Source organism: Papilio machaon, chromosome 25, assembly GCF_912999745.1.
Source record: "Papilio machaon chromosome 25, ilPapMach1.1, whole genome shotgun sequence".
NCBI classification, from domain to species: Eukaryota; Metazoa; Arthropoda; class Insecta; order Lepidoptera; family Papilionidae; genus Papilio; species Papilio machaon.
In genome coordinates, this window is record NC_060010.1 from 4,302,069 (window position 1) to 4,363,016 (window position 60,948).

General features: G+C 33.3%; 5 protein-coding genes across 6 annotated transcripts in view; 3 read left to right on the forward strand and 2 right to left on the reverse strand.

The window, feature by feature from the left end:
- The window catches only part of LOC106720352 (WD repeat-containing protein 48 homolog), a 5,539-nt gene extending 4,284 nt beyond the window's left edge, over positions 1-1,255 (forward strand). The window contains exons 3-4 of the mRNA XM_014515051.2: positions 1-26; positions 676-1,255. The exon at positions 1-26 is cut by the window's left edge and continues 145 nt beyond it. Of these exons, the coding sequence (XP_014370537.1) occupies positions 1-26; positions 676-771 (122 nt within the window). The 3' untranslated portion in view covers positions 772-1,255. The remainder of the gene's footprint in view (positions 27-675) is intronic.
- Positions 1,256-3,556: 2,301 nt separating this feature from the next.
- Positions 3,557-7,153, forward strand: LOC106720014 (elongation factor Tu). The gene is made up of 6 exons (XM_045684263.1): positions 3,557-3,878; positions 4,135-4,388; positions 5,041-5,164; positions 5,521-5,771; positions 6,458-6,686; positions 6,943-7,153. Exons 1-6 carry the CDS (start codon positions 3,575-3,577, stop codon positions 7,146-7,148), a joined length of 1,368 nt encoding a protein of 455 aa, XP_045540219.1. The 5' UTR covers positions 3,557-3,574; the 3' UTR covers positions 7,149-7,153.
- Positions 7,154-17,123: 9,970 nt separating this feature from the next.
- Positions 17,124-18,690, reverse strand: LOC123722421 (MADS-box MEF2 type transcription factor MIG1-like). The gene is made up of 5 exons (XM_045684136.1): positions 18,583-18,690; positions 18,207-18,389; positions 17,694-17,801; positions 17,349-17,489; positions 17,124-17,132 (listed from the first exon to the last, which is right to left on the reverse strand). Exons 1-5 carry the CDS (start codon positions 18,688-18,690, stop codon positions 17,124-17,126), a joined length of 549 nt encoding a protein of 182 aa, XP_045540092.1.
- Positions 17,709-28,840, reverse strand: LOC106719876. 2 transcript variants are annotated; one of them, XM_045684184.1, is made up of 9 exons: positions 28,693-28,840; positions 24,377-24,462; positions 23,134-24,185; positions 22,385-22,490; positions 20,833-21,055; positions 19,828-20,030; positions 19,132-19,262; positions 18,019-18,943; positions 17,709-17,801 (listed from the first exon to the last, which is right to left on the reverse strand). In XM_045684184.1, exons 1-8 carry the CDS (start codon positions 28,753-28,755, stop codon positions 18,750-18,752), a joined length of 2,058 nt encoding a protein of 685 aa, XP_045540140.1. In that variant the 5' UTR covers positions 28,756-28,840; the 3' UTR covers positions 17,709-17,801; positions 18,019-18,749. The 2 variants fall into 2 exon arrangements, with proteins under 2 accessions (XP_045540140.1, XP_045540141.1); XM_045684185.1 differs by having other exon boundaries at positions 28,402-28,840.
- A 5,887-nt stretch (positions 28,841-34,727) lies between these two features.
- LOC106716251 (photoreceptor-specific nuclear receptor) lies at positions 34,728-59,746 on the forward strand. The gene is made up of 11 exons (XM_045684288.1): positions 34,728-34,788; positions 39,270-39,389; positions 39,952-40,066; positions 44,373-44,476; positions 51,797-51,911; positions 55,455-55,591; positions 56,331-56,421; positions 56,679-56,787; positions 57,111-57,225; positions 58,169-58,288; positions 59,508-59,746. The coding sequence occupies exons 1-11, from the start codon at positions 34,728-34,730 to the stop codon at positions 59,744-59,746; spliced, it is 1,326 nt and encodes a 441-aa protein (XP_045540244.1).
- Positions 59,747-60,948: the final 1,202 nt, after the last annotated feature.

Here is a 60,948-nt window from a genome sequence, read left to right on the forward strand (position 1 = left end):
GAGTTGAACTACTCTGCTGTGATCAGGTAAGGGAGTGTGGCATCATCATCAGCTCACTATATATCCCCATTAGTGCTCGGAACCTACCTCAAGTTAGGGGTGGGGGAGGCTGTGACATTATGTTTGGTAATTATTGTAACCCGGGGATAATTAAGCTTTCCAACAGTAAAAGAATTTTTCAGATCGGTTCAGTAATTTAGAAGCTCATTCAATGTAAACAAACAATGAAATCTTTCCCCTTTATAATATTAGTTTAGACTATTGATCTCCCGCGACTTCGTGTTAAAAAAGTAGCTTAAAAAATGCCCACTTGCATCAGCTACCTTTCGGAGCAAGACCCGGAACAAACGCGGCCTTGAGGATAGATAGATATTTTTAAAATTGGTTTTTCTTTAGCACCTAAGCTTTACTTATTTTTTTTCGTTATTACAAAGAGACACTTCTGTTTTATTAATATACTAGCTGTCGCCCGAGACTCGGTCCGCGCGGAATTAAAAAAAAAGTAATAAGTAGCCTGAGTCCTTCCAGACTATGTACTATCTGTGCCAAATTTCATCAAGATCCGTTGAGCCGTTCCGGAGATACCTTCAAATAAACATTCATCCATCTAAACATTCGCATTTATAATATTAGTAAGATATAGTTATATAATTGTTAAATGTGATATATTTTTAGGTTCTCGATCCAAATATGGACCTCAGGACAGTGCGCCATTTCATCTGGAAATCTAATGTTGAGTTCACATTACATTATAGAGTGTTGAAACAATGAAAGTCAACTTTATACTATCAGAGGGTCAACAGACATATAAAAAAGTGTTGCTCCTTCCAAACACTATTCCAGTGATAAACAGTGTTAAAATAAAACAGTGGTCATTTAAAAATATTATATGAAACAAGATGCTTATAAGTGTATAAAATTGTATAACCTAGCCAGGAAAACAGAAAACCTCGCTTATTTCGGAAAATCTGCGAATCTAATTTCTTGTAGTTTCAATAGCAATATTACAAAAAAAAGTTAAGAAGGTACCTAATGGTATATAATGCAAAATAGTGTAAAGAAAAAAATATTTTAAAACAATATATAAGATTGTAAATTAAAATACTGGATTCAATTTTTAAATTACGTTTATTTTGACACTTGATGTAGAGTGTTGCAATTTGAAATGCGATTGAGGCCTCAAAACAGGTCTTATATTTTTCTTGTCACACTATAAATTGCGGACATAAAATTGTCTACGGCTTTCTTACGCCCTACTAAAGCCGCATTCACATTTGTCTGACGTGTTGTGTCGTGATGCTTTCTGTCGTGATGGCTACTGTTCACATCTATGTGACGCGTTATGACGCATTTTTAGTCAGTTCCGTTATAGCTCTCAGAGAGTTTACACATTCGCAATGTTTTTTCATGAATCATACGATTCAGATTCAGATTATGAAGAAGATATGCAGTTATTGGCACTGGCAACACTTCTAATAAAACAAAGAAAGAGAAGAAGTTATTGGATACATCCAGTAAATACAAAAAGAGAAACTAAAGGCGAGTTTCATTGTCTCGTTAAAGAGCTTGAGAGTGATGCTGAAAAATTTCATCAGTATTTTAGAATGTCTAACTTCTGACGCGTCACAACACAACACGTGCGCGTGCACACTAGTCCGACCCGCTGTGTCGTGTCGCTGCGCCGTCCCCCGCACCTCACCCAACTGACGCGGACCGGGATCGCTACTGACGCGACACGACACAAGCCATCACAACACACTGCGTCAGAGAAGTGTGCACGCAACCATATTAATTCTATGAGACCGATACCTTTCTGACGCATCACGACACAACACGTCAGACAAATGTGAATGCGGCTTTAAGCAGTTGAATAGACTAAAGTAATCTAAGTATTTACCTAATATATAACTAGAATGAAAAGTTTAAAGCTAATGTGTAAGCCAATTTGCATTTTTGTATGTTATGCTATAAATTAACTGTTAACTTCGACTGTTTGTAATGACAAATATTTTCATCCCTTTTTTTAGCTTTGATAAAACAGAGACAAGTTAGTGTCCCCCCCACATTAAACTTTAATGTTATTTATTATTTGATATATGGCAGTCAAATATAATCGAACCTGAGAAAGCGAGATTCCAAGGGATCGTGATATTATTCTTGCTTAAGAAGGTCTTATGAAGGTCATTAGGACCGGACAGTGACACTCTCTTATATAGTTCTCGCTTATCCAGCTTCGACTGTAAATAATATCTTAATGTTAGTCCTACTTTGGAATAGATTCATATAATTTGTAGGAAAATAAATATCGTGCTTTTCTTCTAAGACCTGTATAATGCGATGAAGTTATTTCACCCGGTGGACAAAAATGAAATTAAAATTGCCGTTGTGTAATCTGTTGTCGGCAAAAGCTAAGGGTTTCCCTTGATATTTGTAAGGTTTGTCTTTAAATGAAACACGCCTTTTCGAGTTGCCATTAAAATCGGAAGGAACTTTTTTTTCTTTGTCAGTTTGACAGATCAACGTTCAGAAACATAACATTCAACATCTCTCAATTTCTTACGAGACTTACCGCAATAACAATGTCACTCACTGAGATAGATAATTTTGTTATGCTATAATTTAAAATTAGTCGATGGATTTCTTGTTCGAAAACTGCGAACTTCAGAAGTTATTAAGCCAGATACAACAGATAGATTATTCTTATTTTGTATACATGAATACATTAAAATTTTCATTTCCCCCCACTTGCCTTTGTATTGTAAAAATTGTAGACAATTTTAATTACATACGTAAAGAATTCTCCTTCAGCCTGAAGTTTTTGTATTTTTGATGACTGCATTGTTTCTTTGTATCCACTCTTTGTATTATGAATGTGTTTTGATTTCTTTTTAAGGCTGTCCATTTGTATTATGTATAATGACTTTGAATTAAATAAAACTGTATATATTTGTAATAGTAATAAAAATTATTATTTAAAATAATTATTTCAGAATAACACAACCAAAAATTCTATAGAATAAAAACATATCCAACCTTCAATATTGACCCAGATTCCTAATTCATATATCACTACCGGTAAGTAGTCCAAGCCTCATCCTACAAAAATTTTTAAATCTTTGGCGCCATAAAAATGGAAGATTATCTTTGCTCATAACAATATTTTTACCTTAGCAAAAAATATCTTAATGTTGATTAAATAATTAATTTTGGAGTGATTTTATTTATTTATTGAGATGATAATAAATCAATAAACAAAGGATATTTTGTGGGAAATCAAAATGTTAGCACGTAATGGCTACAAATTTTATTTCGGTTTCAAATTTACATTATATAAGAGTATAATTTTTTGATGGAACTGAACGTGAATTCCGACTTTTTATAATTTAACAATACAAAAGACTACAGAATTTTCCTCACGAGAAAAAAATAGCTTATCGGTTTTTTTACGGTAATTTCTATTTTGCACTCCGAAAATGTAGCAACATATCGCATCTCTACAACAGCTGATAGCTGTCAAACAAAGTTAACCTCGAAATTAGTTCGATGTATAAAAATAAATAATTTGTTAAATAATATGAGTGGAAAGTTATTTCTTTCAATATTTTGTAATTACCCAAAGAAATTATTAGTCAACTACAGTTATCAAAAGAGTAATAGGTTAGTGTTAAGTGTTTCAAATGTTAATATTCAGAAATACTGTACGAAAGCTAAAGTTAAAACTAAAGAGAAGAAACATTGTAATATTGGAACAATAGGACATGTAGATCATGGTAAAACTACTCTGACAGCGGCTATCACTAAGGTATTGTCTAAGGATGGGTCAGCACAATTCATTTCATACGACGAAATTGACAAAGCGCCTGAAGAAAAAGCTAGAGGTCAGTTCTCTGTTATATTACGATGGTAGGTTTAAAAAGAAAATAATCCGTCCGAAATAGTCCGTTTCTGTCATAAAAATATAATATCTTTTTGACCATTGTTTTATTAGTTTTATGAAGGTGTCAAAGGCAGAACGATTTGCTAGAAATAGTAAAGCAGATCCACCACCATATGATTAACTAGGGAAAGAGAGATATTACTAGTTTTCAACAGCTGTACTGTTACCTAACATCTGGAATTTATATCATATTACAGGAATAACTATAAACGCTGCTCATGTGGGCTACAGCACTAAGTTTCGACACTACGCACACACAGATTGTCCCGGCCATGCAGATTATATTCGTAACATGATATCTGGAGCATCACAGATGGATGCTGCCATTTTAGTTGTAGCCGCCAATGATGGACCAATGCCTCAGACTAGAGAGCATTTATTACTGGCCAAACAAGTTGGCATACAGTATATACTTGTATATATAAACAAAGCGGATATTGTTGATAATGAGGTTAATATATTTGGTATCTAAAATCTATATATATATAAAAGAAAGTTGTGTTAGTTACACCATTTATAACTCAAGAACGGATGAATCAATTTGACTGAAAATTGGTGGGCAGGTAGCTTAGAACCAGGAATAGGACATAGGATAATTTTTACCCTGTTTTCTTTTTTTTTTTATTCTGCGCGGACGGAGTCGCGGGAAAAAGCTAGTATTCAATATTTCCTAAGCCATCAGAAATTATTAGTCTTGTCATTGATAGAGTTTTTACTGACATTTTTCTAGTATTTATTAGCTGAAATGTTTATGTAATATCAATCTTGAATTATACAATAAGTAATCTTGATCTTCCAATAATTATTGTAAACAAATGATAAAAATTTAATCTCTGAATAACTTTTGTTATATCCTATGTGTGGTTTAATGTGGCAAAGAGAATGTTAAGTATGAGTGTGGAGGTACACCGGTAGAGGTAGGCTTAGGGAGAGATGGATGGATTGCGTGAAAGTTGATATGATCAAGAAGGTGGTGACAATGGAGATGACGGCAGACAGATTGATTTAGAGGACGGAAACCTGGTGCATCGACCCTACGTAAGTGGGACAAGGTAAAGGAGATAATGATGCTATGTGTGGTTTAATTTGATTTGTTTTTACAGCTTTTAGAACTAGTTGAAATAGAGATGCGTGAAATGTTGTCAGATTTTGGTTATGATGGCGTCACTGTCCCAATGATAACTGGTTCAGCACTAAAAGCACTTAATGAAGATGATTCTGAGTATGGTGAGTATTGTTAAATAAGTAAATTATCATATCTGTCACATTTACAGCCTGTATGATAGGTTTTTAAGAATAAGTACAGTCACCGTTGTTCACAGTATTCCAGTTTTAAAAAAATCTTAGGACTTGGCAAGAATTTACTCTTTTTTTCTTTTTATATTGATGTTTGATCCAACTTAGTCATGTGAAATATACCCCCAGAGTATTTTTTGTTTGCAATAAGCTATTGTTACTATATTTAATGATGTTTATTGTTTCAATACCACAAGTAAACTCAACTGTACCTTAGACTGAAATGTTATTCAATTTTTATTTTTTTCTTGTGTCTTTGTTTAAAAAATTACTTATTACAATCTTAGGTATGCCATCAATAAGGAAACTATTAGACGCTATAGATAACTACGTGCCCTCTATCCAGAGAGATTTGACATCACCATTTTTGATGCCCATAGATAATGCGTTTACAGTGCCCGGCAGAGGTACAGTAGTTGTCGGCACATTGAAGCAAGGTATTATGAAGAAAAATGACGATGCTGAATTGATGGGATTTGGGTTTAGTATTAAAACTACCCTATCCGATATACAAATATTTAAGAAGAGTGTTACAGAGGTATTTATATTTTGTACTATTGGGTACCCATTATTTGAAATTTAACCATAGTAAATAAGTATTTTTTTCATATATCAAAAGATGGCAAATGAACAACCGGGCACATGAATACGCCTAAAAAGTGAAGCAACCGTTGCCCATAGACATCCACATTGCAGATGCGTTGCCTACCTTTAATCGACAGAGGAGGAGACGCACAGAAAGAGGACATATCCTCTTGATATTCGTCCCCCTCCATCAAATCCACTTCTCCTTCCCATTCCTTGCTTATAAGAAAAGGGTGGGTAGGGAATGTTGACTAAATTAAGGCCTTTGGCACCACACTCATCAGACTGTACTCGGAATTGCTTCACTTGACGCCTGTCTTCTGTATTTCACCGGTCAAGGCCCATTTGTGCACCCAACAAATATTGTTCCGGGATCTACCACTGTATAGTCTTCAAGTTTTGAATTATAAATAACTAATTTTTACCCGCGACTCCGTCCGCGCGGAATAAAAAATAGAAAACGGGGTAAAAATTATCCTATGTCCGTTTCCTGGTTCTAAGCTACCTCCCCATCAATTTTCAGCTAAATCAATTCGACCGATCTTGAGTTATAAATAGTGTAACTAACACGACTTTCTTTTATATATAGGTATATAGATCTATTAAAATTGGGTGCAATGTTTTCATTCTGATTTTTAGGCACTAGCGGGTGATAATGTGGGAGTATTGCTCCGTGGTTTAAAGTTGCGTTCAGTGGAGACGGGCATGTTGCTGTGTGCAGCAAAGACCATGAAGTTGAGCAACCATTATAAAGCAAAAGTGTATTTCTTAACGCGTGCCGAAGGTGGCAGAAAGAAGCCGATATTTTCAAAGTATTCACAACAAATGTTCAGCGGAACTTGGAATATTGCTTGTAGAATTGATTTGGGTATGTTAATTTTATATTAGCTGTCGCCCGCGACTCTATAAAGTAATTAAACTATGTTCTATCTGTGACAAATTTCATCAAGATCCGTTGAGCCTTTCCGGAGATACCTTCAAATAAACATCTAATAAGATTAGGTAGGTTTTTGTCACCATAATTATGTGATTTATCACCATATTTGTGGTTTTGGTTAACACATTCACTGCTATAGTGTTGCTATAGTAGCACAAAATGTCATTTTATTTTTTACATATTTAAGAGCCAACAGTGGACATGATGATGCCGGGCGACCATGGTGAAGTCTACCTGACTCTTCTTGAGGGTATGGTGATGACATCAGGGCAACGGTTCACCATACGAGAGAACAATGTCACAGTTGCCACGGGTATTGTCACAGAGACGTTGCCATCAATTGATGTACCTAAAGGAAAGCTCGGCAAAGTTGTTAAGTTTGAAGAGAAATAATTGTTATAAGATGTAGATTGTTTAATAAATTATTTGAATTTATTCGTTTTTTTATCTAATCTTCAAGTTTTTCTCTATTGTTGATGCATTTTTCTTATGTTCTATAGACATATTCATTAAATGGTCCCCTTAGTGTAGATTTAATACAAAAAATCTATCTCTAAGAGACTAACGATTGTGAGTACGGCGATCTTTGTAACCAATTGCGGCTGTTTATTAAAAAAAGAGCGTCAGTGTCTCAGTGGTTAAGCACTTGACTTGCAATCTGTAGTTCCTGGGTTCAAATCCCGCCATGTACAGGAAGGTGAAGGAAAACATCATGTTGCATTGCATATCTGAGAAGAAATTCAATGATATTTGTGAAATCAACCTGCACTTAGCCAGTGTCTAACTATAGTCTAGTCACCCCTAACTTAAGGTAGTCTCCGAGCCCCTTATTGGGGACGAATAAAGCTGATGACCATAAAAAAATCAAGGTTGGAAAAAAATAAAACCGCACATCTTCATCATTAAATATATTTTTCGTCAGAAGGTAATTAATACAGTGCCAAAAACAGTAACAAATCATTAGTAAGGAAAAAAAAATCAAGTCTGCATCTAGCATAAACTACTGAAAAAATTGAGATAAACAATACCCTACAGTTTCTTCGGACAGGAGTACAACATTTAACATTCATATTTCACAACAAGTTAACAGTTTGGCGTAGATTATATTATTTTTTCACATCAACTAGTTTAAAAAACACCGATATACGCCTAATGGATACTGTATTCCTACATACTTGGGACAGGTAACTATGTGCAATCTGCGAAAGCATAGACAACTGTCAAATGTGACAGCTCATCCAAGATGGCGACCGATCAGAGATTCGTTTCGTAATTCTCAATATTATCACAGGTGTACACGTATACTATGGAAACTTCTAGGAAATACGGCGGGTCGAGATAGTACTTAAAAGCGTGTTTTTTATAACCTCAAAAAACTAACGATATACTAAAAAAAAATATAAGTAAAAAATAGACCGATCCTAAAAATCTTTTCCTTGTGCCCATCGACCTCTACCCTTTATTAACTAAGCTGGGGTTGCCATTAGTATTGCACATTTTAGTACAATTTTTTTTTGAGGTTATATATTTTGCACATAACTACCGTCCAATAATACTGCACTGGAGCAGATTTCTACAAACCATCGAATGATTAACCCAATTAAAATAAATCTGCTCTAAAATCAGTCTGTAACAAAGTTTCCACCACATCTATAAGGTTAATCACAAGATTGTATACATCGATACGCAAATACATAAGGAGAGACATGTCAAAATATTTCATTATATATTTTTTCCTATGTAAAATGCTATATGTACCGTCAGCGAGTGAAATGAGCTATACTTATATACTTTATACATTACATTCCTTGGTCCAATGCGAGAGCTAACTTGGCAGCTTACGAATTAGTTTTTTTTTAGCATCGTTTTATAACTTTTTACTTTGATTGTACTTCACTTGTTCGATATTGCACATCACACTTAGTACATTCGTCAACACAAATGATATATTTTTTTTACATTAAAATAAAAGGTTTATTTTTCGTCTTTGAGATTGTAGGAAAATGTAATTTTTCAATTTTAAATAGGCTTTAAATGATAATTAACACAGATTATACACAATTCAAGAGACGGAGCTCTATGAATTTGTAATTTTTTTTTTTTTTACAAAAGCAATGTGCAATATCAAATTCCCTAAAAAACCATACATTCATGATAATTCGCAGAATACCATGGAATTCAAGTATTTATAATAAGCTCATAAAATTCGATATTCACCACAGACAGCATGTTTTTTTAAAATTTTTCAACAATCATTTTTTTCAGTTTTTCAATAAGTAACAAAAACAACGAGTAGTATTAAAAAAAAAATTACACAGAGAGATAGGGGACTAGCGAATTACGTTCAACATTCAATTATTACAAAAATCTGTTTTACGAACTACAAAAGCTTAGTTAAAATCAGCTCATATAAAACAGGAAAAAAAAAGAATACATCCCTAAAACATAAGTTAATAATGCATTTGAACAGTGGCAGTGGTTATATTAAAAAACTGCAACATCGAGACAAAGACAACAGTAACTTCGTAGCATTTGACAGACAATGAGATACAAAGGGGATATACAATTATACTATTTTGATATACAATGCAAAAAAGCATTTTTTGAACTATTTGCAGTCACTTCAAAGGTTATATTTGAACATTAAAACAGATCCCCTTACAAAAGCTTATAAGCGTAACATATAAATCTTGTGATCCGATGAGCAAAATTTGAAAAAAGTCCAAAAAAAACGCAGAAAAAAATCCCTATTGATATAATTTACGGAACGGAACAACGGAACAGTATGAACACACTTTTACTCAAATGTCACTTATAACTTAAAAAATAAACGTACATATACATTATTGGTGTCGACAAGAGCGTAGTTTAGCACCACAATTAAAAACTAAAGTATGCTTAAAATAGAACGGCGCAATGATTCCGAACTGAGTTGCGATAGTAGTAGAAAAAAAAACCAAACTCCGAGTCTACTCTTTAATACTTCCCTATTTATAGACCCGCGAAGTCCAACCCTGGCAACAATCCGACTTTAAATTAGCCAAACTTTAATATATAGGCAAAATGAGTACAGAATGTTGCCATAATGGACATCCAATCTTAAACAGTACCTACCAAATGTTAAAAAAATTAACTTCCCCACACTTATAGCTATAAAAATATTTTAGAAATTCTCACTTACATTTAAGAGGAACTGGCAAAAAAAAATCCTGTATTTCCCATATATTTGTCCGCTTCTAGTTTTATATTTTCCATTCAACGCAAATAGGAAAAGAAAACCAGATTATTTGGTCCTCGCGTAATTCATTATGCCAATTCAATAAATGGACAGAGAACTGTACGCGAAATAGCGATTAGCAAAAATATAAATCTATGCAACGCTAAACGAACGCTCGAATATGGTACAAATCTACTATATAACCATATAGAAAACCATCTACAGTGTTACAAAAAAAACTCTTAAGCGATGTTAAACTTAACAAACTAACAATAGTAATATATATAAAATATGATGGTCGCTCTACGACTGGCTTGTACGTATCACATTTAATATTAGAATACAAACCATACTTATTGTCCAATCATACCTCTAATGCAACTAATATTACAAAAAAAAAAAAACATCCCTTTAGCCTTTCACCTATATCTTAATATCAAAGTGTTAGAATAAGTTATTGTGCATAAAACGACATATGTCCAATGCAATCTTTTTTCTGAAATGATCGACTACCATCATGTTTGTGACGTCATATTATGCTAAAATAGTCACACTTTGTTCTAATTAGGACATTTATGACGTACGGTTATATACATGTGACTATTAGTTACTATAAAGCTTTAGAGCCGTATTCCATCTAAGTCATCTAAACCCATAATGGTAAACTCTATTGACATCCTCACAACTAGCATCGTTTAAAATAGATAAAAAAAAAACAACTAAATAACTATCTAAATCGTGAATAATGAATATTCTACATTTTTTTTTGTCAATTCATCGTCATTTTTCTTTTAATTCTTTTATAAATATTCATAAATTATTATCAAATTCGATAAAGCTCTAAGATTGTTCCACATTCAGATAAATTTACCAGAGATTTTTTTAAAAAAAACAGAAGGTCATTGTATAGAGTAATATTTTTGGTAAAAAAAAACTAAAACCAAAATTTATTCGAACATCAATGCGGCAACACTGATACGTCAGGACGTAGACCTAAGAAATAAATAAAAATACCATTTATAATAAAGGTAAACCGCCATATCTAAGCAAAACACTAGCGGAAAACATCTAGTATGACTTTTCAGTCATTTTGTACATTCAGGATTTCAGGAGCGAATCGGATAGAGCCTAGCATAAACCTAGCCTCCCTGAAAAAGTGCTTAAACACATTAACAACTTTAGAAAATTTGCTAATAGGATAACAAAAAAATAAATATTTGCTATATGCAAACCCATGCATTTACCTAACTACATTATCTAGCACACACAATTTTTTTACTTGCAAGACCTTGATACTTCAATATATTGCATAGAAATTTCATTTAAATTTGTAGACATTAGAAAATTTTTATAGTCGATTTAACATAAGCCTTCGACACAGTGTATCAAGTTCTTAAACAACATAGAAATCTAAAATAAGTACTGTTTGCTGTATTATATATTTTATCAGATATATAATACAAAATTTGAATTTCATATAAGAAAAAAATTATGTAAAAAAGGTATTATTGTATCAAAATAAAGTGGAATACCTCAAGGAGGTGTTTTTGGACCACATTTATACCTGTAGATAAGTTTGGACAAATTATGAAATTATGTACGAAAATGAATATTATAGTTAAATATATTATAAAGCAAACAGTCCGTATTTCATTTTAGAAAATACAAAAAGGACGAATTGCTGAACTTTTTAGGAAGTTTTTGTCACTTATTCTATAAATAGTCAATGGTAAGCTTTCATTTTTAATGCTTTTTTTAAATTAAGTACTCAATAGTTTTGGTTTATTTGTATAGCATAATGAACATTTAAGGACTAAAGGACATTTTTTATATATTTAGGATATCACACAATATTCTTACAACGATATGCCTTTACAAGCCTTGGTCAATTTCAAACATTTTGACGTTTTTTTTTATTGAAAAATTATATAACTTTAGGATTATAAAACGGTAAGAAAAGCATATCTGAGCGGATAAAGCTTTGGCATTTGATGTCAAAGACTATTTAGTGTTACCATCTATTAAATATTAGAATTATTAAGAAAATATCAAGTAAGTAAACTGGTTGAAGTTTGAGCTTTAAAAAATGTTATAGCAAAAAATAAAAACGCCCAGAATAATTGAAGACTTCGACATCAAATACAAAATACAGATACAAATGCGCTAAAGGGCAAGCTTATTCTAGGCGAAAATTCCAATATTGTATGGACGGAAGGAACTTTTTTTTTGAGCTAAAACAAATTCGGGAATTTTGTTTATCTGTGACAGGGGCGTTGCTTTTCCCTTAAGTATACTCCAATTCACAGCCATCAACCTTTTTTAAAATATTCCGTACTAAAAAAAACCAACAAACTAAAAGTATGACTCAAGGGTTGCCCAATCTTATTTATTACCCTTAGTCGAAAATATGAAAAAAAATCAGGTTAATAACCAAGTTATTGGCCTTAGAATTGTTCGAATGTTAAAAGTTCAACTTTCTAATGTCAAATTTTTCAGAATAAATAACAGAACACAATTTGGCTAAATATTAATTAATTAATTAAATTCATTAAAATATTTTTTTTCACATTTAATTATTAAAAAATAAAATTTTCCTACTAAGCTCACACTCTTATCAATTTAAAGCAACACCCCTAAAGTAATAAAAAAAACCGGAAAAAAAATCTAATTTAAATGAAGCTAGTTGTGGCTTCGTAAACTAGATAAAATAGTAAAGAACATTGCAAACATTTTCAGTTCATAGCCACCTTTTTAAGTTAACATTTAAAAAATATAATTCATCTGTTATATATTGAAAAAAACTAAATAAATAAATGATTTTATAACAACAGAAATCATCAACTATACTAAAAACTAATCCATATTAGTTATATTTCATTTAAAATAGCTACCAAAATCAACAATACTCTACATTCCAATATAAAATGTTATACCACATTTTTTATATCAAAAGATGGCAAACTTAAATTCGCTGAAAAAGCGAACGCTGCCATTAGACATCTGCAATTGCAGATGTGTAGCCTACTTTTATCTAAGAAGGAGAGAACGCTCAGAAAGAGGATATTTTCCCTTCCCCAATACGCCCAACCCTGTCCCTCCTCCGTCCAACTTCATGGACAGTTTTGGCTCATTAGAGCTAGTTAATATTTTCATTAAGCAAGTTGTATGCCAGCGCTGATTTTGACCGCTACTGTCTTACTGTACTGGCATTATGTTAACTAGGCATTAAGTTTATAAACCAAATTTCACTATAGAATGCTGCGATCCCATATATGTGAAATTGTAAAAAATCTGAGATTATAAATAGTTAACAAAAAAAAAATGTGTGAGAGAAAAAAGCTGTTTACGAAAAGTTTATAAGAATTGTAACGTATAACGTGAAATGCTTGTTAATACATTATCAATTTTAAATTGGAATATTGTATTTTAAATAGTTTAGTATAGTCGATGATTTTATTTTATCCTATTTCAGATTCCAAAGAAACAATACGTGAAATTTATTCAACAGATTAAAGTTATCGCGTCGTTAGAACAAATTTATTTAATTTTTAAATTCCCTTCGCGAATGAGGTAAACAGTTTCCTAATTATGGCAACAATGGATACAGCATATAGCAACATTAAACACCGCATTAATGAAAATAAGAAACAATAAACAATTCATTAACTACTAAATAATTCTATTAAAAAAAACTAAATATATTGTGCTACCAAACATTGAAGAATTGTGTTTAAACAAATTCAACTACCCTAATAATTAAATCCTAAGTGCGAATTGATTGTACTGAAAAACATTTTTTTTAATAGAACCGTTTATAATATGGGATTGGTTAGAATCAGTGGGATAAGTAAACTACTTAATGAACTTGGTAACTTAAAATTAAGTTACTTTAACTTGAAGCAGGATTACATCGAAATTACAACTTACAAAAAAAAACGAACACATCTATCATCTGAGGGTCTATTATGAATATTTGCTATATACGTTTTCGTAACGTAATCTTTGGAGTTTAACTTTTGTCGACGATGTTACAAATAATTACGTAAATTTTTGTCCCTAGACCCTTTGATATACCTTTCATTGTCCCCTCCCCTGTCAAGCCTATCAGAAAGTGGTAGACAGGATTACATTTTGACTTTAAAGTTCTAATCCCCTTTTATTTTATCTAATTATTAGAACTAAAAGCATTTTGCTTAGTGATGTTTCATTTATTAATTTTAATAATTATGGTTTATATTAAGTTATAATTTCGTTGTAAAAATTATTTATCTGTGTCGTTTATTATCGGGAACTTAAGTATTAGGCCCGATTTTATAGTCCATTTTGGATTTTCTAAGCACATTAAAAAGACGTTCTACTAAAAACTACATATTAAAATCCCATATTCAACCCCAAAAAGCAACAAAACAACAATCGTCATCTTCTACAAAGAAAATGCGCATCAAAAAGATCAAAGTCGAAGAAAGAAAAATGAAAACTAAATAAAACATCAAACTAAAATCTAATAAGAAAAAAATCAACTATTGCTAACAACTTATTTTTTTTTAAATATAATCTTGTACACAACATTGCATAGTTTATTAAAATGCACTCATAAATAAAGTTATAATGACCTTAATAAATTCATTTAAATAAAAGGCCTTGTCTATTTTAAATAATCGAGAAATAATCACTTAAACCTAAAAGAACTTAATATGGAAGATCATTTAACGTTTTTTTTTTTATTTAGTCCTGTCATTTATTGACAGTAACTTTTGTGCAATGTATGGAAACCTGTGAATTTCCATTGCCTAAACATGTATAAAAACATTATTACCACTTTCGTATTCGGCAATGGGACGAAATTTAGAAAAATTACAAATGTATTAATAAAGGTCATCTCTCATTAGCAGAGTTTTCTCTTATTTGATGTCTACGTGTTGTGTAATCGTCATTAACGCGTTAACAACGCGTCAACGCCGCGGTAACGATTCCGTGTTAATTTAATATGCACGAATTATATAATTTATATTAAACTTATTTAATTCATTTAAAAAACTATTATTTTGAGATAAATTCAACGTCATATGAAAGAGTATTTTGAATTTTAGACCGGATTTTTTGGTTCAGATTTAAATGTTTATATTAAAGTATGTTTCCACTGCGAAATATGTATAATTTTTTTTTAAATATTTTAACAAGACTGTTATTTAAAATAAAAATTAAGGAACTGGCTGTTAAGAGAAAAAAAAAATTACGAATGGCTTTCATTAGTTAGTAAGTTATGTAATGTGGCATGTTATAATTAAAATCGGCCACAATACAATTCGACTGATGTAATGTGTTGTGTAAATTCTCATATTTCATACAAATAACTCGGAAATATATTAATAAATAGTGTTACTTAATACTAATAGTTTATAACTTTCTTATTTTATCAATTCAACCTTTTTGCAAGAAACATGTATTAAAATATTGTTACCCTGAGTTTTCACTGGCGATGAACAAAAAAAAAATACTTTTTTTTTCTATTCATCAAAGAAGACAGTATGTTTCTGTAACGTCAGTGGAAACCGATAAAATCACATTTCATTAAAAAAAAATGTGTCACCATCATTGCGAACGAAATGTATGTGACTAGAGATAGGACATAAAAAACTGTTTAAATTGTTTTTTTTTTTTCAAATTTTTTGTATATTTAAAAAAAATCATTCCATTTATAGAGTTCAAAATAAAAACTTGTACGCATTTCGTTCGCAACGAAACAATTTTGGCAAGTTCTAGCCAATAACTGAAAAGTCATTATTTAAAACGTAACCGTAACATTCAGCTAAGCTGTATTATATTTGATGCAAGTCGTTTAAAAAATCTACGTACATTCAGATAGACATTTAGAAAAATTTTAACTTTTTTTTTTTTTACCTAGTAATAAACACACCTCGATTCAAACAAATACAAGGTGTTATCTAAATGCATTTTTTTTTTAATTTTAAAAAACGTGAATTCATTTTTTTTTTAGATAATAAAATTACACTGATATGGATATTCGAGGATATTAATTGCAACAACCCCATTAATTTCAAAACCTTATTGAAAATGGCAACACAGGTATAATATAAAATGTTTCTAGATATGGAAGTGTGAATTTGTTGCCATATTAAAATAAAGGTTTGTCATATAAATAGAAATAACTATAATAATAACAATCCGTGGATAATGTCGTGTAAATGCATTTCTTCTTTAATGCTTTCTTTGCATTTTTTTGTACAAAAAGATTTTATATTATGCGCAAGCGTTTTAAATGTGAATGAAATCTGGTAACACTGAACTATACAAAATTAATACATCTTTAATAATACGTTAAACAAAATCTTTGTTTTTTTTTTAGGAATTTACACATTAATATAATTAATACTTGTTTATTTTTTATTCAATTCCAAATATCATATTTGTTTTATTAAAATAATGTTTCGAGCAAAATATTATTTGTTGCATTAGAAACATGTTCCAAGCAAAATACTGTATTTCAATAGAAACATATTCCAAGCAAAATACTGTATTTCGTTAGAAACATGTTCCGAGTAAAATAATATTTGTTGCATTAGAAACACGTTCCAAGCAAAATACTGCGGTTTTATTAGAAACATGTTTCGAGTAAAATCATATTTGTTGCATTAGAAACATATTCCAAGCAAAATAATATCTGATTTATTAGAAACATGTTCCAAGCAAAATACTGCGTTTCATTAGAAACATGTTCCGAGTAAAATCATATTTGTTGCATTAGAAACATATTCCAAGCAAAATAATATCTGTTTCATTTGAAACATGTTCCAAGCAAAATACTGTGTTTCATTAGAAACATGTTCTAAGCAAAATCATATTTGTTTAATTAAAAACATGTTTCCAACAAAATATTGTCAGTAAAATTTGTTACTTTTAATAAATACAATTATTTGTATTACCAGATATCATTCACATATAATATTAATTGAATATCTTTGAGCATAATATTTTGGCAAACGTAGCAAGTTAGCTAACTTAAGCAAAGTCAATTTTGGCGTTTACAAACATGTTTCACAACATATTTATGCTCGAGTAAAAATTCATTAAAATACCATCTAGTACACTCAAGCACAAATAAAATGGATACTATAATTGCAATTTCTTTGTCAATTAATCTAGAAACAAAATTTTAATGCCCATTTTTTTTTACCCGATTTTTTTTAATATACATGTTTTTCCTCATATAATACGTATAATAGTTAAATTTCCCGAAAAATAGGCAGTTTTTAATTAATAGGTCCTGTAGCTAAATAATGGTACGGATGTCTATTATGGACAAATCTATTGTCGTACCTGTTTTTTTGGTAGAAATCGTTTCTTCCTTGATTTACTTTGTGTCTGTAGTTTTGATTGCGACGCGGCTGATTCTTTTCCTTGTCTGCTTGTTTGTTAGTTTGTTTGACTTCTGGTTTAGCTTCGCTCTTTGGTTGATTAGAAGTCGAAGGTTCAGATTGGTTCGACGAGGGTTTCTCCTAGTGGAAATGAAGTTTAAAATTTATTTGAAATAGCACCTTTTGTATATAAAACTTCAAAATGATTGGTCGAATATTGATTTTTTTTTAAATTTACATTTATAGGATTAAAAACTAAAGTAATTAAATCTTAAGCGGTTCTATATTGTTGATTATCTCTATAAATCAACACTAAGGTAGACATTAAACAACTCTTAGTGTTACCTCTTTGGTTTCACCATTAGTTGCCTTGTTGAAGTTAGTCTGAATATTTTCCGTCGCAAGTTGCTTCGGCGACTGCGTCTGAGATGTGCTTTGACTTTGATTCTCACTCTGTAATGAAATATACACAGTTAAAGTTATTTCTTATACATTTAAAGCTTGGATGATTAAGGTGTCCAAGTACTTTTTTTTATTTATAAATGTAAATTTTTTTTTATTCTTTGATATATCTTGGAATATTCAAATTTTCGCGTAATATAACTTGTAAATTTTCGTTACAAAGTTATTTCGATACAGACTATAGTATACTCTGTGTCAATCTAATGACCTTGTTGTGTATCGGTGTCTGCGGAGTGTGAGGTGCGTGAGGTGCGTGAGGCGCGTGAGGCGTGTGAGGCGGCGCGAGGGCGACGGTCAGCGTGAGGTCGCACCACATGGCGCAGCGGGCGCGGCGCGCGCACTCGCCTAGCTGCTTCACTGCCTCCGCTAGGTTTGTTATTGTACTATAGAACTGACCTTGTTGTGTATCGGTGTCTGCGGAGTGTGAGGTGCGTGAGGTGCGTGAGGCGCGTGAGGCGTGTGAGGCGGCGCGAGGGCGACGGTCAGCGTGAGGTCGCACCACATGGCGCAGCGGGCGCGGCGCGCGCACTCGCCTAGCTGCTTCACTGCCTCCGCTAGGTTTGTTATTGTACTATAGAACTGACCTTGTTGTGTATCGGTGTCTGCGGAGTGTGAGGTGCGTGAGGTGCGTGAGGCGCGTGAGGCGTGTGAGGCGGCGCGAGGGCGACGGTCAGCGTGAGGTCGCACCACATGGCGCAGCGGGCGCGGCGCGCGCACTCGCCTAGCTGCTTCACTGCCTCCGCTAGGTTTGTTATTGTACTATAGAACTGACCTTGTTGTGTATCGGTGTCTGCGGAGTGTGAGGTGCGTGAGGTGCGTGAGGCGCGTGAGGCGTGTGAGGCGGCGCGAGGGCGACGGTCAGCGTGAGGTCGCACCACATGGCGCAGCGGGCGCGGCGCGCGCACTCGCCTAGCTGCTTCACTGCCTCCGCTAGGTTTGTTATTGTACTATAGAACTGACCTTGTTGTGTATCGGTGTCTGCGGAGTGTGAGGTGCGTGAGGTGCGTGAGGCGCGTGAGGCGTGTGAGGCGGCGCGAGGGCGACGGTCAGCGTGAGGTCGCACCACATGGCGCAGCGGGCGCGGCGCGCGCACTCGCCTAGCTGCTTCACTGCCTCCGCTAGGTTTGTTATTGCTGAAATGTAATTTTAAATATTATTAAAAAAAAAATAGTAGTTAGTAATTTATTTTAATATATTAAATATATTAACTTTTATCATTTAAATGACATTACGGAATGAATTTAATTTCATTTACATAATAGTTTCTTCCTAAACGAGAGTATGAACCCCCACTGTAAGTATGCTTGAGACGTGTACTCACGGTCTTGTCTCGGGTATCTGGTGTTAGTGTGCGAGGTATGCGGGGCGAGCTCACGTCGTCGCGCCGCTTGCACCGCGGCTACAGCGCTGCGCCACGCCAACATAGCGCTCTCTACCTCACTGTGAGGTGCGCTGTATACATTGACAATTATTTTAGATAAATATTAATATAACTAGCTGTCGACCGCGACTCCGTCCGCGTGGAGTTAAAAAAATAATTTATACCCTATGTCTTATTACAGACTATGTTCTATATTTATGCTAATTTTCAGGGAGATCTGTTTAGCTGTTCTGGACATACCTTCAAACAAACATCCATACATCCGTCCATCTAAATATTCGTATTTATAATATTAGTAAGATATATAAATAACATTTCAACAAATGTTATAGTTTGTTTTAATTCGACATTACTAGCTGTTGCCCGCGACTCCGTCCGTACAAATTAAAAAAAAGGTAATAAGTAGCCTATGTGTTCTTCCAGACTATTTTCTACATCTGTACCAAATTTCAAGATCCGTTGTGCCATTTTGGTTATACATTCAAACAAACATTCATCCATCCATACATAAGTACGAAGTAAGATAATAGTATAAATTTGCATAACATACACGAATGACATTTCGAAGTCACTTTAAAACATCAAATTTATATGAAAAGTTCCAACTAAAGGTGACATTTATGACAGAAAACTTACATTTCGGATACATTTTTGACATCATCACGCCAAGTGCTGGGATCAAAGTTATTCGGATCCAGTCCATTCTCTCTATCTTTCTCGCACACATTCTCTTGTCCGCGCTTCAATACTTTTATCTTGGGATCATCTTGTTTATGTTTCTTGTTCTGTACACAAACACTAGCGCGCAATGTTTCCATTTTACCCATCAGTGTTAACACCTGGAATAAAGATAAAAAAAGATAAACATCAAATAGCTAAAGTGTACCTTTTTTTCCTTTCAATTGTGTTTATTTCGAGAATTATTTTTTGACATATGTCAATTTAAAGTGAACAAATCGATTCTGACTTGAAATATATGTGATTTGAATTCAGTTTTTATGAAATACTAGCTATCGCCCGCGACTTTGTCCGCGTGGAATTAAAAAAAACTTAGTAAGCTATGTGTTCTTCCAGACTATGTTCTAGATCTGTGACAAATTTCATCAAGATCTGTTGAGCTGTTTTGGAGATACATTCAAGCAAACATCCATCCATCTAAATATTCGCATTTATAATATTAGTAAGATTATGTTTTTCGTTCCAATTTTTTTTGTAAAATACTTAGTTTTTTTTAAAAAAAAAAAAGGGTACACTAATGTAACATTGTAACAACCTACAAATAATATGATTTCTATACAACGATGGGTCATATGTATAAGGGTCTAAGTAACAAATTGATAATTTTAACTTTTTTATATTTTTATCTACCTCTTAGTCTAGTTAACGACTTGCACTAAACACAAAACACATTTACAGGTGTAAAAGTTTTTTTTGATAAAGTAAAAGGGCTTATGCGGTATTTTTGCCATATGGTTGAAACTTTGAAAGCCTCTCCTGTAAAGTTATCAATTTACCATCGAAATATGTAATCTAAGGAAAAAAGTGTGCAATTCTAACTAAAAAAAATTATGTCCGCCATTACAAGAATACATCGTTAGATTTTGAAAAAAATGTTAATTTCACTGTCAATAAAAAGCATACCTTAGTATGTTCTCTGAGCATATCGACAGTGAGCCTGTCGACTCTTGTAGGACAGGGTGGGAGACGCGGCACGGGTATGGAGTTGGAGGAGGAGACCGCACGGCCAGGGTAGGCGAGTGCGAGACGCGCCTCCGTCCTCTTCCGCTCCCTTTCTAGTTGTTTCCATTGTTCGTAACACATCTCTAACCGAGCGTGTAGTATTGCTGATGGAGTTACTGTATGCCTATTCAAATATATCTACATTTTTTAATCAACTAACAAAGAATAACTATTTTAATACATAATAGCATAATTATTATTAAAAAAAAATTGCAATAAAGGTTCCGCACGTCTATTGAATATCTATTTTTAATACAGTTGCGAAAAAAATGAAGCAATTTAATAAAATAATAAAAAGAAAATTTTTGGAAAATGAAGCAGAGATTTTTTTTGTTTTCTTCACCCATTCTGGGTAAGCAAAGGGAACTATGGCCATACAGCCAAGTCTTCAGTACATTTTTTTTATAAGAAATGAAAATTTAATGAGATAAAATGAAATTAAACCTAACCATTAAATCTGATATTGAAACAAATAAGTAGCTTCTTTTTAGAAATATTTGCATGAATAATAAAAACTTCTAGGATTTCTTGTAAACCTTCTTGGTTGGTTTTTTCTTTTTAATAGACATTATTTTGACAGTTGGGAACTAGTACTCACCAGTTCGGAAAAGGTAAAGAAAAAGCACGAGTAATAGTCCACTTCCCGAACGCTCTATGTCACTGCAATACGACACTTTTTCAACAACTGTATTAAAAAATCTGTTTCAAAAATGACGCGACCAAACAGAAGACAGGCTTCAAGTGGAAGTAAGGCCGGAAGTCTAAATTTAATATTCCTCCCTTCCTCAGATGAGAAGGGGAAGAGGTGGCACCCAGTAATGTGACCACACAGAAAACAAGCGTGAAGTGGAAGCAATCCCGCGTTTTGTCTGATGAGTGTGGTTCCGGGGACTTAATTTTAGTCCTCTTTCCCTTCCCAACCTTGTTTTAGGAAAGGATTAGGTTTCTTAGGCAGGGTAGTGGATTTGATGGAGGAGGGAACGCATAAGGGAAAAAATTATCTTCCTATACGTTCCCTTCTCTGTCAATTAAAGATAGGCAATGAATCTGCAATTGAAGATATCTATGGTCAGCAGTCGTTTCGCTATTTCGGCGAATTCAAGTGACAAGTTACCTGCTTTCCACTTTATAATAGAAAAATAATTTGGAAAAAGGTAAATAACTAATTAAGTTAGTTAAGGGCTTAAACATTTTGTATTTGATGTTAATTCAAGAATTGTTGGTCATGCAACTGTAAGTATTTTGTGACAAAAATTATACATTCATACAAAAAAAATTAAAGTTTTAGTGCCATTTAAAACAATGTTCAATGAATTACATTTCATTAGCAACTTCAAATTCGAATTAGAAATTCAAAAGTGCAACACATGACTTCACCATCGCGATTCAGAAACAATAACATTTGTATACAACGCCATCTATTGACAAAATATTGAAACAATTGAAAACTTACTTCATACTCCTCAATATATGGTACGGTGTCAGTGGTAAGTCGACCATGGGAGATGACAGTACGGTAGGTGGTACAGGCGGACTAGGTCCCAGTAATGTGCCCACTCCTAAAAATAAAACCATTTTGTGACCGTCAGATTGTAAATTGACTTAATCAAAGCACTGAAATCTTACTAATATTATAAACTAGCTTTTACCCGCGACTCCGTCCACGCGGAATAAAAAAAATGCACACAAGATAAAAAAGTTCCCATGTCCGTCTCCTAGTTCTAAGCTACCTCCCCATCAATTTTCAGCTAAATCAGTTCGACCGATCTTGAGTTATAAATAGTGTAACTAACACCACTTTCTTTTATATATATAGATGCGAATGTTTAGATGGATGGATGGATGTTTGAAGATATCTCCAGAATGCCTCAACAGATCTTGATGAAATTTGGCACAGATATAGATCATAGTCTGGAAGAACAAATAGGCTAGTTATTATTTTTTTTAATTACGCACGGACAGAGTCGCAGGCGGTAGCTAGTATTATGACTGATAATTGTTCATCAAATACATTTTTTTGACATAAATAATATAAAGAAATAACAATAAAAGAAAATTAAAACCTGAAATAAATTTATTAACAATCTAACTAAAACAGTTTGAAATTGAGAAAATTTCTCTAATTCACTTAAGGAAAAACCAAAATTGATCTTAAAAATGAAAATAGCTGTTAATTTTCCTAGAAATAAATAAATAACTTACCGATATTGAAAGGATTATTTTCATGTAGAAATGAAACATCCACATTTAATGGATTAGGTGGTGGTCTATTCCTCATGATGAGCATTTGTCTAGCTATATCCTGGTTCTGTCTAAGTAGTGCCACTTGTTGGGCATTCTCACGACCTAAGTTATCGAACCCTGGCCTTTCTAGACTGCCGTTGCCTTGGAAACCATCACGTTGCAGCATCATATCACGACGTACAAAATCCTGTTGATGATATCCATTCGGCTTAAACATTGGATTCGTTTGACTTTGATTCGAATAATAATTCTGATCGATATTATCGTTCGATATATTATTGAAATAGAAATTATTTTCACCGTTGTAAGTTTTATTTGGATAATTTCTATTAAAAAACATCTTATTTCTTTCATCTTGAAGTTTAAATTCATCGTTTTGATATTGTGTATTAACATCGAATTTATAATCGTTCAATAAGTCATCACGATTTCGTTCCAATAGGCTTAGTTGGTTCAAATAGGCCAATAGTTCACTTGAATCGTTTTGATCCTTTATATATGTATTATCATATTTATTCGGATATCTCTGAGTATTAAATGAGTTGTCAAAATTTGTATAGTTCATATCTAGATTAAGACTGTTTGGTCTATAATTGTTCGAAAATATATTCGTATCGTTCAAAGAATTTCTTTGGCTCGGTTCGAAGTAGTTGTAGAATTTGTCATCATATTTACTAGGATTAGTGAACTGCGCTCCTCCAATCTCTTGGGCAGCTAAACGTAGTAGATTTAATTGTTCCGGTGTAACCGTTTCGGCGCTCGCGTCCCCTACCGGATCCAAACCCAATAGGCCGGTTACATCATTATCTGGATACACGAATCCATTGGTGTTGAATCCATTCTGTTGGAGATTATAGTTGAATCCATTCTGATTGGTCGGTGAGTAATTGAAGAGCGAGTTTTGGTAAGCGTTAAAATTAGAAGGTGGTATATATGATGGATTCGTGGGTTCATTTTTCGGGAACTGATTGACAACTGGTGTACTTGTTATGGGTTTATCTGACGTGCAGCTGTGAAAATAAATAAAATCAACAAAGTCCACATACAATTGACCCTTAAGTCTTAAACTATGTTTCCACTAGTAATTTTTCACTATCCATGAGTTTACTTACATGGCATTTACTCTTAGGTGGAGGTCTTTCTGAGCATATAACTTAGTAAGATATATAGGAGTATATATAAAGTAAATAAAATGTCATACCTAGGCGTGTCTGATGGTCCGGTCTCATCCAGGATTTTGGTGATGAGATCACGGACCATCGAGTTCTCTTCCATAATGCGCTCCGACTGAAATAAAAAAATCAATAACTTTAGAGGTCTTTCATTAATTGTATAACAATCTTAAGATGGAGATGGAGACTTGTAGAGTATTTTTTTACACTTGTAGAGTACCTTTTTATTTTTACCTGAGTTTGTTTATTTAAATGTAATTAACTCAACTTGACATTGGCAGACAGAGACCCTTCGGTCTCCGTCCACTCTTAGTAACCTATCTACTCATTAAATCTAATTTAATTTATATCAAAACTAGCTGAAGCCCGCGACTCTGTCCGCGCGGAATAAAAAAACATAATAAGTAGCCTATGTGTTCTTCCAGACTATAATCTACATCTATGCCAAATTTCATCTAGAACCGTTGAGCCGTTCTAGCCGTACCTTCAAACAAACATCCATCCATCTAAACATTCGCATTTATTATATTAGTAAGATGGTAAATGTAAAGCCATAGCACAAAGCTATTGAATCCCATTTTAGTATAATATTTGCAAGTGAACAAATTTTTAAACAATAATATTAAACTTGAATAGAAAAGTGCACAGTTATTTGAGTAAATACACATTATTTGTTCAAATAAATTACTCAACAACTCTAAAATGATGGTCTCATGCCTTTTCATATCTCACTATTGAATTTATGCTTGTTGAAATATAAGTCATCACACAATTAAACAATCCATGTAAATAAAAATCATTTTTTTTATTTGTCATCTATGCATTTTTAAACCTGCTACAAAATAGGTTGTCAACAAAAAGTTATTCTAAAAAAAATAATCATAACATACTGTTGCATGCGACTCCATCCATGCGGAATTAAAAAAATAAACTTGATAAGTATCCTATGTGTTCTTCCAGACTATGTTCTACATCTGTATCAAATGTACCATGCCATTCTTGAAGTACCTCCTAACAAACATCCAAACATTTGCATTTATAATATTTGTAAGAAAATAGGGTTGACGAGAGGCAGGTGGCCAGCCATAAAAAATTAAGCCAAAACTTTAAGGTTTATAAAACCTTGTGTGCCGAACCCAAATGAATGAGAAAAGGGCATGGAGATGATGATTAATATTTGTAAGAAAGTAAGAAGTAACATTTCATAACATACTCAAATAAACAGACATTATTTCTACAAAAACAATCCACCACTTTACAAGTTCAACAACACATTTATAAGAGACATAATATGTATCTGTTAGTTTCCACTGCGGAAACAAAAACATTTGCATGCAAAAACATTTTGCAACCATATCCAAAAATACATTAGGAATGAAACCATTGCTCAACGGGACCACTAGTTGCATCTCAGTTGTAAATTTTTTCAAGTCTATTGCTAGTCCTCTCTCTCAATCACATATATCACATCATCAACTCATTCTTTCAATCACATATAAATTTCTAGTTTTCAGTATTGAATGGTGAGCCTTTAGGAACTTTAGAAATTTATTGGTATGGAAAAAAAAGGAAAAATTGTTGATGTTACTCCCACATATGTAATCTACATTCCACTAAATCATTTCAGAGAAAACACACATACAAATGGTTTTTGGTTATAAGTACACTCATCATTTATTTTCATAATTTTTTTTAATGATTGTTTTCCAATTTTATCTATATATATAAAAGAAAGTCGTGTTAGTTACACCATTTATAACTCAAGAACGGTTGAATCGATTTGACTGAAAATTGGTGGGCAGGTAGCTTAGAACCAGGAAAAAGACATAGGATAATTTTTACCCCGTTTTCTATTTTTTAGTCCGCGCGGACGGAGTCGCGGGTAAAAGCTAGTATCTATATAAAAGAAAGTCATATTAGTAACACTATTTATAACTCAAGAACGGTCGAACTGATTTAGCTGAAAATTGATGGGGAGGTAGCTTAGAACTAGGAGATGGACATAGGAACTTTTTTATCTTGTGTGCATTTTTTTTATTCTGCATGGACGGAGTTGCGGGTAAAAGCTATACTGTATATTTGTTACTATACAATTACCATTAACAGTTTCATCTTATTTATAACATAGAGTAATAATATCACCAATGAGTAAGCTCATTGAATATACTTTATATAATAAAATATAACAACTTTGTTACTTTTTTTAATTTATAATAATAACTTACCTAACATAGTTCAGGATTTGGCTAAAATATACATTATTGACGGTCGAGTTGGCGATTGTAGCTTTTATGGCGCACACAATTATATCTAAGGACTCACTATCCAAAGTTTAAAGTTGCGGAGAGAGGAGTTTTTATTAAATAAAATCGTACTTAGGTTAGTTATTTTCACTACTATTGATGTAACTTTGACAGTTTTATTTTATAAGTGGTCAAAGGTTTTTATGTTATACAGCCGAGGGTCATGTATGCTACTAAAATAAATTAAAAAAAATACTCTATTTAATTCGATTAAAGTTTTTTTAAACCAAACATATTATTTATTTTAATTTTTATTTCGAAATGTTATCTTAAATTGATTAAAAATAATAATAATCTGACATTTATATTGTTTACTTATTTCATAATTTTGAAGACACGGAACGCAAAACTACGAAGTAGCAAAGAGTATGTAACCATTTCATAGTATACTAGCGAAATGTTTACATACTCTTTGGCATTATCTATTAACGGTTTTTCAGTTGCGTGGCGTCATTGTGGTATTAAATTGTTTGTAAATTTGTATTGTAAGGTTGGATATGAGTCACAGAACCGAATCAGTCAACCCCGACACCACGTGGTACTTTCTGCCCTACCCCTAGAGTGTATATGAAAAGCCGGAGGCGCGGAGGGGGAGCAGCCCCCGCCCGCTGTAACAAGGCGCGGGGGCCTGTGCGAGCCGTAGCGGCTGAGGCTGGTCGCCGAAGGCGACCAAAAAGCCTCAGCTGCGGAGGCGAGTATAGGCACCCGCGCCTTGTTACGCTAGGGCGGAGGGGCTGCTCATCCCATAGCGCCGGAGACGTTGCAAATTTCTTTTGTTAGGGAATCAAATTCTGCCAATTTCATATGTTTTTTTTGTTATTTTTTTTTAAATTTATTTTAGTAGCATACATGACTTATGGCTGTATAAAATAAAAACCTTTGACAACAAATAAAACTGTCAAAGTTACGTCAAAAGTAGCGAAAATAACTAACCTAAGTACGATTTTATTTATTAAAAACTACCAGTCTCCGCAACTTTTAACTTTGGATAGTGAGTCCTTAGATATAATTGTGTTCGCCACAAAAGCTACAATCGCCAACTCGACCGTCAATAATGTATATTTCAACCCAGGATTTTATTATAATATGTAATAAGATAGAGAAAACATTCTTAAATTCAAACTTGAAGTTCTACAAATATTATAAATGCAAAAGTTTGGATATATGGATGGACGTTTGTTTGTTAGGAGGTATCACCAGTAATAGGTCAACCGATCTCAATAAAATTTGGCACAAATGTAGAACATACTGGAAGAATATATAAGCTACTCTTATTAATACCGCGCAAATAATGTCGAGGGCGACAGCTAGTTTTATATATTTTCCAATAAGATAATATTTGAAACTTTAGAGAAATTATTGTTTATTTTCATATTACATATTTTTAATTTAAAAGTAACATTGTATTTCATCTGAGACAGTATGAATTGAAAAAATCACGTTTCCATACTACATGTGACCTTTTTAAGTATAAACAAAATTTAAACAGGAAATATCATGCAACCAATATTTGAATACAAAATCTATTTCATTTTGATGCTAAAAGAACACCAGTACGACATGAATTGTTTCTATTTTGTCTCGTAATTGTGAAGGACATTTGAATATGTAAAAATTCACGGAGAAAGTAAATTCCAACCCTAGATACTTCGTACTAAAATCATACCCACATATGCGATAAAATCAAAGTTTTAGTTAAATATAACGATTATGAATAGAAATATAACATAAGTTAAACTTATCGACATTACCTGCGATATTGTCCTTTAAAGAACAAGCTACATAATTCTATAAATATTGTATGTAGCGTTTTGATGTCACCATTATCTCGGCAAAATTCTAAGTCGTGTTACAACTGTCCACGCCTATAGGAACCTTTTATTGACAAACATCACTGATTTATCTCACATATGGTCACAATATACACTTTTTTTGCTTATATTTACGACATTTTCCCGGATTTTGGGGTCAAACTGACAGCTAAATACGACATTTCTAACACCCATACAAAACGCACTTTGGAACAACACTTCGCTACTTACCTCAGATTCATTTTCAACGGCTTTGTACGCGTTACTTATTTGACATAAATCACTGAATGCCATTTAAACTTAAAAATTATTTCTTGCCACGGTACATAGGAGCTACGAGTGCTAAGCCATTTTTTTCATTGACCTACATGTGTATATATTCGTGCTATAACTCACAGCACTGGTGTTGCCGTCACAAATGAAACGGAATCGACTATTCGAATCGAAAAATAATTTAATACAATTGTTATTACTTACGTGATCCATGCAAAATAATATTTATATCCCAGGACAATCTACTTTACTTCATGAAAATCTAATAAGCCTTTTCTTTTTTTTAATTCAATTTTCCCGCCTTTCCCACAACTCATCGGTGCAAAGTTTTACAGCCAAACCAAAAATACTTTTTATTTATATTGAAAAAATGTAATTGTTAAAAAAGCTATTTTAAATTGTTTTAAAATGTTATTTTGACCAAAATAATCATTTGTTTACAAAATTACAAGATCACTTTGATATTGTCAAAATTTAGCACAGCCCAAAAATTATTGTCTTGCAAACGTATTTTTGTGTTAGTTTCTTGCAATTTTTAAATCAAAGACACACATAAGTTATAATACAAAATTCATTGAAATACCTATACAATACAATTTAGTTAATTTTTTAAAATTTTATTTGAGATTAACATTACAAAAGCGATACACAGAAACGCCATCTTACAAATGAATCATGTACTGACGACGTAAGTTATATAGTGTAGGAAAAAATAAAACCAGATGGCCTATTTTAATTATTTCTTTACGATTTAATTTTATTATTCCCTTTTCGTAATTTTGTTTAGCAATTATTTATCGTTAAAATTCATTTAAAGTTAAAAGTACATTTAGTATAACATACTCGCTTATTGTATAAATCCGCGTAAACTATATCGGAAGGAATTAAAAAAGTCTAGTAATAAATACATAGCCTAATGTCAGGCGGACCACCAAGCTGTATTAATAATAACAATCAGATAATAGCAACCGATCAAGCCGAGGTTCGGCCCTCTCGGGCACCCTTGAATCGGAATGCTAAACGCGTAATGAGTGACAGCCCAAGCCGTGGTCCCCTCTCGGGGGCCCTTGCGCCCAGTCACTCCATGGAGCGTCCACCGAAGCGACCTAAGAGCTCGGTGACCTCCCAATCCGGTAATAATAACGAAGTAACAGCCCGAGCCGAGGCTCCTGAGGGAGCCCTCGAGCCTAGTTACTCTTAAACGAGGTTTAGGCTAAGCGCCATCTGCGCCCGGCCACCTCAAGCCCGGTGAAACTGTAAATGCCTCCTCAAGGCAAACAGTGACTACTCAGTCACAAAAAAAAAAAAAAAAAAAAAAAAAAAAAAAAAAAAAAAAAAAAAAAAAAAACAGGCGGACCATCACAACAGTGAAATAAATTTTTCAAACCGGTCGAGTATTTTCGGAGCGTATTCAATGGAAACAATCTCAAATCTCAACTATAGAAAACATCGTTATATCTATGTTATAACCTAAATACAAGGTAAAACCTTGATACAAGTACTAATTTGAATATTTGCAAATTTGATTGTGAAGTATGTTCCCTATAAAAACTTAAAACATCGATTTAAATGTAGGTATATATAATTGATCGACAAAAAAAACCATCATAGGGTACACACTTGAGTGATTCAATACAAAGTCTGATAGAACGCAAACTAAGTTACAATGCGTTGACCAAAGCGTTCAGAGATATGCACTGATACAATTGCACTGTCGAAACAATGCAATTGGAGCACAAAGGGATTTATCCGTACAGATTTCGTTTCACGCCCATGTAATTCCGAACACGCGGTCATGCGATGAAGTCCGCTTTGATATCATTAACACTGGACCTGTAATTAAAGGGAAGAAAAAATATAGTACATATTATCTGTGGTATCGATTAAATTGACTAAACTTTGCACCTCTAATTGGAGCCAGGCCATTAAATCATTAAAGAAAATATGGCGTCCACTGGTTACGATTGCTCAAGTGTTTGACTACATGTTGAAATGTCATAACGGGGTTTATTTGGCTGAAAGGACGTTATTGTATATCGCTGGTAGATATGTATATTTTTATGCTATATCCATTTCGTTATGACCCAGTAGTCTAAACAGTCGATATTGACATATGTCACTACGAGTATTGGTGGGTATATGAAAATTAATCAGTCGTTTCGCAGTTATTGTTTAACAATAATTTTACATGGTGCAAATTAAAATTGAGTTGAAAAGTGCCCTCAAGACTACAAAACTAAAAAAAATCATGTAGATATTAATGTGTAGTTTTAATCTTAGTAAAAATTAATTTAAAAATAATTATACAAGGTAAGTGACAGTTGCATTGTTAAAAATAAGATCGTTTTGTTATAAAGTCTGGATTAATTATTATATTTATTACTCGTTTTTAGAATCATCATCATCATCTCCCCGCAAATTACCTATGAAGGGTCGGCACAGTCTTCCATACGTCTTTACAAGCCGTCTTATTCAATAGTCACTCAGCCATACAATTATACGGTAACAATTATTTTTCACTCAATCAACCCCTAATAGTCTTTTATCAGGTAATTGTGAACAATAACAAACAGAGACGTCACCTACAATCATTTTAATCTTCAGCATGGCAAGATAAATTGGATAATGGCACAGCGAGCGGCGAGCCGCGGGAGGCGTCGTGAGCAGATGACGTTTGGACTGTCATGGCCGCCGGGGAATTCGTTTTGACATCTAATTTTGGCGGCAAATGCAGTTGAAATAATTTAAGGTAATTTATTAATTGATTCATTGGATCTTCGGGAAACCTTACGAAACATAATGCGACCTAATTTTTCAAAGATAAACCGTGGAAAGTCTTAGGTTTTGTACAGGTTTTTCAGTAGAGGAAACCCGCAGTTAGAGTGACTGTTTTTGAACAATATCTGTTAATTATGATGAACATATTCTAGACTAGAAGTAACATAAGAAGCAGAAGCAGCTAAGTCGGTGATCAAATTCTTTTCGCCCCCTTCTGACCGTAGTTATTATAATTCTGAAGATGCAATGGGCCTTTAGGTAATTTTCAAAACTGATGTGTCTGGCAGGTGTAAAAATGTTTTCATCAATTTTGTTAATTTTAATACTCAATATTATTAAGGGAATAAAAAAAATATTTTTAATCTTTAAAATCAATTATCGCGAATGAAATTAATACTTTAAGTTCGAATATAGAACAATAAAATAAATTACATTGTGAAAAAATCCCGCCAATAAATTATGTATACTCCCGAATCTACGTGAGGCGGAACGTTAAAAAAAATGTAAAACAATCCTGGCACGAAGAAATCAATCGCAATCAAATCAAGAATACGTCGGCTTCGAGAGGGAACGGGATACCCTAATTTGTGTTTGTATGAGTGTGAAAGGATCGAATGTATCGTTAATCCTATTGGCTTATACCAGGCGACGTTTGCCACGATTGGTCGCTTTGCTTTATTGAACTGTCACTGAAGACTGCGGTTTAGGGGTTGCTGTAATTCGGGGGCAAATGGGGGTGAAACGTGGGCTGGGGTATGGGATGGGGAATGGGGGATGGGGGTGGAAGTACATTTCACTGCGCGGAGTTTGGCGATTGACTTGTGGATAGTTTTTAGGGGTTTCATGCGAGGTATCGAATATTTATTGATTTTCTGTACTCTTTCAATAAAATGCACAAATCGTTTTTATAACATAATTTAAATGAATTTGTTTTAAACTAAGGTTAAGATTATTTTATTTAACTCTAGTACTAAAATATTGGTTTAAATTGGTCTCATATATCAGGTTTTTTGCTTTACATTAAAGTATTTTCATTGTTGCAGATATTAAATAATACATTCATTACAATAGAATTAAAGAAAAGTATTATATTTAATAAATTTATTTAGTTATTATAAACAATAAAATTATATTTTACAAATTAAAACCATTACAACCTAAAAAATATTTTTAAAATTACTAATTCTGTCTGTATTTTTAAACACCCGTGCCATTGATCAGTATATTATAAAATACCTAATGTTAACGTCATTCCACCATGACTTCTGATTGGACAACGAATGCGCGGGAAAACTGTTGACTTTTCCTGTTTGATGGCACTCGCGAAATATAATTCGCCACGCCCTGCGCTGTCTTCCCCATTCTTATTGGACGAAATATCAAATGTCATTGTCATAAAAAGAACCCACATGTATTTTTCACACACCTATTTTCCTACCTTTGTTGTACCTTTTTTTACCAACTTCGACCATAAACAAAATGACACTTTTTCACCAAATTCTGCTTGTTATTTGTACAATAAAATAATGTCAAATTTAATATTGTTATTTTTGATTTAAAAAAACTTGAGAGATGTCAAGAGACACTCGGATGGAACGAAGTTCCTTTCTATTAATTAGTGAAGGAACCAATGTTTATTCTATGAATAAAAAACTTAAGTCTTCACGAGAAGTACATTTTATTTCTATGAATTTTCGTTATATATTGACACGTCGTTGCCATGGTGAAGTAGCGCTCATTCGTCTATAGCAAAAAGTGTCGTGACAACTTTTCGTAAGAATTTTTTCCGTCTAGCCCCCTTTCACAACGCGCGATAAGGAACTTCGTTCCAATATTATAAAAACATCTCAAATATAAGTAGACAATAGACAACACAGTCTATGTAGATGTAGATATCTCAAGCACTCTTATGAAAACTATCTTGCTTTGTGATTAACCTTCGTGCTACAGCAAAAGGTTAGTTGAGAGAGATGTTCGATTAAAACAATACATTTATGTTACGTAATAATTATTCTTACTGAAGTAAAATTTTAAAATAACATTCTGGAATGTTAATATGAAACGTAACTGCGTAAATTATAAAGGCGCTATAGCCTTTTACGCTAATTGAAAAAGAGTAATATCCGTTCAATTTCGTTTTGCAGAATATACGGCGTCATTATTCTAAATGGGTAGCTGGCGCCGGCCGTGATGCCACAAATTAAAGCTTAAAACGGACGCTTAACAGCTGACCCAAAATCGAACTCATCCCCCCCACTTCGGAAGGGGGTTGGCGTCAACCCCTTATATGTTTGGCCAACGCTACAATCTGTAGTTTGTGCAACGCATAACGTTTGCCAAACTTTTCAAGAGTATTTTTTTTAATATTGTAATTGTGAAATGTAATTATTTATTTTAGTCTTTGGACTGTGGATAGCTATTTACTGTGGATTATTTACATATAAAATGATTAGTAGATAAATTGAACGCAAAATTTTTCAACTATATGTTGTTTTAAAATTCAGAAATTATTGTTCATTGGTTAATTTATTTTAGTTTTCATACATTGAACTCTAAGCTACGTAGTAGCTATTATTATCACTAGCAATTAAATACTAAGGTATAACAGTTTTTATTTAAACATAGCACATTGGGTCAAATAAGCCAATAGTTATACTATTGATGTGGTTGTCCTTTCGAAGTGTAGAACTGTAGAGGTACGCTACGCTAGAGTCAGATGCGAAAAGCGACGGGGCGGAGCCGCCCCGCCTTCGTAAGCTCGAGCGAGGCCGCGTCAAAAGTGCCCCAGCGGTGGCTGAACGCGCGCGACTTGCGTACGGAAAAAAATAAACGTCAAGTGTCATTCGTTGATAAATTTAGTCTATGATTATTTTATTCTTTTTAAAAAGGTTCTTTAACACGGTAATTTTTACGTTTAATTAAAAAAAACAATTGCGATTTTTAATCAGAGTTGTTATTTTTTAATTATTGTACACATTTAATAAGAAATAATTGCTTTTTAATTGTTTTGATGTTAATAAATTATATTTAACCCTTCAGTCAAAACTACAAAATATATTATCAAGGAGTAAAGTATTTTTTTTATAGATATTTCATTTATTTGGCAAATAATTTATTGTTAATAAAACAAAAGTTAAAATTAACTTTTTAAATTGGATTATGGAGTGTAAAAATTAATTGACAAAGTTATAAGTGAGAACTCTATTAAGAATACAATGGAAGTAGCACAAACACCCTTACAATTAACACAAGATCATCAAGATGGAAGAATTACAGGTAAATTTCCATTTCAATAATACTTTTATTGATTAATTTAATAATATTGGTGTGACTTTCTTAAATTGATAAAATCTATATATATATAAAAGAAAGTCGTGTTAGTTACACTATTTATAACATAAGATCGGTCGAACTGATTTAGCTGAAAATTGATGGGGAGGTAGCTTAGAACTAGGAGACGGACATAGGAACTTTTTTATCTTGGGTGCATTTTTTTATTATTCCGCGCGGACGGAGTCGCGGGTAAAAGCAAGTTATTGATATGAAATTTACTCTACGAACTTTTGAAGGAAATACGATACAACCACTGATTAACAGTCAGAAATAAATTATATTACTGTAATTTTCCTACAAAGAAACTTTTGAGTATATAACTTAAAGTAATTTTCAATAATTTCATAAGATTCAAGAAACAAATATGACATCATTTTTAAGGACCCGCGAAAAAAATCCCATTGCGCAAATACCCGTACAAAAAATGTCATTATCTTAGTTATTTTTTTAAGGAAATAAAGAGGGATTTTTTATATTATGTTTAAAATAAATATTTGTTTAGCAATGAAAATCCAACATTCATAGATATACAGGGTGTCCAGGGATGACGTGTACAACGCAGTAGGTACCACGGATTCCTTGGTCGAAAATGTCAATTTAACCTAACTTAGAGAGACCCGAAGGAATTAAAAAAAAACTTAATAAGCAGCCTATGTGTTCTTCTAGACTATCTTCTATATTCATGCCAAATTTCATCAAGATCTGTTGAGCCATTCTGAAGATACCTTCAAACAAATATCCATCCATCCATCCAAACATTCGTAATATTAGTATTAGTAACATTAGTAAGAAATAAGATTATGATTTCATACAACCTAAAGGCTGTATATGTTTTAATTTAAACTTTAACATGTGTTTAATTATGTTAAATTTAACACTTTAACAACAATCGAAGTTTTGACGTTACCATGTTAAAAAAGCATTGATTACAAGAGAAAGATAACTATATTACAGTATAAACAAATTATATACGAAATTCGACTATTTCATAAACCCCCTCATGTCGCAGTCAAATCACGTTCTGACCGGGTGAAGTGGTAAATCATGGAGTGGCTGAAAATCAGTCAAATAGAGCCCGAGTTACTGGCAGTCGCGAGATGAATACTAATACGGGACGACATTAAAATATTGAAAAAAAAAAAACATAAATGTAAATAAGAAATTCATTTTTGTACATTGATATACTTACCTACGTAGTATATTAACTGTAGAATTTATTTACTGATGTCGATGTTATATTTTGTTTAGTTAGTAGTAGTTGGGGCTCAGTTTTCCGCAACTCACGACAAGCGCGTATTTTGCGTGATATTTTGTTTAAATGATAACTGAATGAGGTATATTAAATTATGCATTATTCAGGATAACCGGGTCAATGGGTGAAAGGTTTGTCCAATTAATTATTGCTGCATTTTGTGCAATGGTTTGTGTTTGAATCCTTAAGTTTGAGAGCTTACTTTAAATAATTTAGGCTCAATATTTCGCGCGCTTAAACAGAGTTAAAAAAATAAAAAGTAATTTGCCGATTTTTTCGTTTTACTTGCCGTTATGTTAAACAAGAGCAACGAATATGATGCGTGGGCGCAGAAATCCATCGGTAACATTTGATGTTCGATCGTTTTTCTTCTTAAATTAAAAATCACCAGAACAAAAAGCTGTTGTCGCACCTTAGCTTGCTGTTCCTTTTTGTAGTTATGTTCAAAGCGTTACATAAAAACTTAAAACACCTCTAAAATAAAAACAATATTAACATTTATCCATTACACAATTGAATCTTGCTTTTACGACACAAAGTTATATAACAGTATCCAAAGCTCTACCAATACGATACCGCTAGCAAAGCATTTAGCTGCGGCGTAGGGTGCGAGGAGGAATTGAAATTAATCAGAGAGGCTCAAGGGCTCGGCGCGTCAAAAGAAAACCAAATAAAACGGCAAGCGACAAAGTTTCCACTTGCAAGCGGACAGTGAAAACAGTGGAGTCCCAACATAGATTTTTTCTTAAAATAATAGGAGATTTCTTTTAACCAACCTAACTAAGACTTAGGCTTGTTTAGGCTAATGGCATTATATTAGTCTTATTGTGGTATTCGAATTCATCTTTTTACAGTAGCTATACAACTAACTCTCTTAAATATGTTTATCAATAAAAATATTTATAAAATAAACCCACCCGTGCGAAGCCTACTCCGCTACTCTTAATACAACTTAGATTACAGGAAGCTATTGAGGAATTGACATACATATAAACCTACATTACGTATATCTATGTGAGCCTTTAAATGTACATATATACGAGTATTATCGCTTCCTGTTATCCAAAAACAAAAGAGTTTTATGCCTTTCAAGCTTTTAATATAATTGTTGGAACTAAAATATGTCATTAAAAGGTTTTCCTGTAGACAAGGTTCCGAAGATACTGGCAGCGTTCCCCCTTTGAATGGCTACAATAATTCTTTGTCCGAGGTCGAGGCCAGCTCTTCGGTCTCCTGTGATGTCGATTAACCTTTTTGCTGTTTCCTTAAAAAGCCTTCTAGCGCTAGGACCCCACGGACCAAGGGTCTCGACACCGAATGGGACAAATTCATATTCGGAACATAGACCCCTGTATTTGTTAGCTTTAGCTTTTTCAGCCGCTTCACAAGCCGCACCAGCCCTGTTGTTGGTTCCAAACCTAGATGGATGCATTACTAGTAAAAAAATTGTTCGTCTCTATAGTTTTCCCTGTGCCACAATAAGTGCCGTACTCTCAAACAAACATTGATTTATCTCAATACCGGGATTCAGTCGGCCGCCTCGCCTCTGACTTCCAATTTCCTCTCACAAAACTTTTTATGTCTCCTATACAATTTCCTTTTTATGTCCTCCGTATTTTCGCGACGCTCCGCTATATTTTATGACTGCTATTTATAACGCTATTATATAACTGTTATTTTATGCTATTTAATTTACGGGAATAACGTGATATTGCGGCCAATTTAAATGAAGTAGGTAGAGCAAAACGGAAAATAATACACAGCGAGAAACATACAGTACTTACTGCAGAAATTAATATTCGATCTTTGAAATCGATCCGAAAATTATTTTAATTACCTACTTTGTATGTAACAGAGAAGAAAAATTATTCCATCTCCTTTTAAACAATAGTTCGTGTTTTCCGATTGCTATTTAGATAGTTTAAATTGAAATCAAATGAATAACGAATGTTAATTATTTGTAAATCTCAAATATTGTGACACGTTTCAATCAATTGTTAATCTCTTTTTTTTATCAAAGAGAACAAGAGAGATAGCAAAAATAGTATCTGAAATAATAAGAGAAAGATTCACAAAAAAAAATAACGTGGATACGCAAAAAACGATTCGAGATCGTTTATTGAATTCAACCGATAGTGGATAGCTGCTTGATATGTAATATTAAACGACGTCGCGAACCAGTGGTACTTAACTGCAACAATTGCTTAATCCATATCGAATCCCATTAGATCGCGCGCCCACTGTCGACCACCAATCTATTAATTGATTCGTCATATTACTACCGACAACAACTACAAAATATTATAAACCTTATAAACATAGTGATAAAGTTTCTTTTCCAATACTGAATATTGGTAAAGTAATCCAACCCTCGTATGGAATGGAAATGCTATTAAAATGAAAGGGTGTGATTTGCAATTGTTATTTTATTAGCTTCATTGAGATTAAGTTGTGAAATATTTATTTAAACTAGTCACATACCGTTTTATATATTAAATTATTTCTTTAACGATCTTATGAACATACTGCAAACACATTTGTAAAATCAACGTTTCAAATTTCGTAGACAAAGGTACGCAGTAGCTATTTAACAACTTTAGTAAAATGTAATCATTGTTAGTTTGCGAAGAGTATAGTTATATTACTAATGAGTCATATAAGAGTCATGTAGTCGGGTAAAAAGCGGCCTTGTATCATCATCACCGAGGGACTCGGAGCCTACCCTAATAAAAGGTGACGAGGCCATAGTCAACCATAACCAAGTGCAGGTTGGTTGACTTTACACATATCATTAAATTTCTTCTCAGATATGTGCAGATTACATTTACTGTAAGAACGTTGAATAAATGTATATATGTAAATCGAAAAAACATTTTTAGACGGCGGGATTCGAACCGAAGACCCCCCGAAGAACCCAGAACCCCTGCGACACCGACGCTCATGTAGGCCTTGTATACATGTAGCATATTACATTACACTATCTTTCGATATATAACTTCAAACTTTCGTGGTTTTTACTAATATACTGTTCGTGGAGATGGTAAGAATCCCGTTTCTTACGAACATTACACTATCTTTCGCCTGAATGATAAATTTTCATGAGTAAAGTTTCATTCCTTTCGTATTCTTCCTCAAAATATAGATTTATAGCGACTGTCCATTGTTTCAGTAGAAGACAATACGTCGTTGCGCTGGTCACCACCGACATCGGCACTGGTCGCTGCTGCTCTAGCGCCACCCGCATTACGCCCCTGGCTGCCAGATCCACCGCATAAGAAAACCAACCACCTGGGTAAGACAGGTCCGCGTCATATGATTGTTTGAGCAAATGTTTGTCATAGTTTGACCTGGAAACTAGAATACACATGGGATCGCCTCTATCGCCTTTCACACATCTACTTCTATAAGAATACGAAGAAATTAGTCCTATATTTTTACGCAATATGTTGAGATGTTTTAAATTTCTGGTCAATCTCTTTTTGATCCTTATGTAAAAGAAATGACTTTCATTCTATCAAAGCTTGTTAATAATGGAAAAAAGTCTTTATTTATCGTACTACGATATTGTTGAAATTACATTGTGATTTTCAGTGTGGAAACTACGCTAAATAAGCATGTTGCCAACAGCTGTAACCTCTTCATATTTTCATATAAGTGGGAACGAAACAAGATTTATATTCCTTTCACGCCTTTCCATACCTTTAATAATTCCGTCTAGAACATGTCATGTTATAAATGCTTTTATTTTAATTAATTTAAAGTTCACTAATTTAACTTGCCGTTTGTCTGCTCACTGATCACTTTCCTTTGTTAGACTTGTCTAAGACTTGTTTATTTATATATTTTTGTTTCAGGTTTGGTCTGCGTTGTATGCGGTGATACTAGTTCCGGCAAGCATTATGGTATTCTCGCGTGCAATGGCTGCAGTGGATTCTTCAAAAGATCTGTCAGAAGAAAACTAATATACAGGTTAGAAAACTTTTATATCAATGAAGTAGGTGACTGCTGTAAAACTCCGGTTAATTGACCAGTTATTACTGAGGGTCTATCCTTGAAGGATGGCAACACATCTTCCTTTGGTTTTCCGCGCTCACGAATATCAATGAAATAAAATAACAATAACCAATTCGTTACACATTTCCCGATTCTTCTATAAAAAAATAAAAAAAACTAAAGAGATCTCTAGTGCAGTTTTGATACTAATTCTACACTAAAGAAGACCACTTAACAACTCTGCGGGGTGCAGTAAAAGTCCTAAGTCTGATGTCTGACAACGGTAGAGTCCGTCACAGCATTAGCTATTGCACGAATGGCTCACCCGGTGCAATACCACGACCACACATAGACAAGCTTCAAGTTTTTTATTAGTAGTAAAAAGTAGCAAAGGAGCAAGCGGCTATATAAATTCGCCAAATTAGTGAAGAGCCCACTGCCCATAGACATCCGTTTTTGCAGATGCGTTACTTACCGAAATTCGTAATATGAGTGTGAGACCGAAGGCATAATTCTAGTTTTCTTTAGTTTGATATTTGTAATGTTTGTTCTCAATCGGAGATATATAATAAATTAGGTTAATATAGCTGTTGATGACCAACAGAAGTTTGTGAATATTGTTAGCATACTTCAAATGAATCCTAAATATATTTCAAGTAAATTTGTTTGATCCGAATTTTTGACAAAGAAAATAGAATAGATGAAACATATTGAGCAATCGAAGAGAAAGTCAGAAAACAAATGATCTAGGCCGTAGACGAAATGAGCACGCTGATTTGACAGCAACTGTACAAATATCACCAAACTTTTTGTATCTGCCGTACGAAATGTTTGACAAATATTGTACAATTGGGCCAATGACTCAATAGGACTTGCACATTTGTTTGAACTGTTAGAATGATTCAAGATTTATTGAGATGTGACGAATATTTTATAAAACCCGTCGAAAAATGCTGAATTGACATCAAATTTATCAAAGCCTAAGTATTACTCAAGTATGTAATAGAAATCTATATATATAAAAGAAAGTCGTGTTAGTTACACTATTTATAACTCAAGAACGGCTGAATCGATTTGACTGAAAATTGGTGGGCAGGTAGCTTAGAACCAGGAAAAGGACATAGGATAATTTTTACCCCGTTTTCTATTTTTTTGTTCCGCGCGGACGGAGTCGCGGGTAAAAGCTAGTTATAGATAAAGGTAACAAACAAGCAAGCATTTTACTCAAAAAGATTCAAAGAGTTAAACATTTTCAATCATTCGAAACATTTTCCTGTTGCAAACAATGCTACCTTCACATTTGGAGGCCAAATTAGATTTATTACCTGGTCGTAACAATCAGTGGATTATAGTTTGGTTCATATTATCCATTTCATTAATATAAATAACTAGCTTTTACCCGCGACTCCGTCCGCGCGGAATAAAAAAAAAAAAAGAAAAGAAAACGGGGTAAAAATTATCCTATGTCCTATTCCTGGTTCTAAGCTACCTGCCCACCAATTTTCAGTCAAATCGATTCAGCCGTTCTTGAGTTATAAATGGTGTAACTAACACAACTTTCTTTTATATATATAGATGATCATCAATGCCCATAAACATCCACAACAAGCAAAACAGTTTATTTTAAATTGTGGAGAGACGAAAAAAATATTCAGAAGAATATTAATATTAAACTCCAATCAAACATCCCCTCGGCGGTACAAAAAAAAAGTAAATCCAACAAAATCCCTATCAAAAACTGTAGCGTAGTAGACGGTACAAGTCACATCTGCGGCAACACAAAAATGACAATAGGGCGAGCTGATAACACTTGAACCCACTTAATCCATGCTGCGAGCATATTCCTAATTCTTCTTGCATCTGTGACCGGAGCCGAGCTGCGACCGTAGAGCATACGCGAAGCGGGAAACGACTTAAAAGTTAAAATAAAATTTAATTCACGTCACAAATTCAATTTAAAATCATTTGGTAACGTAGTTTATAGAAGCTACCGTTTTTATTTACACACATTTGGGCATATAAATAATAGATATTTTCTAATGAAGCTATGCCAAACCATGGAAACATTACGCAAATTGTGATAATAAAGTGAAACATGCGGTGGCTCAGGGGCTAAATAATCGACTTGCAATCTGCGGGTCCTGGATTCGACTCCCACCATGTACCAATGTGTTTCTTGATTTTTAATTTACATATTACCGACGTACTTACGGTGAACGAACATCGTGATACAACCTGCATATATCTGAGAAGAAAATCAAAAATATGTGTGAAGTCAACCCTTAACTTTGGGTAGGCTCTGGGCCCATCAGTGAGGATGTATAGTGAGCTGATGATTATGATAATGCCTAGCATAGCATAGCGAAAATCTTCACGTTTTTCTAACCGCTAATCGCTACAGCTTATACGCAAGTCGCAGCCTATAGACGCCCCCGATTGTGGGATATTTAAATGCAATGCGAAATTCATTTGCGTTTTTACAGCGAGTGCTTCCTTCGCTCCTCACTGTATATCGTTTATTTTTATTAAACGTATTATAATATTATTTTTGTATACGTGAGTGTATAAGGTATATTCCATTTTGATATTGTGACTTAAATTATTAGGAAAAAACGTTTGAATTCAGTTTCAAAACGTAGTATATTTATCTCTTATATTAGTGAGAATTCTTTGTGATTTTTACAAAATAATTACAATTATTTATGACTTAGACAATCCTTAAGTCTCTGAGTGTCACAGTCATACATAAAAAATCAACTTGAAAAAATAAAGCAACAAATGTACATTGTATATTATCAAAAAAATCGCTGGTAAACATTTATAATAGATTAATATTAAAAACAGTTTAACATTTGGCCCTTACGGTTCTAAAGAGGCGCCTACAATTAATCCGGCACCCGCGTAATTCTATTAACATTGTACACGCACCCTTATGATGGATGGGGTAACATGTGTACACCACTTTATGCCAAATTGATTTTTCAATGTCCCTTTTTATCAATAATGTTATCAGATAAATTGAACTAAATACTTATAATTTAATTATAAAACGAATAAAAAAATATGTCTAGTATTTTAGACAGTTACGTTCTAAATATAAATACACATTTAAATACTAAATTAAAAATATCTAATTTAATTATTCTAAATTTAAAAATATGTACAGCATGATGGAAAGAGGGATTTTGCAGCAAGTACAAAATTTAACATCCAAATATGGAACAAATAACCTATTTATTATTGTTATTTATTTTTTCATCATTACCTTGCTCTATTAAAAAATACATCCGTTAATAAATAAAGTATGTATGATATTAAATGATTTAATACTTCAATCAAAATACCCTTAAAATACCAACAAATAACAAGATACCTCCAAGGGTGATGTTTGGGTCCACTCTTCACAATTTGAATCCTTCCCTACTGAGAGTACTGCAACAAATGTCAACCTCTCGACCAAAGCCTATTATATGAGGGATTACCAGTAATGAAATATCTTTAATCTTTATTAGTTTCTGTGCCCACATTTTTGTTGGTATTCAGCAGCGGTTTCGCTTTGATTGGATACATTTTCCTTCTTCCGAAGGGGCTTTTAGATTGCTTTCACTTATTGTGGGTTTCCATTGTTGATACACTTGTATAAAAACATATATCTTAGTCTCAACATTTTATAAAACAGTCACGAGTAGAATAGAAGAACGTTGCTTGAAGAAAAATATCTTTCAGTTTCTCTATTTTAACATACTTATAAAAAAGTGGAGGTTCTCCGTTCATTATATTCGATTTTGAAAATAGATTTTAGGTCTTTTACTTTGAAGTTTTAATTATTATAGATTATCAACAGTGTTACTTAGAGCCCTCATTATCATCTTTTGCACGAATGAGCGGGCTCGCCCGGTGTAATACCACGACCACACAGAAGACATGCGTGAAGTTGAAGACATTCTTAATTTCAGTCTTCTTCCTTGTCCCACACTTATAAGGAACGGAATACACCTTGTATTTGGCACTGGAGGGGATGCATAGGAATCAGATATATCCTTTTTCTGTGCGTCTCTTCCTCCGTTGATTAAAGGTAGGCAAGTAGGTCTGCGTTGCAAAGGTCAATTCGTAATTTTTAAGAATTTAAGAGTCCACTTGCTGGTTTGCAAAATTTTACTATAAAAAGTCCCTTAACTCCAAGGATATTGTATTTACTTCTAAAGTTCAAAGCAAAACGTATTGGAAACTGTTTGTTAATATTTGAATTACTGCTCATATTAGTCGTATATCTATTGTTCAGATGTCAGGCGGGCACGGGGCGCTGCGTGGTGGACAAAGCACACAGGAACCAGTGCCAGGCATGTCGTCTCAAGAAATGTCTCGCCATGGGAATGAATAAAGATGGTAAGCCAGCAGTAATGGAAACAATTTAACGATAGTAGATTTCGCAGTTTTAGATGCTGCAGGAATTCTGTACTCGACTTGTATCACCACTATAAAAAAACTGGTTTGAATTTTGAAGATTGTTGCCAAAAATTCTGCTAGTAAATAAAATAAATAGTTATAATGCTTGTCTCCTTCCCCTGAAACGATAGTAAAGGGGATGGGCAGAGGTTACCCTCCTCTGCATCGTTTTTTTTTTGGAAGATGAAATATCATTTTTACTGTTACTGTATTCTACTTTATCTTATAGGTAAAGATAAATATATGATAATATTAGCGTGGACCAAAAACATTCGGCTCATTTGTTTAAATATTCCATAATGTTGAAAAAAACTCTCCAAGCTTTTGTATTTCTCTTTCATTACTTTTTCACATCTATATCTATATATATAAAAGAAAGTCGTGTTAGTTACACTAGTTATAACTCAAGATCGGTCGAACTGATTTAGCTGAAAATTGATGGGGAGGTAGCTTAGAATTAGGAGACGGACATAGGAACTTTTTTATCTTGTGTGCAATTTTTTAATTCCGCGCGGACGAAGTCGCGGGTAAAAGCTAGTAAATAATAAAATCAACTAATACTTTCCCACACTAAACTCTATTATAAAACATCATAAACAAATCAAAACATGTCAGAATCCGATAACATAAGAACAAATCCGTGCAACGCTTTAGCCGTCACATACAAGCAGGGACGCAATTAGGCGTCGCAACATTAGGACAGACAAGTCGATGGACCCTTTGTATTTATTGTACACGCGAAAAGCAACTCTATTGTTATCGAATACGTTTTAATTTAATTTAGCAGAACATATTATTGAATATAGGAAATAGAAGTTAATAAACAACACAATAGAATAAAAGTAATTCGATAAGTAATACAAGATAAATAAATCGTTACCGAATTTCTGACATCAGTTTTATGGATCAAATTGAAACATACTGTTTGTTTAAACAAATGAATACATATAATTTTTTTTCAAAAAAATCAAAGAAACTGCAGTTCTTACATACAATTCGTCATCTTAGGAAGAAGACCTGCTTTCTAATTGGCTAATTTAGTATTGATTTGGAGATGTCAATGATTCCAGTCAATAGCCCCTGTAATGTTTTATTCGCTGAAAGAAGGAGTTTTCTATTAATAAAAGCTTTTTTTATAGATTCTAAAGTTTTTGAGGTAGTGAAACAACATTAAATATTTTTCTTTTTTTTCTTTCATTAAAATCTGCTCTAACACACTGAACCGCGTTTGAAGCTCAATTATACACCTAAACCCTTCTTCCTCTCACACTAATAATACAAATAATGTGACACTAATATATTTTAACAATGGGAACATGCCACATAAGCTCTAATAAAGATAGCCTCGGGTCAAAAGGGTTACTTAATAAGGGTCGGTTAAGGCACGTAACTTAGTGGTTGGTGGTGATACGATTTGCACCATATTAGATGAAATGTTAACAATATCAATCATCTAGAAGATTTCTATTTCGATCGATATTTAAATTTAGATGCTGTTTTTTTTTTTTAATTTCTACTCTTGTTAAGAAATACTTGTATTTATTGAAAAAATTCTATGTATGTATGTTCAATGGCTAATAAGAGTGGAGCTTTGTTCTCAACTTATTTTTTTCCATATTCCTCGGTCCATTTAAATTATTCCATCGCGCCTGATCTAGTGTAAGACGTTATGCACAAAACTAACAAATGTATGCACGAGTTAAAAAATTAAATGGAATATATTTTTAGGGTTCCGTAAGCCTTAATTTGTATACGGAGCGGTTTGTGGGCACGTGGCGGCGCGTGCTACGCCTAGTTTTTTTACTCCACCATGTTTTAAACCCTTCCAACCAACAACTATTAGTAACATTTTGTTATGATTACTAAAGGAGTGTGAGATATTACTTGCTAACTAATTGGTCTGTGTTGAAATCAATTTTATGTCCAAGAAAGTAGATAAAAGCTTTCATTTTTAAAAAATTATTTGTTTTAAGTAACTACTGTATGTTTTGTATTTGTTGGTTATGATTGTAATTATGCTACTAACAAGATGTGTCCTTTATATGTACTTATTACCAATGTATGCCATGAAATTCGCTTTCTAAAACAAGGCTTGTTCAGGCGGCAACTGTCAACTGATTTTTATGTCAGACCTTTTAGAACAATAGTCAATTACACTAATGCTTCTTGTGTATAATTAATAATATTTGAATGGGGATACTTTTATTTAAAATTGCAATAATGTAAAGTAAAATCAGCCTCATTAATGCAAAATGCCTTAAGCCGATTCTAATAAGTCGCCACACCTCCCGCCTAACGACCGTACGTCCTACGACCTCACCGCTTGTTACAACACAAAAACTACAAAGCTGAATGCCGTGGGCGTTCGCGCATTACATTCAAATCACTTCAACCCCACGATGTTTAACCGCACTTGTATTTAAATCTGGTATAACAATGTCATTAGCGATTCTGACACTGTCAAAGACTCGTGGTAGTTGGAACAAAACCAATTAACAAATCTTAGTAATGTTATAAATGTGAAAATCAGATGTATGCATGGATGGATGTTTGTTAGAAGGTATCTGCAAACAAATCAATTAGACAGAGGAAACATTAATCTTCCGGGAATTAAAAATTCACTCTAAAGATTAATTTAATATAGGAAATAATTTATGTCATTACAATATTCTAATAACCCTTTAAACAAGCATAATACAAAATCTCGTTTTACGTAATTCGCGTCAAATTCAATCATTTTCGGAAACTTTCTTACATCGACTAAGTGAAAAAGTAATTCAATAAATCCGTATCGAAGAGACAATACAACAAAACAACTTTAAGTCGAAAACTCACGATTTAGATTTCCTACGATTACCATAACGTACGAGCGTTGAACAATGAAACGTTGATCCAATTTAACACGAAAAGAAACTGTCAAAAAGATGTGCCGTTGTAATGAGGGCATAGACGCGCACCCTGGGGCACACCCGTCGGGAAGCTTTTATTGTGTTAAGCTCCGGCATTATTTTGCACTTGGCTTTCTCCCGTGAAAAGGAACACTTAATTCGGTTACACTTTGAGATGCCGACGCTACAATCTCGTTACGTTTGGGCGTTGGGACCACGCTCCACCTTGTCAAACGCCTCGGCCCCACCTTTTCTCTAACGGTATTAATTACAAGTATAATTCCTATTATAATTTCGGTTTTTTAAATCAAATAATTTTCTAACATTTTTTTTATTTATATTAGTGTGTCCTTGTCGAATTGTTACGGCTTATTTTACAATATAAACACTTTACTAATTATGAAATCATAATTTAAAATAAAGGCTTAAGCTTATGAGATGAGTTAAAAATGCAGGTTATGAGCAATTTCTCCCTAAATAAAATAATAACAGGGGAATTTATCTTCTCATAATATTTTTGTCTTGTAACATTTTAGAAAGCGAGGAATTAAAGATTCATTTGTAAAATTAAATGCTAATGGGGTGACTTCGGGTTTTAATCCAGGACTGTATACCTTTTTCGTATCGCTTTGAGCCCGGACTTACAATGGGTACAGTCAGTATGAAAATTCATTATGATTAATTTTAATTAATTGTGAATAAGATGTTTATTTTAAGTATAATACAAAGAAATACTTTAATATCTTTTGGATTTGTAGTTTTATATTTTCTGACGCTTGCACCTTATTCGCTTTTTATTTAAATTGGTAAGAATTTTCGTGCACGACTGTACAGAAATCCAACGTCGCGTACCCTAACAGTTAACTGTTTATACCGGAGTTAAAGCTATAGCAACAGACACTGATTAATGCGATTTTAATCCTTCCATAAATCCCCCAAAATCCGACCCTGTACTAATCGCATCCAAGTCATAACTACCGTTCATTTGAATTTAAACTCTATCACACAAATGTTAGGGTACTTATTTACTTAATCTTCACAAGGGAAAGGATCAAGGTGTCTGAACGGATTTATAACTTTAACGTTTAGCAAACATAAATCCAATTTCTAATGCGTGAAGGTCGATTTTTCAATTGTCACAATTGTTCATGTTTTATGAGTACAGTTCAATCGATTTAAAACTTAATCGTCTTTGTTATAAATTACAAAATCAATTGTATCGGAAAGCGTTAAATGTTGCAATCGAATCAATTTGGCAAAAAAGAGTAAGCTTAATGTAGTATTGTAGAAGAGTGAAAGAGATATTTATATATTGCATTCGTTTGATTTCGATAATTTTTCAATTACTTCACATTCATTCTGTAAAAGCTGTTTCTTTCCCTCTATTTTTCTTTCATTGACACAACTTTTAAACTTTCTATAAAAACTAAATTTATTTAAATGCAAAAACCTATAGTCGAATTCAATTGAAATAAGAAATTACAATATCTAACAATTTTACCTTTTTAAGACTGTCTTTGTATCTTCCATTCAAACACTGAAACGTTCCAAAATAAATCCATCTTACTAATATTGTAAACTAGCTGTTACCCGCGACTCCGTCCGCGCGGAATAAGAAATAGAAAACGGGGTAAAAATAATCCTATGTCCGTTTCCTGGTTCTAAGCTACCTGCCCACCAATTTTCAGTCAAATCGATTCAGCCGTTCTTAAGTTATAAATAGTGTAACTAACACGACTTTCTTTTATATATATACCTAGATGATGAATGTTTTAGATGGATCGATGGATGTTTGTTTGAAGATATCTCTGGAACGGCACAACGGATCTTGATGAAATTTAGCACATATATAGAAAATAGTCTAGAAGAACACATAGGCTACTTGTTATGTCTTTTTTTAACTCCCCGTGGACGGAGTCGCGGTCGATAGCTAGTAGACGATAAATGACATTGTCAGCCAGTGAAATGTGTATATTTTGTTATTTCCATTAAATTCGACTTTACAATTTTTAGTTTTTGTTTAATAATATGGCTTGCAAAACATAATATACATATCAATATTTTTTTTAGTTTACCGTACAATTTAACTGTCGAAATTATTCGTTGATTAGTCGTTAAGTGGTCTCCCTTAGTGTATATTTAGTATTACAATTACGACCAATTCTGAGTGTCGTAAAATTCATATTAACTCAAAATACTCAGTTAAATTAACTTCAATAGATGTGAGATAACACCTCACACACACACTAGTTGTCCCCCTAACTACAGCCGGCCCCTCCCACATCCGGCCGCAGCCATCTTTGATTCTCACTTCCGGCGCAGAGAGGGACGAATGACTTTCCACGACTAACTTAGCCAGAATATCAACACTATTAATAAAAAAAGATATATATGTAAACTGTTTTGAGGTTCGATTATTTTTTTAATTTTCTTACCATGAAATAATTTTTTGTAATTAAATGAAATCGCAATCAAATTGAGTTTAAACAATTTTTCAAAAAGTCCGTAGTTATTTTACAAATAGTGTTATTTAGGTACTTAAATGATTTAATAAATTTAACAATTAAATTAAAAAAATTAAATATCTTTTTTTTCTTATGAAATTTTAGATAAAAGCTTTAAAAATTTATAAAAAAGATTATATTATATTTCATACAAAAATATTGAATAGATAGGAGAAGACAGTATTCCTATATCTTCGGGAATATAAAATCCCGCCGGATATGATTGATCGCGACTTTATCCGGGCAGTGAATCGAGCCGGGTATCCGGTCACGTAACACCCAGCTCGGATATAAAGTGCTCTACTCTTTCATTCGAACCCCCTTTTCTAAAGTTGGCTTTTAATGCGGTAAAGTTTAACCTTGGTACAATTTTTCTGATTTATAAAAAATAAGGTTGTTATTTTTCACATTTATTAGTGCTATTTGTAGGAGAGTAGATTTTGAGTTGGTTTTCCATATTTCTAAAGACAGTAATTCTCGGCCTAATACTTATATATTTTACAGACTTTGATTAAATTTCACATGTATAGATATTTGTCATAAAATTTTGCAAATTAAATTTCATGCACTTCCCGGTTACTGATTGAGTTGAAATTTTGCATATATGCGTAAATCTCGTGGCAATGCAGTGTTATGATGACACGGTGCTGATCTGATGATGCAGCTGGAAGATGGCTTTAGGAACTTCGACACATCCACATTGAGTTTGGGTTCGTTTGGATTGTTTTATTCTTTTAATCAATAACAATAAAAGAAAAACTTTTTTTAAACTTTTTTTTTCTTTTAATTTTTATTGAAGGATAATATCAGATTCGTGCGGATGCTTTGAAGTGTAACATTAAAAAAATATATACGTTTAATCTTGATTATTCAGTAATTACTTACAGTATTACGACTTGTCTATGACACAGAATTTAAAGATGCTAAGTTAATAATAAATGTAAACCACAATATCGTATACACTTATGACTACACTAAGAATTTATTTAAATAATAATAAGTCCGACATCAACAGTAAGGTGAACCGGTCGTGGACAAAATAAATACGTATGACAATTAAATTAAAAAACACATTTAGCAATGAAACACCTTAAAAGCAATACCATTATGTCAATCGGTAAGAAGAACGAATAACCTTATTTTTTCAAACAAAAATATTCGTTTTAAAATCTCGATTTTAAAAACTAAATAAAAAAGTGATCGGAGGACACGTACCGCATCCTAGTTAACGTCAATCGATTCCTCCCCCAACCCCCACCGCTACGCCCACAGGGGGGAGGGCAGAGGACTTCTATTTGATTTTATTGCCCTCTCTGACGTTCAACGTACCTTTTACAGCTACGCTCTTTATACATAACTAAACCTATACATTTACTGAAACTTTACCTTAATTTGAAACTTTCGTAAAATATATTTACAAGTTTAATTTATTTACTTGCAAATTATTCACACATGCATAACACCCTGTTGAAGATGTGTAGTGTAGTTTAAAATTTCTAATAATTTGAAGATTTTTTAGTAAAATTATTAGAACAATAAATTTAGTAAAATCTTTCTTTTTTATTCTGTATAGGCAGAAATTTTATTTTACTCACAAAAAAAAGATTAACTCAAGTTGACATTAATTTATAGACCGCAAAGTACCATCAACCAGATGCGGTTCGCATTCCAAAACGGTTCGGTTCTCGCGAAATTTTCTGCCAGGCACAGTCGCTTTGTGGAACTGTCCTCAGCGGTGTTTTCAAACCAGTACGACTAAGGGTCCTTCGAGATACGAGTATCTCTTTCTCAAAGGTATCTATCTGCATCTACAGTTCCTCTTCTTTTATAAAAAAAATAGCTAATTATTTAAACATTTATTTCATCAGCTGTACAGAACGAGAGACAACCTCGGAACACCGCCACCATTCGACCTGAAGCACTCCGAGATATGGACCAAGAAAGGGCGCTGCGGGAAGCCGCAGTCGCTGTCGGTGTCTTTGGGTGAGTTTCAGCAACTATGGGATTCTACTGCAGAAACATTTCAACAAATTCATAACTTCTTCCCTCTGATTCTATCTGAAAAGAGATGTGAGATATGTGTTTGTACAACGGCAATGAAAACTCACTGTAAACAGATTAAAATTTGTATAGTTTCAATATCAACTTGATGTTATGATTTTCTGTGGATTTTATAATTGTAGGCCTAATTTTAGTCCTCTTTTCCTTCCCACCCTTTACTTATTAGGAAAGGATGGGATGGAGAAATGAATTTGGGGGAAGAGGGGACGCATAGTAAGGGGAAATATCCACTTTCTGTGTGTCCCCTTCTTCGTTTATTAAATGGTAGGCAAAGCATCTGCATTTGCGGATGTCTATGGGCAACGGTTGCCTCGCTATTTCAGCGAATTCAGGTGGCCATTTGCTCTTTGCCACCTTTTGATATAAAAATAACTGTATTACCTACTCTAAAAAATTACTGTTATACATTGTTTAGTTAAACACGTGTTTTAAATCTTGGCCGTCGGTGATTAATATTATGGACGACTACGTAACTTTAAGAGTATATTTTACTATTTCTGGAATAAATATTTTATTATTTATTTGTTAAGATCTCATTTCGGAAGCTTACGCATAATCGTGTTTCAGTAGTCATGAATTATCAATTATCCGTGTCCGGCGCTAGAGTTCTGGTAATGTCTATTATGAGGGTGCGATAAACGGGGTGTTATGTGCAAACTAAAATATCTATATATATAAAAGAAAGTCGTGTTAGTTACACTATTTATAACTCAAGAACGGCTGAATCGATTTGACTGAAAATTGGTGGGCAGATAGCTTAGAACCAGGAAACGGACATAGGATAATTTTTACCCCGTTTTCTATTTTTTAATCCGCGCGGACGGAGTCCGGGTAAAAGCTAGTATATAATAAAAAAAACTTAACTCAAAATATTATGCAACATAGTTATTTCCGCAACAAGAAACATGCTTCAATAGCATTTGTTTCAACAAAGAAACGAAACAAAAGTTCTGTGTTCATTTTCTGCATCCTGTAGAAGTCATACACTGAAAATGTCAGTGAGGCGAGATAGCTTTGACAACTGAATGACAAAAAACAATCTCTACTTCTGTTAAACATAAATATAGTATCGTGGTTAAATATCGTTTATTTCTCTCTTAAAATAAAGCATGAAACCATTGTTGGTATATGCTTAGTAAGTTTTTAAGCAATTATTTTTTATAACATTAACACGTATTAACAGCCTCAACACCGTTTTTAACATTTTAAATAATTATAAAAAGGTTTAGTTTAATTTACAATAACGGTTTACCTTTTGATCGTAAACCTTCAATGAAAAAATACAAAATAGAAAAAAAATCTAAGAAAAATAGGAAACGTATTCGAAGCATTGAATGACATAACAAAATAACATGCACTTACATACAGGTATTTTATAAAACATACATTAGTTTATGATTTTAAGTATTACAACATATTTAATAAGTATTGTTCAGCTTTGAATTTGACTATGAGTGTATTTATCTTAGTACTAGCTATCGCCCGGAACTCCGACCGCGTGACATTATAAAAAAAACCTTTGTGTTCTTCCAGACTGTGTTCTCTAAACCAAATTTAATCGAGATCGATGCAGCAGTTCTAGAGATACCTTGTAACAAATAACCATTCATTTAAACATTCGCATTTATAATATTAGTAAGATTACATTATTAAAGAGGTTGTTTTATATCAATTTATGACGGTATGCACCGTGTACACTGGTCAACGCAGTCATCCGTATCGACCCCATGTTTGACGAGACGCGGTCGCTTGAGACTTGATCCGCACGGTTGGGTCACTTGACGTCAGGGATGTATCCTCACATATTAATAGATGGCTCTAAATATATCTCATCTTATCTATAATAATACTAGCGGTCGCCCTCAACTACGGTCGCGCGGAAAAGAAAAAAAATTAGTAAGCTATGTGTTCTTCCAGACTGTTTTCTATAACTGTATCAAATTTCATCGAGATTCATGCATCGGTTCGGGAGATACGTTTTAAGAAACATCCATCCATCCATTCATCTAAATATTCGCATTTATAATAATATTAAGATTATAAAGAGAAAAGATTTGATAATTTGCTTTGAATAGGCTCCAAACTACTGAACGAATTTGAAATATTCCTTCGATGGTACATAACCGCAGGGTGATATAGGGATTATTACTAGATTTTATGAATTCCGCGCGGACAAAGTCGCGGACAGCTGCCAGTATTGTAAAATGAATTTATAGTCATCAGTTTGCTGAAAAACAGGACAAACGTGTTTCGCAATATCTCTCATTTAGCGAGTAAGTCAGCTATACTTTGCAACATTGAAAACTAGCTATTACCCGCGACTCCGTCCGCGCGGAATAAAAAATAGAAAACGGGGTAAAAATTATCCTATGTCCTTTTCGTGGTTCTAAGCTACCTGCCCACCAATTTTCAGTCAAATCGATTCAGCCGTTCTTGAGTTATAAATAGTGTAACTAACAAGACTTTCTTTTATATATATAGATAGATAGATAAGTAAACAAGAGAACGTCAAATTCCAAACATGGCGGCCATTAAGTTATTTCACGTTTCATGAAAATTGTGAGGTAAATTGAAATGCGATCGTATAATAAGGTTAGCTAATGTTAAATAGTTGTGTGAACAATAGTATTTTAAAGAACATATTTTAAATTTAACACGTTTAAGGAAAAAATGTAGTTTGTCTGTGGTGTAAATAATTCTAGATTGGATTGGAAAGAACATAGATATCGTGTGTTTTCTATTAGTATTCAAAGTTACAAAAATAACAAACCAAGATAAACAAATCTGTAATCATATCTTTTATAATAAGGTTTCATATTCATTGCGGGTAGATATAAAAAATAACGAGCGTACATTTGGCTGTGTGGGAGTCATAAAAAATATTATCTAATCCTAGTGAGTGGATAGTTCTGTAACAGAAAAGCGCGGGTGAATTCATTATGTAAATGTTTTTATAAGGGATGGATTTTTTATAGTGTTTTCGAATATGAAATGTATTAAGATTTTTATACGATGAACTCTGACACAACTTAAGTATATCAGGCCACAAAACTTTTTATTGTTTTATTTATATTAGTCACTGATAATGCATCTCGATTTCACGACAATGGGACTGTGTATTTCGCAGATTGTACAGATGTAAATGGCGGACCGGTGGCTTCACTTTTCCAGCCCTTGGCAGTCACCTAAACGCGCCCTACACTAACGCCAGCCCTATGTAGACAAATAAAATGAAATATTAGACTAGTTACATCGCTGGTAATACACATAGGTATAAATGCGAATGTTTAGATTAATGGATGGATGTTTATTAGAAGGTATCTCTAATGATATCGATGAAATTTGACATAAATCAAGAACATAGTGTGGAAGAACACATATACTTGTTAAGTTTTTTCTACTTCCGCGTGGCCGATGTCGCGGACATAAGCTAGTCTGTGACAATGTGTTGCGGTGTTTCCGCAGTCCGCCGGTGTCGTTGGCGATGGCGCTATCGCCGGCGCGGTACCCGCTGCTGTCGCCGCACTACGCGCCACTGCCGCCGCCGCCGCAACCGGACTCCTCGCGGGAACACCACGACGAACACCACTCCGACAGTGACGGTACACTGACCTCTGTTAATGGATATGCTATAAAACGTAGTATTTTGTACCTATTTCATTTTCGCCATCTTGTCGCTAACAGTCGCGGTTTGTGGTAGTGGTGAGGATTAGAACTAATAATTGAGATAGAATTAACTGCCATTAACATCAACAGATGCCTTTAAATCTGACCGAAGCAAATGTTGTCATTTCAAAAAAAGACCTACATTTATACAGAACAGTAAAAATAAAAAAAACTTGAGAGGTGTCAAGGGACACCCGGATGGAACGAAGTTCCTTTCAATTAATTAGTGAAGGAACCAATGTTTATTCTATGAATAAAAAACTTAAGTCTTCACAAGAAGTACATTTTATTTCTATGAATTTTCGTTATATATTGTCACGTTGTTGCCATGGTGAAGTAGCGCTCATTCGTCGTTAACATACTTACTTTAGCAAAAAGTGTCGTGACAACTTTTCGTAAGAATTTTTTCCGTCTAGCCCCCTTTCACAACGCACGATAAGGAACTTCGTTCCAAAAACAAAAAAGAAATCAAGTGATACTTAAAAATTACAATTTTCTTTTAACGCCAGCTATTTATAAAAATTGTAAATAAAAACAATTGTTTATCTTCTAGCCATTATTCGCCACTAGATGTCAGTTCTTCTAATTATTATAACAACAATATTTTCTTAGATCAATGAAGAAATTGCTTATTCATCTTAAATCTAATTTTACTATTTTAAATATATTCCACAGATGACAGTATCGATGTTACTAATGAAGAAGACTCTACATCTTATTCTCCGCCAGCGATCACCAATTACCCGCAAAATTGTCCTCCATACAGGTAATTTATTACTTTGCTGTATTATTTGCTAATATTATGCTTGTCTTCCTAAAAAAAAACTGAATACGTAGTCTATGTGTGCATCCATACTATATTCTACATCTGTGACAAATTTCATTAAGATCCGTTAAACCGTTCTGGAGATACATTTTAACATCCATCCATTTAACTTTCTCATTCATAATAGTAATTGTCAAGTAAAAAAAATGTTGTAACGACATTTTTTTTAACAATTTAGCATTTTTTTTAATTTCTAGACCCTTAGGAGTGGAGAGTTCAGCAGAAACAGCAGCTCGACTTCTATTTATGGCCGTCAAATGGGCCAAGAATCTTCCTTCATTCGCAAGTTTGGCTTTCAGAGATCAAGTATGCTTATTTATGTACTATTTGCTAGATAAAAATTTAATTTGAAACTGTATTTATTACGTGAAACAAAGGGTTAAGAAAACCCCAAAAAATAGAGTTCTTTCCCTCATCTTTTATTAATTTTTTATAGCGCCATCTTATAAAAAAATCAAATATTAATTTTCATTTTAAATAAGTCTGCTAGATGTTAATTCTTAACAATAGATGGCGCTTATCTAAAATTTTGTGAAAATTCATTTGAAAGTTAATAAAAATGAGAGAAATTGAATTAGAAAGAATTTATTTATAGGGAAATATTGTTGATTCAGTCATTTTTTATTTAGGTAATATTATTGGAAGAAGCGTGGTCGGAATTGTTCCTTCTGAACGCCATACAATGGTGTCTGCCATTAGACGCCGCCTGCGCAGCGCTCTTTGGTAGTGAACAGACAGACCAAGGTAAAATATATATATATATATATACTTAGCAACTATGTAATTTACAAGTCTAATTTTAAAAATTCAACTAATATGAATATAGAATGATTACAATTCAAATATATCTACTAGAGTACTCACGGTTTCATTATTTATTATTTTGCTCAGCCCCTAAGAGTAGTAGCGTGATGTTTAATACCTTATAACCTTCCTTAATAACTGAGTTGTTAAATTCAAAAAGAATTATCCAAATACAGTTCATAGTTCCTGAGATTAATGGTTACAAACAAACCAACTTTTGTTCTTTATGATATTACTAGCTGTCGCCCGCGTCTTCCTCCGCTCAGAATTTAAAAAAAAAAACTTGATAAGGAGCCTATGTGTTTTTTCAGACTATGTTCAACATGTATGCCAAATTTCACCGAGATCCGTTGAACCAATCCGGAGATACTTTGTAACAAACATCCATCCATCCAAACATTAGCATTTATAATATTAGTAAGATATAGAATACAAAGAGTGGTAACACTGGAGGGCATCTTCTGAATCTACATTACAAACCACTTAACGCATTTGCTTATATCGACGCTGGAAAGCATAAACGCTGTAACCCTTGAAATAGCGAATATGTTTTTCACACGTTCATAATTTCAACCATTATAAAACGATAATGATTTTATAATAGGTTAGCACAAACTACACAACATTGCTAAATACCGCATGCTTGTAGGTGTATCAGCTCACGAGTTATCATTTTTTGGCTCTCCTGTAAAGTTCATACTTTCGGGGTAACAGCGTTTACGCTTTCCAGCGTCGATATTTTGTCAAAAACTCGTAAATAAAAAAAAAAACCTATTTTGAGGGGGAGTTTGATTCATCACACAGGGCACATACTCTAGTTTGGACACCACTCTTCTCATAGTGGAAAACAATAGTAAAATAAAAAAAACGTCATTATCACTAGAGAGCGGTGTTAACTCGGCAACGCTGCGTCGTCTCCGCGAAGTGCTGGCGCGATACCGCGCTGTGTTAGTTGATCCCGCGGAGTTTGCCTGTATGAAAGCCATCGTCTTATTTAAATCCGGTAAGTTGAAAACACACATTGAAGTTAAATTATAGCCCCTAGGAAAGTTGATTCGAGTTATAACTTGTTGTAAATCTCTTTACAAAGAATTCTAACAGTGTTGGAGCCATCATTTGTTGTACGAATTGGCTCTTCCGGTTCAATATCACAACATTCTTTTAGTAAAAAAATAAATAGAATATTGCTATTTTCCGTGCTTTAATTCTGTTGTTAACAATTTAGGATCATAGTTTAATGAAAAATCACTTTGTACGTTGTCAAATGTAAGTTAAAAGGCAAACGGTTCTTAATAACTAATGTAGATAAACTTTCTAAACGGCCGTAAGTAACAGTATTGACTCTACCATGGGCGAGTTTTCTATGACACCTTTTTTACCATGACTTTTAAGAGATTTAAATAGGGTTATGTCAAACTACAGTCTTATAGAGACATTGACGTCCCTTAGTCCTGCGCCCTGGGCGGTCGCCCTCCCGAGCCCTATTCTAAATCCTGCCCTGTGTAGAATAAAGTATCAATAAAAATTAAATTAAATATCCTTTATTGCACTATATTTTTACAAATTTAATAGAGCTCTGTCACTTGTACTTGTGCTAGGTGTAACATATGTTACAGGAGATAGCGCCTTCTCTTATTTATGATCTTACGCTACTACAGTATGTGTGACAATACAAAATATGTTAAACTAGCTTTTACCCGCGACTCCGTCCGCGCGGAATAAAAAAGTGCACACAAGATAAAAAAGTTCCCATGTCCGTCTCCTAGTTCTAAGCTACCTCCCCATCAATTATCAACTAAATCAGTTCTACCGATCTTGAGTTATAAATAGTGTAACTAACACGACTTTCTTTTATATATATAGATGACGAGGCCAGGATGATGTTTTAGTTGACCGACGTGTGTATACGAAACAATGTAGATGATTAGATGTAATGTGTATTAATTGGAAGGCTTATGGCATTTTGCATTGCGACAAAGCCTCTTAAATAACTAAAAAAAATGTGAAAAATATATATGTGTGTGCGAGTGTATGTGCATAGTCATAGATGTGAATTTCTTTCTAGATTGATGTTTTTTTATTGTGTTATTTTTAAAAGTTTTAAAAATAACACAGATTGGTCGTAGTCGAGTGTATTTAGCCATTACGTTGCATAATTTGATTCTAAAGTAATTTAGATTTCTAAGATGATTATAATCATCTGAATGTTTATCTCTATTCAGAGACGCGAGGTCTAAAAGACCCGCTGCAGATCGAGAACCTGCAGGACCAGGCGCAGGTGATGTTGATGACACACGCGCGCACCGCACACGGCGCTGCGCCCGCGCGCTTCGGCAGGCTGCTGCTGCTGCTGCCGCTGCTGCGTCTCGTGTCCCCGCAGCTGCTGGAGAGAGAGTTCTTCGCCAAGACCATCGGACACACGCCCATGGAGAAGGTACTCGCTGATATGTATAAGAATTGATCCGCCTCGAAGGACCTCATATGATGATGTTGCAATAGCTATTGTCTTTCGAAGCTTTTATTTGTTATTTTCAAACGTTAAAACCTAATTCCACTAAAATTTTCACTTATTGAATGTATTCTAGGAATTATTTGTATAAGAAGTAAATGAAATATCGCACACTTTTAAATGCCATATATTTTATGTATTTAAATTGATACGAAATAACTTAAATAGCTGTTAAGACCAGTAAATACAGTAATTAATTAAATGATGAAAGAATATAGTAATATAAATAAATAAATAAATAAAAATGGTCTAATACCTTTTAAGATGGCTCGAAGGACCATAAATTCGATACCAAAACATAATGTTCTATTGTTAATTAACCATAGAACCGTTTTAAGTCTTTTAAATGTTCATGAACCAAGAAATAATTTTTAAATGATCGCTGGCTTATTTATCACCCATATAAAAAAAAAATCTTACAAAATTTTTGGTCGCTCTTCGCTATACATAGCTTTTCCTTATACCTTATAAAAAATTATAATTATGTAAAAAAAAACCGTTTTTGTAAGTCAATGTTTTAGATATAACTTATATTTAAGATTTAGATTATTTATATTATTCTTTGTATGTAAATTTTAGCTAAGTTAATGTAAATATTTAACTATTTGTAGTGTTCTAGTCAACTTTAGTGAATTCTAGAAACGAAATTAAAGGCCTCCAAATAAATAGGTGTGATAAAAAAATGTTTCTGTATATTGATTATAAAAAAACCCAAGTAAAAACATATTAAACAAGTTTAATATAGATTTATTGGAACGAAGTTCCTTATCGCGCGTTGTGAAAGGGGGCTAGACGGAAAAAATTCTTACGAAAAGTTGTCACGACACTTTTTTGCTATAGACGAATGAGCGCTACTTCACCATGGCAACGACGTGACAATATATAACGAAAATTCATAGAAATAAAATGTACTTCTTGTGAAGACTTAAGTTTTTTATTCATAGAATAAACATTGGTTCCTTCACTAATTAATTGAAAGGAACTTCGTTCCATCCGGGTGTCCCTTGACATCTCTCAAGTTTTTTTAATTTTAAAACCATACTAGAGATATGAAAAGTATACAAAAAAACGCATATTGATTGGTTTTGGTATATTTTTTAATATAATTTACATTTCATACATAAATTAATTAAATATGTATTAACTTTCATTAT

Excerpts from the sequence above, each read along its gene's own strand:
- LOC106716251 (XM_045684288.1), top strand. The coding sequence starts at position 34,728 with ATGGAAGTAGCACAAACACCCTTACAATTAACACAAGATCATCAAGAT. Across the intron at positions 34,789-39,269 it reads TCAAGATGGAAGAATTACAG|AAGACAATACGTCGTTGCGC; the intron begins GTAAATTTCCAT and ends TTGTTTCAGTAG. Across the intron at positions 44,477-51,796 it reads CATGGGAATGAATAAAGATG|CTGTACAGAACGAGAGACAA; the intron begins GTAAGCCAGCAG and ends TTATTTCATCAG.
- LOC123722421 (XM_045684136.1), bottom strand. The coding sequence starts at position 18,690 with ATGTGGTGCGACCTCACGCTGACCGTCGCCCTCGCGCCGCCTCACACG. Across the intron at positions 18,390-18,582 it reads AGACACCGATACACAACAAG|TTCTATAGTACAATAACAAA; the intron begins GTCAGTTCTATA and ends CAACAAGGTCAG. Across the intron at positions 17,802-18,206 it reads AGACACCGATACACAACAAG|AGTGAGAATCAAAGTCAAAG; the intron begins GTCAGTTCTATA and ends ATTTCATTACAG.
- LOC106719876 (XM_045684184.1), bottom strand. The coding sequence starts at position 28,755 with ATGGCATTCAGTGATTTATGTCAAATAAGTAACGCGTACAAAGCCGTT. Across the intron at positions 22,491-23,133 it reads AAATAATCCTTTCAATATCG|GAGTGGGCACATTACTGGGA; the intron begins GTAAGTTATTTA and ends TTTTATTTTTAG. Across the intron at positions 21,056-22,384 it reads CATATATTGAGGAGTATGAA|GCATACAGTAACTCCATCAG; the intron begins GTAAGTTTTCAA and ends ATATTTGAATAG.
- LOC106720014 (XM_045684263.1), top strand. The coding sequence starts at position 3,575 with ATGAGTGGAAAGTTATTTCTTTCAATATTTTGTAATTACCCAAAGAAA. Across the intron at positions 3,879-4,134 it reads GCCTGAAGAAAAAGCTAGAG|GAATAACTATAAACGCTGCT; the intron begins GTCAGTTCTCTG and ends ATCATATTACAG. Across the intron at positions 6,687-6,942 it reads TGCTTGTAGAATTGATTTGG|AGCCAACAGTGGACATGATG; the intron begins GTATGTTAATTT and ends TACATATTTAAG.